This window comes from Gymnoscopelus braueri (assembly GCF_963280865.1).
Source record: "Gymnoscopelus braueri genome assembly, chromosome: 8".
In the NCBI taxonomy this organism is placed as follows: domain Eukaryota; kingdom Metazoa; phylum Chordata; class Actinopteri; order Myctophiformes; family Myctophidae; genus Gymnoscopelus; species Gymnoscopelus braueri.
This window is the reverse complement of record NC_137609.1, coordinates 18,060,633-18,132,721: the sequence shown is the minus strand read 5'-3', so window position 1 is coordinate 18,132,721 and position 72,089 is coordinate 18,060,633. Positions and strand designations below refer to the sequence as shown.

General features: G+C 40.0%; 2 protein-coding genes across 8 annotated transcripts in view; both read right to left on the bottom strand.

Moving 5' to 3' along the window:
• The window catches only part of sytl2a (synaptotagmin-like 2a), a 19,176-nt gene extending 8,950 nt beyond the window's left edge, over positions 1 to 10,226 (bottom strand). For 3 of the 6 annotated variants that reach the window (XM_080436580.1, XM_080436582.1, XM_080436581.1), the window contains exons 1-7: positions 10,180 to 10,226; positions 6,679 to 7,151; positions 6,090 to 6,229; positions 5,017 to 5,140; positions 3,453 to 3,519; positions 3,114 to 3,231; positions 966 to 1,565 (exon numbers count right to left, since the gene is read on the bottom strand). In XM_080436580.1, the coding sequence (XP_080292706.1) occupies positions 966 to 1,565; positions 3,114 to 3,231; positions 3,453 to 3,519; positions 5,017 to 5,140; positions 6,090 to 6,229; positions 6,679 to 6,779 (1,150 nt within the window). In that variant the 5' untranslated portion in view covers positions 6,780 to 7,151; positions 10,180 to 10,226. The remainder of the gene's footprint in view (positions 1 to 965; positions 1,566 to 3,113; positions 3,232 to 3,452; positions 3,520 to 5,016; positions 5,141 to 6,089; positions 6,230 to 6,678; positions 7,152 to 10,179) is intronic. The other 3 variants (XM_080436583.1, XM_080436584.1, XM_080436585.1) reach the window with 1 other exon arrangement.
• A 4,754-nt stretch (positions 10,227 to 14,980) lies between these two features.
• Positions 14,981 to 63,779, bottom strand: picalma (phosphatidylinositol binding clathrin assembly protein a). Of its 2 annotated transcripts, XM_080436514.1 has the most exons (24): positions 63,688 to 63,779; positions 62,726 to 62,978; positions 45,108 to 45,250; positions 44,486 to 44,561; positions 44,281 to 44,383; positions 43,708 to 43,801; positions 42,977 to 43,088; positions 42,327 to 42,437; positions 41,452 to 41,489; positions 38,732 to 38,817; positions 37,905 to 38,028; positions 36,953 to 37,086; positions 35,035 to 35,132; positions 31,084 to 31,236; positions 30,403 to 30,486; positions 29,655 to 29,735; positions 28,578 to 28,682; positions 26,207 to 26,338; positions 25,693 to 25,723; positions 25,502 to 25,601; positions 24,312 to 24,335; positions 20,240 to 20,299; positions 18,150 to 18,254; positions 14,981 to 16,451 (listed from the first exon to the last, which is right to left on the bottom strand). In XM_080436514.1, exons 2-24 carry the CDS (start codon positions 62,853 to 62,855, stop codon positions 16,437 to 16,439), a joined length of 2,139 nt encoding a protein of 712 aa, XP_080292640.1. In that variant the 5' UTR covers positions 62,856 to 62,978; positions 63,688 to 63,779; the 3' UTR covers positions 14,981 to 16,436. The 2 variants fall into 2 exon arrangements, with proteins under 2 accessions (XP_080292640.1, XP_080292641.1); XM_080436515.1 differs by lacking the exons at positions 24,312 to 24,335; positions 29,655 to 29,735; positions 30,403 to 30,486; positions 31,084 to 31,236.
• Positions 63,780 to 72,089: the final 8,310 nt, after the last annotated feature.

Here is a 72,089-nt window from a genome sequence, read left to right as displayed (position 1 = left end):
TTATGGTCGTTGTCTCCCTCTCCCGCTGGGGAGAGATAATTGCAACAATGTCCAAACTACAATAAAGATGGCAGCACATCTACTGTACCGTCCAATCCAATAGACGTTTGCTTTAAATAACCATCAGGTGTCCTACCTGACACCAGGTTCAAAATTTGGAAGAATAAGGAGACCAACCCCAGAATCAGACTCTAACCAATTTAGATGTACTAGTTAAATAGCATTAACATACTCTACCATACAGATTGGTTCAAGTAGAATTGTATTAATTAAACTAAGTCCTGTAATTGTAGCTTTAAATACAAGTTAGCTGTGTAGGATTTTCAGAAAGTATATCACTGTAAAAAAAAAAAAAAAAAAAAAGACCATTTTGGTCATGTTTTTTTCCTAGCATTAAAATGTATTATCACTCAATTTCAGATATATTAATAAGAAAATCCTACATATGATGTGTATTAAGACATGAATCAAAACATCACACTGTTCACAAACATGCTCTGACAGAAGTGAAACTGTCACTTTACTTGCACTGGTCAAATCGACCAGTCTAAATGAGAATTTCTTCTTCTGTCAGTGAGACAAACAATTTCTTCTTTCAAAGCAACCACATGCAACCATAATGCAGATGGAAGCAGATCATATTTTGCTGTACTTATTCACCAAACTCCAAAATGAATCACTAATAAAGACAAATGAAATATATTCACCATGCATTAAACATGCATAAACAAGCAGGTTAGTTGTGAAAAGTGATAATAGCAAGACTTTCTGAAGTCTTTAGTCTAATTTGTGTGATACATAAACCCAGTTGCAAATATTTTAAGTTAATTATGTTTGAGTCATATAATGTAGTTGGTCTATATAATAAATGATTGCTGTTAGAGTGATTGATGATTGGTTGGTTAATTGATTGATGGATTGGTTGGTTAATTCTTTGCTAGAGTGATTGGTCTTAAAAGTCTTACCACCAGAGACCTGGTGTAGGCCAGTGTCTTGGCATTGGAGGTTTGCAGCGCTTTCACAACCGAGACCACCTTCATTTACATCCACTGCTCTTATTTCAAGTAAAGGCCTACTTGTGCCTATAACATTACTACTCATAGGCACAGGGTCAGCGTTGTTTTCCTTCTCAGGCGGAGTGATACAATCCACATCCAGCAAGCCGTGCTCTCCCAGCTCCTTCACATCCTGCCACTCCTCACTATCGTGGCAGAATCTCACCTGTTTTCTGTCTATACAACTCAAGTCTTCTCTGTATATGGCTTTGGGGGTCTCAGTGGGAGAGTCTAGGGTTACTGGACTCTGAGGGGTCAGTTGGGAGGCGGGAGATTCTGTGGATTCTGTGAACATGGGTTTGAGGATGCTCCTCGGAGCAGCTGTGTCAATCTGGCTATCTGCCGGCCCATCAACCTCTATCAGAGAATCCAGGGATCTGTTAATGACTGTTCTCTGTTCGGGTTCAGGCATGAGCACAGAGGCACTCAGTACATCTAGGGTATCTCTAATGTGGTCTTGTTTTAGGTTAGTAGCGACAGAATTGCAGTGTTCAGGCGACGATAAAGGCTCTGAAAAACAATAATCAAACAACAAACAATGCAAAATAGGTAAGAAATAGAGCATTAAGCCGGGAAGTGGTGCATTCTTCTACCACTAAGGTTGCAAATATTGTCTGATTTACAGTAAGTGAGCTTTCCACTCACTCTGCACTTAATAGGATCATGTAGGGGAGAATTTGATTTGAGATTATGTGTATCATTACAGATAATTTGTAAATCAGGGTTTCTGGCCCTATACTATTTTCAGTTTTTGTAGAGCAGCTTAGTCCTCTTTGTTAAGGAATTGGAGGATTTTGGTGCCTTGCACATAAATAGGGTTAACTAATTGTATGAGCATAGTTGGTGAACACACGAACAGGTTCATTCAGTGAGGATATGAACATTATGTAACTATCTGACCTTGCTTTACACTCTGTAGACTGCAAAGTTTTCTGCGGTTTCCATCTCATCATATAAAAATATTCCCTCCAAAACATTGTACTCAAGGCTCTTGTGAAATATTTCTAAGTAGACAAGTCATGCAGTACAGATTAAGGCTTTGGAATGCATTTCTGTGTAATCCCCTACTCGGTCTGGCAGCCTCGTGTACTCTTAATATCCCTTCACTTTGGCAACCCTTGGGAAAATATCCTCATTGGTCCCAACTCATTAGCTTATTTCAGAGAAAGTGTGAGTAAGTACAACTCTGGCACAAACTGGAATACTGGATGCGTTGCTAACTACAATTTAATTCATGTGAAAGTTAGAATATCCTAGAGAAAAGTTTTGTTTTCAAAAACCTTCAAGGTAAAACATGAAAACATATAGTTATTTTACAAAATAATAAATTCAAACAATGTTCTGAAATTTCTGCACCCTGCCATGCAACATCTGGAAACCTTAGGCACACCTGAAGCACAGTCGGTCAACACACCTGGATTACATTATAAATACAAACGAAATAGGCCTAATATTGATGTAGGAAGCTCCTTATTAGTGCTATTAAAGTAGTGAACAGAGCTCCAACAGCACTTCAGAAGCCAGGAATAGAGTAGGCTGTAGACATACATGCAGCCAAAGCGACGCGTTTCGACGTAGTAGTCTTCCTCAGACAGCATTGAAACGACTCTTGCCACACTTACATTGATTTGCAGAGAAAAGGCTTTGACCATTTGTCCATCGAGCACTCCGTTGTTCCATTTAAAAATGTAACATAAATATGATTCGTTACACATCAGGACAAATTAAATGAGCCGACTGCATGATTATTTGTGACAGATTTGATTCCTTATGATGTTAACCACATGAGCCCTAGCGTCCCTATTCTAGGCATGTTATAATAGGCAAACATTGGCAAAAAAATAGCACATCTACAAGCTCACGATGCGTTGCATTGCGATGCAGTATGAGCTTGTAGATGGGCTATTTTTGGCAAAGAGATTTGGTGAAGAGGGGAAAAAAGGAGTGGGCTATGTACAGAACCCTGGGGGACCCCGGCCAAAGACATTTATAGGGTTCAAGTGGTTAAATAGGTTATCAAAATATTAATAATGTGTTGTAATCCATTGAAGAACTCACCTTCACTGGGTGTCTGCGTTTGCTCCAGTGATCCAACCACTAACTGGCTGTCCTTCTCTTGCAGGTTCTCCAGGGTGTGAGGTGCTAAGTGTTCATTGTTGAATGGATTCTGTCTCGGCTTCAAAAAGGAGATAAATGTACTGAATACACACTGAATATTATTGATTCACTATTTATACTGTACATGTTTCTGTGTGTGTGTGTGTGTGTGTGTGTGTGTGTGTGTGTGTGTGTGTGTGTGTGTGTGTGTGTGTGTGTGTGTGTGTGTGTGTGTGTGTGTGTGTGTGTGTGTGTGTGTGTGTGTGTGTGTGTGTGCATGATGATTCCGTTTCCACCAACCTTTGTGGGTGACTGTGATACTGGTTTAAGCATCTCTGAGTTCTCGAATGGATTCCAGTTTTGATTCCTATCAGGATGAATAAAGAATGCATTAAACAGATTCCAAACAGAATCATGTCTGGTCTACAGATGTGCACGTTCAAGTGTGTTTTACACATTATACAAAGGACATGTTTTGGCAAATGATCAGTTCGTTATAAATCTCATAGTTAACATAGCGTTTCACTAGAAATAATAACGGCATCAGCTACTTTAGAGAGCAGGCATACGTGAGTGAGCCAACCTTGGCCTCAGGCCAAAAGCAGGATTAAAAACAAGTTCCTCACATGCGTTTGACCACGTCTGACCACTCCTCAGAAACAGAAGAAAACATGAGCATGTGAGATCTGACCTTCCAAGACGATTAGAAGGAATTCAGGGGCCTATTACAAAGTATCCATTTGCTTGTTTGTTAGACCCCTGCCCCTCCCCCTTTTCAATCACACTCATAATCTGCTGTTATGCTCAACTCTTTCTTGCACAGCATGTGATGGGCCTCATAGGAGCGGAAAGAGATCATATGTTTTCTGAGCTTCATCTTCTCTATAAAACACATAACACTGGTAGCATTTAGTTTGTAAGATCCCATGACAGAATCGGACAACACTGAAACATAACCTATTGATCATAACTTCTAACTTGTGATGCAAATGTTTGATGATTTTATTATTTAGTAAACATTATTGTTTGTGCATTGTATGTTAAAAATCTCATCATGCTGCAAAATCACAAAGTTGTACTGCAGTGTATGTGCACTATGTTCTGAGGAATGTACATTATCCAAACTGCCTCCATTGTACAGTATGGCATCCCTAGAATAGCAGTCAGAGGAAACTAAAGGAATCAAGCTTCCTTTTTAGCTTATGTTTAACCCTAGGTCAGGATTTCACATATCGTCATGGAGCTAGGCGTTTAAGAAAAGGGTTTAAAGATTGGGTTCAACATTGCTTTTAATGACAGTGACATAGCAGTTGCATCATGTTAAAATTCTAGCGCTTTAGACAGCCTGGTTACAAATCAATGTGTGTTTTACCTGTAAAAATAAAAAGTGAATTAAAATAGTATTTAGATTAACAGAGGTTTGCTCTGGAAATTATGCAAATGTTTACATCTTGCAACAGAATTCAGGAGGGTTTTATGCTGTAATACTGTAATCTGGCCAGAAGTAAACACATTATGTACTGTATAATATACTGTCAGCTGACAAGAAGTAATCACAAATAGGCCTGGACCGCTGGTCTTGCGGTCCGGGCATCTAGGCTGCAATCTAGCCTGACAGCGTGTCACGGGTTCGAATCCCGATCCCGACGACCTTTGCTGCGTGTCACTCCCCATCTCTCTCTACCCATTTCCTGTATATCTATATATACACACACTATCAATAAAGGCAGAAAAAGCCTTAAAAATGTATTTAGAAAAAAACTTAAGTGGTTTTCGAGTAGAAATGTGTAATTCTCATGGGCTTATTTGTGGCCATAAAATCATGCATGAGTTGAATAACATGGAGACATGGAAACTGTTTTACCTTTTATCACTGAGCTGCTCTTGTGGCTCATCAATGAGCCCTGAAAGCTCAGGAGGGACGAATACATCCTGGTTGTCACTGCTGACAAAGCTGGGTCTTGCTGGCCACATCTGGGATAACTCCACTACAACGGAGAACATCAACAAGGAGAGTTTCATCACTTTGTGCTAAACTACTGAATTTTCTAGCCCAAAAGCACTTGGTCTGTGAGGATGTTTTCATTATAAATAATTATTATTAAAGATAATATGCAGAGTGCAGATAGACTTTTAATGGGAGGCCAGTATTGTGGGACCAGAGGTCGGAAGTAACGAAGTTGTGCTTTGTTAGAACCATCTTTCTACTTTCTACTCCTTATATTTTTACAGCTGGCTTGGTTCTTTTAGTTCCACTCCACTATTTTATTGCATCAATGTTTCGATCAAGAGATACTCATCAGGAATCGAACTTAATGCAATAAAAGAGCAGCGTGAGGACAGTTTAGTAGTGACATGGATGAAACCCTCAAACTGAAGTAGAACATTTGTATTTTAAAGCACCATCGAAAAATAAAAACACAAATTGAATAGGTTATGTTTGCAACATCACCATCAATAGCAATAAAAGGAATAAACATTTTTCATGGGCCATAGTGCACTTACCAAATGGAAGAGATTACTGCCTGGCAAGCAAGCAATTTTTGTTCTAAAGACTGTTCCAGTACTCTGCAGCTCTCAGGTGTATGTGAGACATTTAATAACATTTAACCGCATTGTGCTATCGTTTGTTTTGTATTTGGATATTTGTCTACTCTGCACACCTGCCTGGGAAGGATCCCCTCTTTTGTGATCCTTCCCAACGTTTCTTCCATTTCTTCTCCCACCAATGGGGTATTTTCTTGGGAGTTTTTCCTCAACCAATTGAGTCTTACAACAGCGAGATGTCATTTTGTTTCCTTTGTTAAAACTTTGGTCTGTCAAGCACTTTGAGACTATAACAGTAATTAAGGGCTGTACAAATACATTTGACCTGAGTTGAGTGTGAATAACATTTAGAGAGAGAGAGAGAGAGAGAGAGTTGTAGCATAGACTTACAGATGGTCTGTCTCAGGGAGGCTCTGATGATGTCTGAGCCATCGATATGCTCCTGGTGTCGCTCTGCTTTGGTCTGGTAGAACCATTCTCCTGTCATGTATTTGAGCTGACTTAGGTCAGTCACTGAGCTCTGAAGGCTCCTACGTGCAGAGATAAGCGGAGACAGTCAATGTGGTCACTACCTTGTCGCTCATGAGTAAACTGTATTGGAAGAGGCGGCAGATACAGAAAGAAAACACAGGGTGCAACATACTTTGTTGTAAGAATATTAGTTCAGTAATGCTTTCATCCATTTACTGTATCATGAGATATTCATTAAATATGAACCAGCGATGATACTAAACTGGCATGCGTGTGTAATTGGTCAACTGGAAGATGTGATTGTGAGTATAGTTGATGTCCTATGCACACTCCACTGACAACTCATTGGTCCTTCACGGGTGAGCTAATGGAACAGATGTTCACCCCAGTGCTGCTGGGGAATAAATTGAATTAACCTTTGACTTTAGATTTGGAAACTCTTGGGGGGGACCCTGGTCAACTAAGTAAAGGGGTTAAGTGGTCAATGAAATGAAATTGTTTAACTGACTTGACACGCTTCTCCTCAGCCTGCTTCAGGTCGTTGTCTCGTCTCAGGACAGCCCTGATGGTTTCCCTCTCCTCGTCCGTCAGGAAGCTCAGGTCGATCATGGCGATTAACTGTTAAATTCCAAACTGCCACGCAAAAACAATCCTGGGTCCTGACCTGATGGCACGCCTATACTTTTAGATGTCGTCTTATGGATAAACACGTTCAACACAGCTCATAGATCTCCTCCAGACTGTGGTCCTTGCAAGCAGGTCGGGCAAGAGCCAACTGGTCAACGCAGACTATCGTGGTGAATGCTACTTTCTTTCCTGGTATCAAATGATCATGTTGAGGGGGTCGAGGTCACCCCATCAATGATAAACGCCCTGTGTCCAATGTCTGTGTCCACTCTTTGAGAACTCTGCTGGTGTTGAGATATCCTGTGAATAGTTTTTCATGGCAATGCTGGTTCCTCGATGGACATCTTTGCTGCACTTTAAAGTAACAAGACAAACAGAGGTCAGTTAGCTGTGGCAATTATTTAACTTGCACAGTAATTACAGTTAGCTATTTAATATTTCCATTTAACAAAACATTGTGTACTGTTTTATTTAAAAAAATGAAGCAACATTTTAAATAACATAAATTATAAATTTTCTTCGTCAAGTGCATCAAATTCTCTGTTAAACAAATGTAATCGTCTCCACATTGGGTAAATATCTGTGACAAACTGCATGACATTAGGAAATCACTAGACTCTCAAGTCGAGATGGGCTCAAATATAATAGCTAAAATTATACTTCATAATAAAAACACTTCTGTACATCGGATGTCCTGAAAAGCCACACTAAAATCTTTAGTGGTTTCATTCCTATCTCTTCAAGTGTCTGATAACTTCCTGTGTAAAAGAGGAAGTTATCAGATGCCATGCAAACTTGCAAAGTTGACAACTTTCACTGCCCTCCCAAGGCTCTTCACACCTTCATGTTGGCAGTGGCACAAACAACATGAATGTGTTAAAGAGTGGAGTAAGGATACACTGTGCAATGTTATGATGCATACGGCCAAACAACATGAATGTGTTAGAGTGGAGGAAGGAGTGCGCAGTGTTATGATGGATACGGTCAAGAAAGACAGATTTGTACACTTCTTTCTCTGTGTGAAAACAAGTGAGTCAGCCACAGGCATCAAACACTTTTCACTGACTTTGCCATCCAGTGTATCAAATTTCTTCGATGGAAATGGTTAGATAGATTATAAGATAATTAAGCATGCCTCGGCAGCTCCAAAGAAAACCGTTTGTTTAAAGGAGGACACACATCCACACCTTGACAAAAGTTCACATGCCCAAAAAAAGACCGTCCAGTAAGTCTCTGCTACAGGTTTGTATCTGCAGAGCTGGTGGATTGCATGTCAAGCGAATAATTTTGAGAAGCTAATTTAAGGAATGCATGCATGTCATGACAACGTCCCAATGGGGAAGTGTGTGCTTTATCTCTGTGAAACAGAAATGTCAGCTGTTGAGGGAAGGCACAGTGACTTCTGCCATGGAGGTGTACTGTACGGCACAGCATTGTCTTGAGAAAAGGAATGCTGCAAGTCCTGTTTTCTTTAAAAGGAAGAAGGCATCTTCCACACTATAGACATTTACTTCTTGCTGCTGCATGTCCTTGGTTAACTTCCTTGATTATTATCAACCACTTAACCCCTACTTAGTTGACAGGAGTTCCCCGGGGCTCTATACCAACGGTTATGTTGTTGTCTACAATAAATATTTGCAAAAGTGGCCGGTCCACAAGCTCAGTGTGCAACCCATTCAGTGTGCAACCCATTCACACACCGATGGCGGAGGAAACTATGCAAGCAATAACCTGGAGAAGTTAGGGGTTCAGTGACTTGCTCACGGACACTTCGTCACTAACACAGGGGGACCCGGCGGGGATCGAACCAGGAACCTCCTTTTCCCAAGCAGCCACTCTACTTCATTAGCAACTGTCATCCCAAATTACACTCTCAGGGTTACAAATGGATACATTAAGACTGAGTTATTCCCTAAGTAAGTTACAAACAACTGGATAAAATATATCATTGTAAATGATTTTACATAAATTAAGATTGTTTACTTAATAGACAAAGCGATCGTAATTCATTAACCTTATTACTGCACCCAAACAGGACCATTAAGATCCTTCTCCATTCATTATTTTTGGGATGACAGACTTCTTCTAAGCAAGTTCTGAAAGGGTAACAATTGAAAGTTGCTGTGGATTGCTTTGCTACTTAGTTCAGACAAGACTCACTGCTCTCAATTAGGCTACACCAAACATGAGCTGCATGCAGTCCCACAACAACACGCTCTGAGCCAAGCACATGGTCTGAATTCCCTTTTAAACATCAAAGTGTTGAAAAGAGTAACTGCCTAGATCAGAGAAGTGGGTGTGACTGTGACACCAGGCAGGGTGGATTTTCTGAGACATCAGTGATTCACAGTGTGAAAAGTTCATAAGAAATGTTCTAAATGACCAGTGGTGTAAAAAGTACTCATTTTTTTTTACTATTTGTTACTATTTTTTTACTACTATTTTTGTAAAAGTATCAATACTGCAATGTAGAAACACTCAAGTGTTACAAGTAAAAGTCCGGTAATCAAAATGTACTTGAGTAAAAGAACAAAAGTATTGGCATCACAATACTTAAAGTACCAAAAGTGAAAGTACTAATCCTATGAAAAAGGTCCCATTTCGCAAGTTTTCAAATGTAAAAAAATTATGAAAATCCTTTGAAATAGCAGAGCGATGTGTTGTAAGCTTGTAGATCAGCTATTTTCAAATTGCCAAAGTATAGGTCTGAAGTGGTTTTGTAATAATAATCTAAATCTACAAAGTAACTAGTAACTAATGTGTTCAAATAATTGTAGTGGAGTAAAGGTACAATATTTGTCTCTGAGATGTAGTGGAGTAGAAGTATAAAGTATAGATGATTGGAAATACTAGCTTACAAAGACACCTTACAAAATTCGTTTACCCAATGTGAAACAATTAAGTCATAAAGAGAGTTCACACACAGCAAACATTCCAAAACATTCCCTGCTGTGTGAACAACAGTGACAGAACCTGACAGCATATCAAATACGGATTTAGGAGCACGTAGGCTCAAAGGCCAAACTTCAACTCCACAGGAAAGATTACTACTTTACTGAATTAATCGATCACTCTGTATGCATCTGGTAGGCTTATAAATGAACACAAATATCTAAAAAATAATAATTAAAAAAATCACGGCCATCGTATATAGACATTAAAAAAACGCTTTTTTTTCTTCTCTCTTTTTGAACATGTTTAGACTAATAATAACCGAATCGTACCCGCTGTCACTGCCTGCCAATTACAAATGTAACTTTTCACCAACTTTTAAATCAACATGCAACACAAACCCCGGCCTCTAGACTACAACAACAGAAATTAATCTACAGCAGCGCACTTGTAATTGATCTTTATGAGAGACTTTAGATTGCAAGCTCACCTGGACCCCCTGATCCTTCACATGAACACAACAGGCTACACTGCATCACAATTTAAGAGACAAGTCTTCTTAAAGCACTGGAGAGCCTCTTTCTTTAGTGTTTCGACCAGGTGGGCGTGGTTTTGAGGCATAGTTTTTTAAGGTTAGGGTTAGGTTTAGGCATATAACCACGCCCACCTGGGCGAAACCCCAAATAAAGAGGGAGTCCCCTTGAATCACAGTCAGGGGGCGCGACCAGAGCAGTGCGTGTGACGTCTCATGCGATTTATAATTCATCCTATATATGGTGTCGAGCGCCGAAAACAGCCAGACTCATCTACTCCTACAAGCCAGCAGTGGTGGTAGTGGTACTCAAATTTTTTACTTAAGTAAAAGTATCTATCATGCAATATAGAAATACTCTGTTACAATAAATCCGGAATTCAAAATTTGCTTGAGTAAAAGTAAAAAACGTATTGGTATGTTGGCTACTTAAAGTACCAAAATTATAAAGTACCCATTCTGCAGAATGTCCCATTTCACACGTTTTCAAATGTATACACATATTTTGAAAATAGTAGATCTACAAGCTGACGCATTGTGAGCTTGTAGATCTGCTATTTTCAAATGGCCGAAATGTATGGGCTGAAGTGGTTAATGTATGTTTTGTAATAATAATACAAATCTACAAAATAACTAGTTACTAAAGTATTCAAATAATTGTAGTGGAGTAAAAGTAGGCCTACAATATTTGCCTCTGAGATGTAGTGGAGTAGAAGTAAAAGTAGTCCTACTGAAAATTGGAAAGAAGAATACCTCGAAATTGTACAGTACTTGAGTACATGTCTTAGTTACTTTCCACTACTGCAACGTGCTACTAACTACTACTAAACTCACGCTATGATCACATCAAGAAGCAAGTGTTTATGGAGTGGAGAACTACAAACATGTGTCCACTTTTATGTTCAGCGTGTGACAGAATTCTTCTAATCCATGAAGGACTCATATGGACCTTTGTAGTTTGTAGTGTACTAGTACTGAACAACTTAAAGTTATTTAATTTGGCTAAACTCGATCAACAAAATGTCCATATAAGGGAAAAAACTAAGAATGTCCATAGCAATTTACAATGTAAACAGAACAGACAAAATCAGTAATGAAAGACATCAGCTGGAATTGAAAAAATATATATATAATAATACAATCATACTGCCAGAGATTCAGTGGTGGAAGAAATACTAATTTGTTAAGTAAAAGTATCAATACTGAAATGTAGAAATACTAAAAGTATTGGCATCAATTATCAAAATATACTTAAAGTAGGCCTACCACAAGTACATTTCTCATTATGCAGAATGTCCAATTTCACAAGTTTTAAAATGCATAAAAATAATTTGAAAATAGCTGATCTACAAGAAGCAACGCCTTGTGAGCTTGTAGATCGGCTAACTCAAATAGACAAAGTATATAGGGCTGATAATAATCTAAATCTACAAAGTAACTATAACTAAAGTTTTCAAATAATTGTAGTGGAATAAACAATATACAATATTTGCCTCTGAGATGTAGTGGAGTAGAAGTAAAAGTATTTAAATTTGGAAATACTCCAGTAAAGTCAAAAATACCTCACAATTGTACTTAAGTACAGTACTTGAGTAAATATACTTAGTTACTTTACACCACTGCAGAGATTTACATCACTAGGCTATATCTTGTAAAAACAGAGCCGTGTCAAGCCTAGTAGCCTAATGATTCAGTTCAGAAATAGCTGAAAAAAGAAATAGTTAACTTAGTTAACAATACCAAAATTATGAAGGGACTGTTCTATTCTTGTTTCCCCCCTTCTCAAATTCAATTGAAAAGTAAAGACATTCAGGACATATGATGACATGTCAGTTTCATGTCAAACTAAATTACAGAGTTAGTTCGTTTTCAAATTACAGTATAGCCTGACACAAATGATACAGCCCCTGTTGAAAAACAGAACCAAGTAATGTCCCCAGTTGGCTGAATGATGATGAAACTGATAATGGCCAATGTTTATTTATTTATTATTCTTTTTTAATATGATTTTTTTTCATGATTTTGTAATAGGCAATGGAAGTGATTATATTTAGTCCAAATAGGTGGTGGTGATGGTGGTGATGATGATGATGATGATGATGATGATGATGATGATGATGATGATGATGATGATGATGGCTTCAGCATCTGAAAGAGGAGTGGTATCACATCAAGGCTGTGCTAAGCAGGTATGATCTGACCCAGCCTGAGCAGGTGACTGGAAGGAGCTTCAATAGTCTTAATTATTGGCTTGAGATATGTGGCTTTCTATTTTGTACCCGAGCAGAATTATAAGTGGTGGAAATATATATTTATATTCACTGTTCAATACAGTGCAAGAGAATCTCACTTAAGTAAAAGATTTTGTTTCTGGTAGGTTCACTGACCATGTAGCTGTGCATTTGGAAGAGAAGATACACAGTGAATCGAGTTGTGTGTTGAACATGGAAGCAGAGCACCTTATCCTCCTGGACCTGGAGTACAAGCACAATACCAGCCAAGAGCACCAGACCAGACCCACCGAGAACAGAACAGAACCATGTGAAGAATGAATTGATTCACATGCAGAGAAACTTTGGCACAGCGGCAGTAGAGAAGTTGCAGACATGAGTTCTGAACATATTCAATGATCTCAGCGTTCTTCTCTGAGAGTGGATTAGGGTTTTTCTACTTACTTGTGCTATTGTATTGTGCAGCTTGGGACTATAAACATATAATATGGGCCCAAGCTATCTGAATTTGCATCTCGGGCGGATGAGGGGGCTGACAGACATCTGGACCAATGTAAAGGGCATCATCACATGATTCACATCACATTATCATCCCTGAATCTTCTGACCTTCAAATAAAGTGTACACAGTATGAGCAGAAGGCCTGATGTTTTTCGTACCATGCACACACACCCATAGGAATGTCTTCGTCACCCAGGCTGAACTTGGTGCAGATGACTCAGTAATGCAAGAGAAGCCTCTCAGTGGCATAACATCAGGTCAGCTATTTTTCTCCCATTTGTTTTCCCAAGGGAAAAACGAAAACAGTGGAATGCCATTGTGTTTTAGCCTTTTACATTGAATCATGAGGTAAGGACCATTTCATGTAGGGACCATTTCAGGCCACAAGATGGTGCAAGAGCTTGAGAAATATAAGTCCATCTACTGCCATTCCTTCCTGTGTATGAACTCATGATTATTTCCTGAACAGTTTCGGAACTAAAGCAGTGTTCTGATTCACCTTATGCAAGCTCTGCGTGTTTTGAAGCTTTGTAATCAGAATAAGTTTATTTCTAATGTATGATAAATGTAGGCTACCAACAATTAGTGTTTGGTACTGTAACATTGGTGCAGGGAAATGTATACACACACACAAGTGCATGTGCATTAATGGCGCATTCATTAAAACACTCATAAAACCAAATGTAAACTTGACCTTGATTTATTATGGATAGGCCTATCATGTTTTTGTTTTGTCATCCTCAATGGGAAAGCAATTTGGCAATTATGCTATGTTGATTAAATGAATACATAGGACCACAATGGAAAGTCCAAAGGACTTTGTGTTATCCTTTTAGTGCCTGACTGTACCACAAAGTGTTCATATTTCTGACTGATAAATTATTCAATGAATCAATCAAAAATCAATCAGTACTGTCGTTTTCAAATGTGCGACATAAATACGACTGGATTTAAAGAGGAAAAAAAACTTTTTCTTAACACAGCCTCTTTGATAGATGTGATAAGGACTAGCAGTTGGTTACCATCTCTTCTCCCATTTCCCTTAGATTTTGACATTGTTCATTCCTTCCTGTAGCAGGCACAGTGACACAAATGACAGAAACAGGCAGCAGCTGTGATTCATAGGTATGTTACCTTACAGCAGACAGAGACAGATTTAGGACAACCGTGCACCACTATTACCCAGCAGAAGAGAAATCTCAAGTTGGATTTTATTAATCCATTTGATTTATGTAAGTCACAAATACCAGGTTTCCTTTTAAAATTAGTTAATCTTCCGTAACAATGACCCAATTTCCCACAAATATTGTACTAAAGTTGGTCACTGTCTCACTTCCCTTTGAATCCAAACCAAAGTGACATGACTACTTGTGCAATTTAGCAGACATGGGTATTAAAAGAGAATTAAAATTAAGCTCACCATCTTAATACTGCTATGAAAGGGAAGGAATCAATTCTAACAGAAAAGCTTTGACTAACTTGTCAATTAATTGTATAACTGAAGTCAATGTAATCACATTTATGTGCCTTTCTCAAACTGCATCCAAACTAAGGGGAAGTGGCAACATAACAAAGAGCCTACTTGTTAGTGGAACAGATCACTTGCCAAGCAGGATGTAGCGCTTATATGAGGCTCTCTGTTTGGATGAGCTGCACCTGTGGTGCGCTCTGGACCAGAGTCCTGCTGCAACACACCCATCTGTGGAATATAGGGCTTCCTGGGACCCCAAAGACATCAAGTGTCATTCCATTTATATCTCTGTATGATTTTGGAAATGTATGCATTATTTTTTTCTCTTTGTCATTTATGTCCCGTTATGTCTTTTCACCAATAAGTTTAAAAAAAAGTGTCATCACTCAAAGGTGATAGAAGTTTAACATCTACTATAAGTTCTTATTAAAAGTAATTGGTTTATAAAACCGTAGATTTAGCCTCAATTGTATAGCAGTTTTTTATTTCTAAGACCAGTGAAAACAAAATACTGATGTGATCTAGATGGTGTCAGGAATAAGACAGTACAAAACAATTGTGGAAGCTTGCACTTTATTGGAAAATCAAAAATCAAAAATATAATCTGTAGGGACGATGCAGAAGATATGCTCAATTGATGATTAAAGAGCCCCTTTCATGTTCATGCCATCTTTCACACCGGCATCCCATCCACAGCCCCCGGTTGACAGGATCAGTTTTATGTACACAAAGCACCGATCAACAGTGCTCTATTCTCCTGCACAACCGCACCTCTCTGCTGTTGACAAAAGGACGCTCCCGACCAGCTTGATATGGATAGGGTTTGACCCCACTTACACCTACTGCTTTATGATGTCTCACCGCCCCATTGTGCAAAAATGCCCCAGTGCTTGCCTGATGGAAATATGACCCAGGCATGAAAGAGACTCTGAACACTCAGGTTGGTAAAAAGGGTAGCCAGTAGAACTGTTAAATGTAAGAGTAAATGGCATGCCAAAAGCGTAGAATAGCTGAAATGCAGATTCCTTTCCAATGCAATGCCGCCTCAATCACAAAATGTAGTGCTTTTGCTGAAGTGACAGTCTTCCCTCACCAAATTTAACTCACAGAATTGACGTTGAGTCAACAAATCTCATCATGTCCATATACACTTTCGATGTGACAATTGTGAGTCACAAAGAACTGTACCAGGCATCATGCAAGTAATGGGAATACTTAGTGCCCCCAACAGCAAAACATTTCATATAATTTCATTTTATATTAACTTTTTTTTTTTAACTCTCAGTCACTCTCAAAACCCAATTCTACAATCACTCATACGTATGTAATAAACCTGAAGACTTCCCACAGGGGAAAGTTCAATATCGCTAGTTACCTTTCCTTTTTTTTTTATGTCATTCTCTCTGCGGGTAATCATAAATAAATACAAACAATACACAAGGAATGTCTACTGCAAACGTAATACATAAAAAAAGAAAAGAAAAACAAATGATGGTATAAACAGGAGTTTGCCTTTTGTCCTAATTTCAGGCTGGTTAAATCAGGTAATCATGATCGACAAAATCAAGTCATCCTCTCTCCCTCACCTAGAGGAGGAGGGGGAAAAAATAAATCAAGCAGTGTGTATGTGGGACAGCAACCTGACAAATTCTTCCAGATACATACAAGTAAAAATGTCTCCCTTTGGGGTGTTTCGTCTCTCTCTTTGTCCGTGGTACAGTAGGGGCTGAGTGATCCCTGTCCAGATGGTCTTTGAATGGCAGCGCGCATCTTCTCCTAGAGAAGACATGACTTGGATGGGCACAATGTCCACTTTGATGCCTCTCTGAGATGGCTCGGCCCCTTCCCCCGTCTGGCGATTTCATTCCGCCGAGTCCCAATTTGGGTCCCGCGGTTCTTGGAGAGAGGGGAGTTCAGAAACGGCAAACTGGATGTTTGCTTGTGTTTTTTTTGTTTGTTTTTTTACTTTGTGGTGATTTCTTTTCAGGAGGCTAAAGACTCCTGCTTTCAGGTTACATAAACTGCATCTGGAAAGATAACGACAAACACAAAGGTCAGGTTGTTGTAGGAAGTGGGTGAAAGTGACAAATCCTGAGTCACAAATATGACTTTACAGTCTTTACAGAAACATGTCTTTAAAAAAAAAATCCCTGCCACAAAAAATAATAACACAATAACACTCACACATCTGTGAGTTGGAAGGTATAGCAATCTGCAAAAATCTATATTAAAACATAACTTTTAACATATGAGCTAGTAGAAGTCAGATCATGTCATGTCACATCAGATCACACCATGCTGGTCAAGTCTGAAGACAGACACAAGAAAATGGGTGTTCCAAACACTATTCCATGGGTCTCCCACAAGACTAATCCTAGTATGCAAATAAGGCCTTTCTCCCACGAGAGAAAAGATACGAAAGCTTGTCCGAGTGTACAAATGGAACATTCTACTTTCTCATAGTTACAGTAAATGTTCATTTGGTTCCATTTGCACAGTCTCAGAGATAAATTACCAGTGGATTTTGTGTAGCTACAGAACATAAATGGAATCATCTTGTGTAGGGGACAGTGTTATTAGCAAAGCTAAATCAGCCATCATATGACAGTCAGTGCAAACTCATGGCAGTTAATGAGTAACAAACTACATTTACATGCTGTCTGCTGACGGACGTCAACACTCAAACAAGCGCAGAGAACAAGCTGTACCTAAAAGATGGTTTTATAAGAAATTCTGGAGAGAGAGCTGTGCAAAGGGGTCCTTCCCTGGTTCTCTGAGAGGACTGTGACTGGAGAGACTAGAGGCTGTGGACAACTGATTCAGAGAGGACAGATGAAAGGATGACGGACATACAGGACAGCAAAATGGAGAGCGGAGGATGGGAGAAGAGAAACGAGGTGCTAAAGGTGCGGGGGAGAAAATAAACTCATGCAATCCCCCATAAGTGAAGCAATGCAGATTATGAGATGGTATAGTTTAATTCCATTATCATGACATCCTGATTACCTGTAATTATGCCCATCTATGCAGAGGCCACGGTTCGTCTTATCTTTAACCTCAAGATGATGCCCGACATAACTTTAATGGCACGTCATTACTCATTAGTGACATCACGGAATTCCTAAACCCCTTTTCCTGACACATAATGGATGGAGGAGGCCGACTATCTTTAACCGTAACTGAGACCGTTATTCATCATGACCAATGATGTATGTTCCCTTGTTCCAAGCTAGGGGGCAGTACAAGAATAGGATAGTACTGCTGCTGCCATCAGACCACAATACATATTGTAGAAACCATCAGACTAGCATTGTACATGTCAACCTCTTTTGCTTTGTACTTGAACTGGCTGACTGATTCACTTGCTCTCAACTAGAAATGCAATAGTTCATCGATCTAATTGATTATGAAAAATTATCGATAATCTATATTCAATAAAATAATCTAATAATAAATAATCAATCCCTATTTTGGGCATGTCATTATAGGTGACAAGTTTAAAGAATGTCAACGGTGTGCAACACAGTTGTGCAACATAACTATAAAATAAGGCTTAAGTGATTAATTCATTGAAAAAAATATACATATAAAAGAAATGTATCCCTTGATTATTCGAAAAAGTTATCGATAGAATAATCGCTAAGAAGATACAGTAATTGATAGTTGCAGCCCTAATCTTAACCGAATGACTTGGAAGAAGGAGAGGAGAGAAAGTCAGCCATTACCTGGGCACCAGGGTTAGAGCCAAAGGGGTTGGCTGGCCTAATGGCAGGCTGGTTGTACATCATGGTGGGTTGGGTCATCATCATTGAACCCATATTATGAGGCGGCTGAGGGGTGAGAACACATAATACATAATAAGTTAGATCTAAAAGAGCTTAGAGAGGAACTGTATTCACACTTAATATGAATCAGGGCCTTCTAGATTGGGGTTTCCCAAACATTTCAGCTCGAGACCCAAAAGATAAATCTTCAGTTCCCAGGACCCAAAATTACAAAAATACACATTGAATTAATACTTAAGCCCTACTTAAAAGTGAAAAGAGACAATCTACAAGCTCACAACGTGTGATGCATTGTGAGCTTGTAGATAGCTTTTTTATTTTATAGTTTTTTTTTTGTTGAAAATTTCTGCAATCCTTTTGAAAAATTAAAAATAAATTGTGTTTGAAATCTTTTGAAATAACTAATCAAAACAAAAAAAAGCAGGGGATATTTACTGGCTCCGACCCAGTTTGAGAAACACTGCTCTAGATAGACCTTTATTGATCCTGCGGGGGGGGCCAGGCCAATGGCAGTACAGATACAGGTAGAGTATAAATACAGTATCAGTCCGGTATATAGTAACAGAAGTAGAGTAGAAGAATACTAATTGTATGTAGGGACAAAAACGAAGGCAGACAACCCTCCAATTTAGACCAAGTCCTATGGTGAGGATGTGGAAATCTGACAACACTTTCCATGCATGGTTGAGAACTCGTACTGTTAAGTCTTCATAAAACTCATCAAAATGCATCGTTGTCATACACACAGTACGCGAAAGGACCTTTTATGTCAGCTTTGCACGTGTCATCTTTAAAATAGAATCATAGGATGCTTGTTAAATACCTGTCCTGCAATGTTCCCTTTTAAGGGTTAAATGAGCACTGCTATAGAAGTTGTGTATAGCATTTAAATGAAAAGCCCTGTACTCTGTGTGTGTTATAAAACATGTTTATATGGGTTTTACAACACTGAATAACTTTACAGCACATATGCACTAACTATATTATGCTGGGGCAATTATACCACTGTAGGAGCTGTCACATCAATGCCTTTGGGTCGATCAAAGTCAGAGAACTGTACAGAAATAGATCACTGGCCATTCGTTCAATTTATATCACCATAAACACATGGTCCGATTTCATCTCCATTTAAAAATGTGCACCTGGTTATGTCATCTGCAGAATAAATACATTTTGCAACTCTGCAGGTGGCACACCTGTCTCCCATTGCCCTCAAAACATTTTTAGCCAGTCTGATGTTCCTTGTTAGTCAGCTGTTCCTTGTAAAGCAGTGTTATGGTGCCCCAGTGTCTGTCTGAGATGTAAGCAGACACTAGCAACTATGAAATAGCATGCAGGAATCACCCAAGTGGTGACTTGACCTGTGCCGTTTCACACTGCTCTCGTGAGGTTTTTACCATCATAATAGTCCAATAGAACCTCGTAGAGGCCCATCTAAGAGCTCTCAAATGACTAGTGCACTGAATGATTGGCCTAATGAGGAAGTAAAGACAAGAATATAAAAATATTCTCAGATTTTATGAAACTACAGAATCTCATTGACATTGAATACGTGCAAAGGTTTTCATGCTGACATTTATTTTGGAGTGCATATGGTCCAAAATGTAGATGAATTCCATTCAATGTATGCCCTGCTGGTGCCCGGGTAGCTCAGTTGGTAGAGCGCTCACATCATGGGTTCAATCCCCGGCACCGCCAACTCAGCGTATGAATAGCACGACTTGAGTGCGGCAACTCATACGGTATACAGTAAGTACTGGGAGCTGATGGTAGGTGTTGTGCTCCACCTCAGCTATCCATCTCCCAGGGGTCTAGCCCATTGAAATGGGGATAGACTTCCGCGTTCTCGGCTGATACCGACAATAAGCCCCTCTGACCTTGATACCTAAATAACTAGTACAGGACTACTGTACCCAGACTTCAAAACACTATGTAAAATCATTGTCAGATGTACTATGTTTATTCCAGAGAATCTGTACTGCAAAGAAAAAATGACAATCATGCTGAAAAGATGCCCCCTGCCAACTCACCATTGAATATCCCATCATGCCCGTTGGTGTAGTTGCAGGGAACGCCATGACAGATGGTGCCTGGGAACACACACACACACACACACAGAGAGAGGAGGAAAAAAAAGATTACTTCTACAGAATCAGGACTCCTTCCACAGATGAAGGCTCCAGAAAGCACTCATGTACTCAACTACTGTGGGCTAAATCTCTGAAAATGGAAGGGTGCAATAATGGATCAGGGTGCTTGGTACGCTCCCGAGTCTGCAGTCAGCTGCAGAAATGGCCAGTAAACATGGCAAATGGTTGTTTCATAGTGATACCAAAGAGCAGACTAGCTGAAATAATTAAAAAGAGACACCAGAGAGAGAGAGAGAGAGAGATGCAGGAGAAAGAAAAAATGAGGGAGATATAGAGGAGGGGGGTGAGGGGTGCAGAAGTAGAGAGGAGGTGTTGCTGACAGGTGCAGGCTCTCCTTGTGGAGAGGAGAGATGAGAGCGAAGACTTTCTTTCTTTCTTTCTTTCTAGAGAGCGGCTTGCTGCTCCAACAGCCCCTGCAGTGATAACAAACCCAGATTTGTCTCACACCCATCCCTCTGGGGAAGTATATGTTTCATTAACTATTCAGTCATTGGCGAGGGAGACGGGTGAAGTCAGACGTGACGGTGGTGCCAAATTGTAGCTTTCATCACAGACCGCATTTGTTTCATGCATTCAGAGGAGCCTCTTCTTCAGAATGTGTCCCTTTTTACAGGGTTGGGGATGGTTAGACGGACAGCAAACTCAGTGTTCCTGAGATAATGAATAACTGGATGATGATGATAAGGCTTGTGTGGCTGCATGGCATTAGGGATTGGGCTTGCTTACGGAAATAACCTGACAAAAGTTGTGAATTATTATATCCGTTTTGTGAGAGGCGTGAGGTTTTGATTGATTGACTGAGTTTTATTTGGTGATAAAATTGATTGAGTTTATTTGGTGACATTAGGTGAATGTCCATCTGCAGGTTTTATTCCGCACCAGCTACATGGAGAGAGACAACTCTCAACTTGGCACTTAGCATCGTCGCTGTCGGGTGGAAACCTTGTATGTCCAAAACTGTAAAAAGGAACTTGTGTTTCAATGGATTCAAATGTAGTTATTTTTAAGTCGCAAGCTCTTGCTAATACTTTTCATTGGTTAAATATTCATAAACCCCACAGAGTCACAAAGACACTTTTATTTCACCTTCACAAAAAACTAAATTAAAAAAATGGCAAAACTAGCAGATCTACATACTTGTACATTGGGTATTTTAGTTACTTTTGTGCGACACTGTAATATGACGAAGTAGGGCATTCATTTATGAACAAAGCTGAAAAAAAGCTAATAGAGATGAGGCTTGTGCCCGACAGTGACGACATGTGATATAAGGCCGCAATCACTAAGCTTAAAGCTCTAGACGTGTGTCTCTTTATTACGCACAGACCCACAGGGTGTACAACACTGCAAAAAAACATCAAATGGAGCAACAATTATTTAACTCAAAAATAGTTCACAGTATCTCTTTTTGTCTATGCCGACACATAAAAACATCTCTACGCGTCTTGATTAACCACTTTAAACCTGGCGTCCCTATTCTGGGCGTGTCATAATAGGCAACATTTGGTCATAATAGGCCAACATAATAATGTGTTCAAATGTGTAGCAACTTCTTATTTATTTAACTCAAAATACAAAAATAAGACAAAAATAGTTCACAGTATCCCTTTCTTTCAATGCTGGTGTATTAACCAATTAATACCTGGAATGCATCTGTGTCACTTTAGATTTCTTTGGCTATTCAAAAATAGCAGATATACAAGCTCATAGCGCGGCACCGAGTGCCGCGCTATGAGCTTGTAGATCTGCTATTTTTGAAAAATCTTAAAATTATTTTTTTGTTTTTTTTCAAAAAACTGTTTGGATTTAGAAAACATTTTTAAGAATCGCCTCAGGTCTTAATGGGTTAAGAGATCTCTACGTGTCCTGATTAACCACTTTACCCCTGGCGTCCCTGTTCTCGGCATGTCATTATAGGCGAATATTTGGTGAAAGTAGCATATCTACAAGCTCACAACACGTCGGAACACACTTGTGTGACTATTTTCCACTAAGAGATTTGGTGTAGAGTGAAAAAAAAGGAGGGGACCAAGTATATACCCCCGGGGGACCCTGGTCAAATTAGTATATAGAGTTTGAGTGGGTAAGGCCATACTGAGACACACGGCTGCGTTTTTACTACGTTAGGGAGGGATAAAAAGCTCTTCTTAATAGGGGTACAAAGATGAGAGAGTCCCCTTGGAATACTTTAGTATTTTGAGTCATTTGATATTTTTCACGCCTCTGTACTACAAAGAGCACCTCTTTCATGCAAATTCATAGCCACTTGCGGCGTTTCCTTCCTTTTGCCGTTTTCTTCAGTTTATTTCTTTAATTTTTATGAAAAGCTTGTTGGTTCAATATTAATGTATTCACTAAACAAGCCTTAAGGCAGAAACACTTAGGTTTACATTGTTGTTTGGCCTAGTCTGGGAGGAATGAAAAATGTTATTCTTATGTCTGGCATTTTTTTAAATAATTATCAGAATCAAGAGTACATGTCTTGCCTACGGTTGTTTGATTCTCCATCTTAAAAGCTATAACAATGAATATTATGTAGTACGCATTATGATATTGTGTGCATCTTTCAATACTGCTAAAATGTTAATCTCACTACATGCCTGGTTTGCAGTTCAATAAATTAACTTTTGGTTTTATTGTCCAATAAGTAATGTAACCTATGGCCTCACTACGCAGTTAGTTTGTCCCATTAGATTAATAAGACCAAGGGGAGGGATGAGAGTGGACAGAGTTCAATATCCTTTTATCTGCACTGACTAACTGTGGCAACTGTAATCAATGACAAGACCCAATATATATAAGGAATAGAACCTTCATAATGACAGAATATTTTAGAACCTTGCACCACTAATGATGACAGTTAATTAGTTATTTTACAGTTAAGGAGAGAACAGTCTCTGCCCAGTCAATCAGCATGGTTAAATACTCATCCACTGTGTTGTCAAAGGCTGACAAAAGATGATTAGACTTTAGGGCCCCAGAGGGCCCTATTCACCTTTGACAGGGTTATATTACATAGCCTTTACTAAAGAGGTTCCCAGCAAAGAACACTCGACAACTTTGAAAGCATTGAAAGATGCTGAAAGATGATTCATGAAAAACAAAAGCCTCAAGCCTCGTACCAAATTACTCAGTGGTGCTTCATACAGACATCTAATGCTGAATTTATACTCAGTTGCAAGCCGGTGTCGCGTACCAGATGTACAATGCTTGTAGATCTGCTATTTTCGGCATGTCACACACAAGCACAACTAAGTATAATTCAGGCTTTAGCGGAGAAAACTCGCAGTGGGGAAAGGAGATTTTCTTGGAAACATGGAGACACATCTAGACTTGGAATTGTGGAAACTTATTTCCACAATTATGGAATATTTAGGTGGAAGCTGTAAGACAGCATCAACAAACAAGACCCTGTTGATTGGTCATAACTTTTCCCATGTCTTTTTTCGTCCCTATTTTGGGTATGTAATCATAGGGGAAATACAAAAAGAAAAGAAAGAAGCGGAAATAGACGATCTACAAGCTCTTAACGCTGTGCATCAGTGACACGTGAGCTTGTTGCCCATTTTCGTCCTGCGACATAGTAACTAAGCATAAAATCGGGCTTTGAATATTTTTCTATTTTTTTACACACAACAAAAAAATAGGGCTTAAGTATTTCATATCTCCACACACGTGGCTAGATTGTCCTGACATGAGGGGTGTTGGGCCGTTTGCGGGCGGAGTCCCAGCCGACTCATGGCATGGCTGCTGTGTTAATGTGGTCCACAGTTCAGTTTCAGCCTGGAAAGAGCAGTGCGGCTGATAGAAGTGGAGTGCTCACTTGACTCGACAATGTGGAGCAGATGTACGTGAAGTGGTTAATATCAACCAGTGCATGCCAGCGTTGGTCAGAGAGCAAGGAAATGCTGCAACCAATATATACTGTATTATACAGTAGTGATGAACTTTCGTATTGGTGGAAATACATGCCGCTCTGAAAGGGGGGCCCGAGAGAACAATTACACAATGGAACAGACAGAAATATTAGAAGAATCACTAGACACTAGACCAAACATTGGTTGGTAGACAACACATACGATGCACACATTTGGGCTATCCAGCTGTACAGTACCTTTGTTTGGCTGACATCTCCAAGCCATTTCTCTTAGTGATTATTATTCCAACTGATCTTTTTGTGCAAGCACAATATGAAATTTACAGGCCACTAATTGGCCGGCCAAAAGAATTTCTCTATCCAGTAAAATCCTCAGTGTTCATTTATCCATTTGTAACTATGAAATTGTACAGCATTAACCACTTAAACCCTAAACATAAGCCACTTTCAGACATGCACTGTATTATGGAAGTTTTCCAGAGTTCAAACGGAGGGGCTATATCATGTATGAACGCAACATTCCGGATCAGTAGGATCGAACATGCAACAGATTTTATAAGGGGAAGACCCTCGACTTAAGTCCAGGTAATGTCCGATTTGGCCCAAACTGCTCTATGTCCGAATTCACCCGGTGATAGTCCAGTGAATTTACATTCAGCGAGTGGACGTGTTGATGACAATTCTTGTAGCGTAGCTCTGAGCTCGTTGTCTACATTAGGCCTACTATGGTAGGAAAGATGTTTCGTTTGTGTTTTGTATGGGTGCATCAATCAATGGGAGACAAGCAGTCTGTGGAAGTTAGTAAAAAAATGCATTTGATTGCTCGCATCTCGCGCTGTTAAATTTAAGTGGCAGTAGCTAATGTGTGCGTCTATTACCCAGATCCCACCCCTCACCTTATCAAACTGAGTATTTACCTTGATGTGTGAAGTTGTGAACGCATCTGAAAACGGACATTCTTCTGTTGCATGCTATATAATGTGAAAGGCCAAGACCGGACAATGTCTCGACCCGATTCCCCGGACATTTTCCAATATAAGCGGCTTTAGTTGACCAGATTCCCAAGGGCGGTATAGGCCCCCTCCTGTTTTCGCTCTACACTAAATATCTTTGCCAAAGATAGCCGATCTACAACATCGCAACACCTCACACGCTTGTAGATATCGTTAGCCCCAGAATCAAATGAGTTCAAATGGTTAAATTGGATTTTACAGTGTCCCTTGACAAAAAAAAGGTATTTTCATGTGAAAAAGAAGTATCCATACCATGGAGGCAGGGTTCCACGTGGTGGAGGGGGCCGTCTTGGGTTGCCAGTTGGTTCCACCTGTGAGTTTCCTCTCACCAGGCTGACTCCAATGCATATCACTGGAAAAGGGGAATCCATAAGATCAGTCACATGCAGCGCTATTAGGGGCCAGGGCCCAAAATTGAGGGATTTTCTAAATAAAACACTTACTTTTTCGCCGTACCATTGCCCATTCCCAGATCTAATGGGGAAAGGAAGTAAGGAAATAAATTCACAAACCAATACTGTGTGCTGTATACAAATAAATCACCAGAATGTATCATATCAAAATTACTACATTGTATTAAGAATGCATGCAGATATCAATTAAGCACTTTAAAACTGTTATCCCTATTTTTAGCCTGTCATTATAGGCGTCAAAACGTAGATCTACATGCCCACAATGTGACAAGTTTTTGCTATTCATCATACGACAAAGTAAATAGGAATTAACCAATTGAACCCTATATAGTTTGTTGACCGGAGTCTATACTACAGGGCCCTCCTATTCCCCCCCTCTAAACCAAACCTCTTCACCGAAAATAGCCGATCTGAAGAGGTTTGGTAATCCATTTACTCTCTTGATACTCTAAGGTTTGGTACTCTATTTTTGCCATAAGTCATCAGTTCACCCCAGAATAGGGACGCTATGGCTCATGCGGTTAAGTGGATAATGGGTACTTACTCCCAACCAGATTGGCCAGTGAGGAGTCCAGGTCATCGGACACCAGCTTGCTGGGATATTGGGAGTTGAGGGTCAAGCCCTGACTGGGTGAGTTGGCCACTGTTGGTTTTAGGATGCAGCCTAAAATATCGTCTTAAAGAAAAGGGGGCAGGACGTAGGGAAAGGTTTGGGGCCACAGACCGGGTGAAGACACAACACATGAGGACGACAGAACCACACACAAAACATGTACACAATACCACAAACAACAACAACAACAACAGAGGACAGTAAGTGTGAGGCAAAGCAAGTGGGGCTGAGAGAAAAAACAATGATACCGAGACTGTGTAAGAGGAATGTGTGTCACATCAACTCACCCAGTCATGCATATGCCATGCAAAAGCCAAGGCCCCAGAGTGTGTTTACCCCGGGACGAGGAGGAAGAAAAAAATATATAATTGTGAGATAGTAAGCAAAAGGCAGCCCAAAAAACACTCAGTGTAGAAATGATTATGAATGTGAAGTAGAGATCTTCCTTTGGACTAATTAAGTCAACAGTGTCTTGAGTAGCCTACTTCTTTGAACTAAGTACAAGTCAACAACTATTTAGAGTCGACACTGTCAACACTGTCTTAAGTACTTCTCTGAAATAGTCACAAGTCAACAGCTATTCAGATAAGTCAACACTATCTTAAGTACTTCTCTGAAATCAATTGCAGATGCACAGCCAGATGTTTCATAAGTGATGACCAGTGGCAAGTAACCACAGGCACTTCCTACTGTAACTTAAAATACTCTAAATCGATGACATAATAGTTATTGAAAAAGTCATTTTCTTCCTTTACATGTCGCTGCTTCACACACTCCTCGTTGTCTGTTTATATTTTGTCACATTGCAGTTTTGAGATTGTGTTATGAATACAAATTATTCAAATGCAAACCATCTCAATGATCAAACAACCCACACTGGTTAATGTCCACACCAAATCCTAATATAACAATACGTTTCAGGTATAGAGTTGAACCGTTTTGGAGTCGGTGCAAGCTGAAACAGCATAAAGCATTACAATCTTAAATATAAAACTTGACTGAAACGGTAAATCGCGTATAAAGGGATAGACCAGTGCTCTTAGATTAGGGGCAGAGAAAGAAAATCTCTCCAAAATGATGGTGACAAGATAGAAACAAAGGTGTATTTGAATGGCTAGTTGGCTAGATTTCAGCTTTGTGTGCAAGGGTTGTTCCATCAAAAACCTGTAAACTACCATGGGATGTTCTGTAAATGTTAAAGGACATAATGGAGTGCACAAACATCCAGGGTATGTGTAGTTCAAACAATGATGGTCTAAACAACTACATCTCTCGATTGAGTCATTTAAATGAGAAACATTTTAAGTGTTAAGTGTATTTTCATATTATGCCAGTTGTCAACAGCCTCAAAGAGTGACCAAATACACAAATCACCACAATACTCACAGCACATTCAATGTTACATTCTGTTTGAGTCATGAATGACCGTTATGGAATGGCTTCATTTCAAACATTCATGGCCAAATCAAACATTTAATGGTAGAAACACCGCAGCAATTACACACAAACCAAGATTAAAGTCCAACTCGTCATGTTTTACCCAATGAACATGTGATTTATCCACCAAACCTTTAGGTGGCAGCAGAATACATGAGACTTACTAGCTCTCCTAAAAGAATGTTGCCCATGAGGACAGCAAGACTACTTTTGTGTGCAGGGTCCGAAATTAATACCAGCCAAGCACCAAATGCGGGTATATTTTTTATTTGGCTTGCAAGTTTAAGAAGCCACCCAACACATTGGCTGGTGATTATTTTATATATTTTTTTGCAACACAATATTAGCAATGATGGTTTAGCTTCAACAAAATATCTCATGTTCAACATAGCCATAATATTTGAGTGTTCCATAAGGCATCACGCGTCAATTTTCACCATGCTAGCATGTGCTATAACTCCGCACATAAAGCTTTATATAATAACATCACAAAATCTCCATTGTAACGCTTCACTTCCTGGACATCTTTTTCTCACAGACCCAAATAAGAAACGGGACGCTTGCGTTTAAAAACTAAGACAGTTTAACTCTATTTAGTGGTTAATTTATTCTAATTTGGACCCTCCCTTTACAATGTGCTCTTCCCACTATTAATTCACCACCATAATGTGTTATTATGCATATTAAGTGGATGTATGACACAAAGCTGTGTATATACATTGAATCCTTTTGGCTGAAAAAAAAGATAGAAAACACATTTTTTAATTTATCTTCCATACATTTGACTGGTGAGCTAAAAAGAACATTTCAGACCCTGTGTGTGTGCACTGACTGTGCTTGAGTAGACGAATGGGAAGGTACTTACCAGGGGAGTCCAGGTTGTTGCCATTGTAACCAAAGACAGAGTCAAAGTCAACGTTAAGGCCTCTGTTGTTCTGGGTCTGTTGGGGGGTTGGGGAGGCTGTGAACCCTGCTGAGACAGAGAGAAGAGGCATCAGTGTTAGGGCTTCAACTATCCATCATTTTTTATTATTCTATCGATCGAATGTTTTGATTAATTGGATAATCTATAATATATCAACATATCGATTAACCACTTAAACGGTGATGTGCAAATACGCTTAGTCTTTGCTAATCGCTTTGTTGGATTAACTGTGGCACCCCATAATAAGTCCACGTAACCTTGTACCCAGCATTATCTCATCTCATTAGGAGAAAAGCACTACAGCCGAAAGTATAGGGCGGGACTTCCATTGTATGCACTCCCCCCGGAAGCAGTCTTTTTCGACTAATTACTGCACGGTTTTCATGACGCAAAATGTAAACAGAACGGAAATTATTGTACTTCCGCTTAGATCCTTCAACGAGCATGACTTAGAAGCAAAATGGCTGCTGTGATGGTCAATTGATTGTCCCTTGTGAAACTATTCCTCTGCAGCTTGTTACCCTGTCTGGTGATTCCAATTTCGCCATGAAAGTTTAATGCAGCTGGACACCTAATGCATACACAGACTTCCTTGCTCCACTTTCACTCCACCTCAACCACAATACCTGTTGCACTTTCCAGAAGTGCAAAAAAAAAAAAAAAAAAAGCAATAGAATAAGCAAAAGATGAGGACACATGACTGATCCACTTTTTTAAACGGTTGCTTGTAACATATGCGTAGGTGACAGCGGATTGCAGCATATACAGGTATAGCTGAAGGCTTTTTTTTTCTGGTAAAGGTAGATACACATCAATCTGTCACAGGTACCATTGTGTTATATGTTACGGTCAATACCAGCACAACACATACCATTCCCTCGTCCCCACTTTAAAATCCTTTCAGAAGAGGGGACAGAACATCAGTTTGAAACACTGACCGACCGTGCCATATCAGGGTATCACATAAGATCTATCAGGCAGCACTCCCACTGGGCCCCTAGTGGGCAGGGTACGTACCTCTGAATAGACCAGCTACAGCAGTGGGCTCAGTTTGGAAGAGAGGGGTGGTGGCATAAGGGGATGGCCCACCGAAGGAGTCTGATACGCAGACAGGAAGAACAGGAGGAAGGCAAAGCACCAGAGAGAGAGAGAGAGACATAAAGGGGGAAATGGAGAAAGATCAGAAAAATATAGTAGATCAACAAGAGGAAAGGCTGGTTAAGATAAAAAACACAGGTGGCGACTTGCAGAAGAAAAGGCCAGGAAGCTGGCATTCATCATCACATCTTCTAAACCAAGCACAAGTCAAGCTGCTGACGGCAAACTGCACCTAACGGCCAAAAACCAAACAGGGCAGCAGTTACACACGCATATGCTTACAGGCAGGTTTTTAACCACTCAAACCCTCTATACTTGATAAACTTGATATGAGTTGCCTCTTTACTTGGTGCAGTCTTTTTTTTTCACTCGACACCATATCTCCCCAAAAAGGCGATCTACAAGCTCACAACCGGTCGCAAAGATGTGATGTGTTGTGAGCTTGTACATCTGCTACTTTCTGTGAACGTTCTCCGCAGAATAGGGCTTCTAGGGTTTGAGTGGTTAATGGGTGGGGGCTTTATGGTCTAACATTTGAAATCTATCCGGACACACCATTAGCATATTCCAACTCATCCACATAAAACTTTGCTATACACACTGATGCAGTCACGCAGCTCAAAAGCCTAGAAAGCATGGACCAGCCACTTTTTGCCAATTCCAGTACCTGAAATAATGTGCTTTATCTGCACTGGAGTATCGAGGTCAGATGCCAGGGAAGAGCTTGAATCAAAAAATGGATTGTAATGATCTGAAGAAAAACAAAAACGCTGATAAAAATAAATAAAAGGAACGAGGTCCATGCAACATGTACATATTGTTGTATGTTCATACAACAAAGAGCCATGTCAGCCTTTCAAATACAAACAAAGCTAGAATGCCAGTAGAATAGACTCCGCCAAGAATGCTAAGAGCTACGCAAATAAACAGTGGGAACATAGCCTTATCTAGCAATGAAACAAATATTTGGAATGGGGCAGCATGCCAGAACTTGGCTGAATGTGAGAACAGTGACAAGAAGCTAACTAGCCCTTAATGACAAGAAAGTGTTCTGGATACAAACCTAAAAACACTGTACAAATGCAGCCTCCATTACTTCCCTCCTTTTACTCAACTTATGTACGTAAAACTAAATAAATCTCCAACCTGTATCCAATTAAACTAAAGTGACTTCCTACATTGACCGCCAACCCCTACCATGCCATATTTCATTACAGATCATCACAGAGTTGAATGAAGCACAATGAATGATGAATTTTGTCATGCGACTCGTGGCAGAAACCAGGCAGGGGTATAAAACGGTACAAAGCCACACGCTGAGAAAGAAAACAAGGTCACACAATCCCACCAAACGCTTCATGGCTGGGTGTCCTAGAGGATATGCTAAGGGCGTCCGAGGACACGGCGGGCAGGTGGACAGCATCGACAACAGGTAGTGTGAGGAAAGGGTTTGAGTTTGGAATGTATTCCTCCATGGCTTCTGCAGCAGAGGTGAAAGGATCTGGGAGGGTAGAGGAAGACAGACAGAAAGGGGCAAACGGAGACAGGAAGAAGAAGCACAAAGAGATGGTGCAGAATAAGGTGAGTAAAAGTTAATTAAAAAAAAAAAGGTGCATGCAAAGTTCCACACAAGATCACATGCAGGGAGAGAAATGAGACGTAGTGCGTTATCATACACAAGACCACATGCAGGGACAGAAATGGGACTAAAAGCTGTGATGTATTTTGTTGCGTGCCGTGTGGTGTCGCACACCGAAAATAGCCACTCTACAAGCTCACACTGCGAACTTGTAGATCTGTTATTTTCAGTGCACAACACCGGCGCACAACTAAGTATAAATCCAGCTTTAATGGGTTATCAGACATAAGACCACATGCAGGGAGAGACATGGGGCTTAGTGGGTTATCATACACAGAGTGGGAGATGAAGAATTTGGGCTGATAATCCTGCTTCCTAGAGAGGTCTGCTGTTCTGCTTGCACTGACCCACATTCTGGGAAGAGACAGCCAGCTTTATCACAACCGCTAAACTAGTCCAGAGTTTAAAGGTCTTCTCGGTTTTATCAGGACAGTTAAGAAGTTAAAGAGTTTATTGACCGCAAACAACCATGGCCAGAATGAAACGAATACATATGTATGAAATACAATTCAATCTTAGCTAATCTCCGTGCTTCTAAAAATGTTAGTGCCCCCGGATTCCACACTAAATTGCATGTATACTACACTTCTACCTTCAGGGAAAACAGACATTTTCAAGTTTTTTGACCAAAAAAAAATGCATATGTTTTCGAAAGGTAAAACACTCCAGATGTGTGGATACACAGGAACATACTGTACATATATTTTTTTATATTCATGAATATATTAAAGGATATAATTTGACAGCATTAAGCATGAATGAATTTGTACTTACATTCTTTGCCATGTAAAGACAAACAGTAATATTATCTTACTGTGCAAACCTTATCATTATGTACACACCTTTGATATGAGAATGAGGTGAAATGCTCACCATTAGCAAGCACTTGAGATAGTGTTTCAACTGATAAGCGCAAACTTCCAATAGGAGGTGTGTTCGGGTGGCGCAGGGGTTAAGTTCCTGCCCACCACCACTGTTTAAACTGGGGTTCTGTTCCCCAAAACACCTTGGATGACTCCATGTGCACCGGAGGGGACATACGGTTGTCTACACCACTGGTTCCCATACAAAAGAGAAATGTGATGTCTCCCCAGGACCCAAGCTAGTGAAGATAGCAGATCTACAAGCTGTGAGCTTATAGATCGGCTATTTTCACTACTTCTTAGACATTTGTTTTCTAATTTATTTAATTCCTTTTTTGTAATTTATTCCTGGAATTATTTTGAAAAATCAATGAATTTGTTTTTAATTCATGAAAAAGTTTGCATTTTTGGGAATTTTTGTATAGTAATAATTTAAAACAAAATGTAGGAAACAAAAGGGATATTTACTCGTGACCCACAAATGGGTCCCGGACCAGTGTTGGGGAAACAGTGGTCTACACCAGTGGTTCTGAACGCCAGGTCTGAGGATCACCAGCGGTCCAAATGGACTCCTTTACAAGTCTCAAAACTCTGATAGAGTAGAACTGGAACCAGTGGAACCAAATGGACTCTTACGGGTGCATTTGGTGACATTTGTACACTCTCAAGAGTTAAATAAGCACTGAGGATTTTACAGTGTAGACTGGGGTTCCAGTATAGGGTTCCGGGATAGTTTAGTGAGAGGGACGAACATACACATGCAGGGGAATTGACTCGTTCCAAAAGTCCCACCCACCTTACAGTAGTTACTGTTGCTATGGCGTCCAGTGCAGGTATGTAAACGGGAGCCAATTCTCAAGCCTATTTTTTATTCACTCAATGTCCTGCAACCACACTGTCCGAGTTGGCAAGACGTGGTGGACAGAATAGGTTATAATAACGTGAAGCAAACCCACTGCTCCCTGCAGGCATCTCTGCCAATCACGGCGATGGGAGGCAGGGTGTTGAGGACGATTGGCTTGGGAACACATGAAGGGGGAAATGATCACATTACAGCTGTCGGCAGCATACTCCAAGGACGAAACGGTTTTATACTCGCTGCCTCTCTCTGCTCTGGGTTCTGAACATTAGAGCCGCCCACTTTATACACTGCTGGAATGGTGATTGGACAACAGATCACCGCTGTTTGTTTACAACCTCCGAAGTGCTTTGACACGAAGATTTCACCGTTTCTGGCAACAAGCACAGTGAACCAAGTGTGCACTATCTCTTTCCATTGATGAATTTCCATCTGGTTGTGTCTGTAGTCCCTTAGAGAGGGATTATATAGAGGTTTGTGTCCCTCCTAACCTCCTCAGACAACCTTACTTCCAAACTGTCCACAGCACTTTGCTGGCAGATCGCTGAAATAAAACGATATAAAAGCGCATTGAGCGTCTGACCAATCGTTTGGAGTATGCAACCAGCAGTGCAAGTGATTCTTTTTGGAGTAATACCTCCACAATATCCACCAGATCGAGGCAAAGGGGGTGTCAATAAACAGTGGAGGGATCTATTCATAATATCCAAAAGAGAACATGGGACACAGCTCTCAAAGAAGGAGAAACCCCCCAAACTCAGAAAATGCGACCAAACACAGCTTTGCAAACCAGTAATACTGTTGCACACCGTTTCCCCATTTCGTTCAAGTCTGAAGGACCTTCTTCAAACAGCAACCGTTGCTGAGGACTACAGTAGGATTGGACACAGACTTTTTGAGGCAGAGTGTTGGCGAAAAGGTCAATTGGCATAACGACTAAATTGGGGAGGGAAAAAAGTTTCAAGGTGCAGAGGAAGGACAACCATTCACGGTAGAATACAAAACTATATATATTCGTTAACTTCAATATATACAAAAGGTGCATACTGATTAGAGGGGATTAAATACATATTTTGCCAATGTGTCAGAAATGGACGTGGCGGTTTACAGCCACATTTTCAGCAGATTTAGGAATAAATAAATAGGTGTGCATTTTCTAATCTCAACCATGAATAAGAGTAATGCTAAGAGGGCTTTTCTTTACGCCATTGTCTGATCTTATTCAGATGTAGTTTGTTCATGAATAATAAGTGATAATTGATGTTATCCAATGCCCACTCAGACACCAAAGGGCATGTTCATGTGGGGACTACCAATGCAAGCTGTACAGTATGTGCGTCAATGGCCATGCCCACACAGTGTGTGTGTGCGTGTGTTCATATGGTTCATGTCGCTGGTGTGTGTGTTGCTGTCATGTGTGTTCATATATGTTCATGTTGGGACTACTAATGCGAGCTGTACAGTATGTGCGTCAATGGGCATGCCCACACAGTGTGTGTGTGTGTGTTCATATGGTTCATGTCGCTGGTGTGTGTGTTGCTGTCGTGTGTGTTCATATATTTCATGTCTTTGGTGTGTGTGTGTGTTGTTGTCTGGCAGAAACCTTGCATCTCCATATAATCTTTTTCCATAAATGAATGCCCTACTTCGTCATACAACAGTGTCACACAAAAGTAGCAAAATTTGACTCATTGTGAGCTTGTAGATCTGCTATTTTGGGGTTTTATCAATATTGAACCAATGAAAAGTATTAACAAGAGCTTGTGATTAAATAATACTATTAAATTCATTAAACACAGGTTACCCCCCCCCCCCCCGTCCATTTCCTGAAAAGTCACGGTTTTGGATATACAAGGTTTCCACCCGACAGCGGCGATGTGCACGTGCAGCATGGCGTGGTGTGTGGACTGAGGTGGTGCCAACGTGCAGAGCTCTCACCTCCCCATGTGTTTGCAGCAGGCATGCCGGCAGAGAGAGGCAGCTCCTGCTGGAAAGCTGGCTGCAGGTCCAGCAGGTCATTGGCTGCCTTGGAAGCGCTGGCGGGAATGAAGAGAAGGGCAATAGAGGTCATACGTTAGTTAGTATAAGCTGCCAAGTTTTCACACCCAACTTCAAGGTTTCACCATCGCTATTCAGAAAGAATTTAGGATTCACATTCCTCAGGTCCTCCATCTTAACCACTTTGAACGTAGCGTCCTTATTCTGGGCATGGCATAATAGGTGGATATTCTTATTCTGGGCATGGCATAATAGGCGGATATTCGGCTAAAATAGCAGAACTACAAGCTCACAAAGTGATGAGCTTCTAGTTTGGCTATTTTCAGGAAAGAGATTCGGTGTCGATGTCATTGAAGTATGTAGGGTTTAAGTGGTCAAACCTGTGAATAATAAATGCAGTCGAGACACAAGACTGTTCCATCCAGCTCCCCCCTGGATTTCCCAGACATTAATGACGGTCTCCTCCAAGACCATTTCACAAATACACGCAAAAGAGCAACTTGACACTATGGTGTAAATCAACCTGAGCAAGACAGGCTTCCATGAGTACCTAGAAATTACACTCAATCTAAATAGAGAGCCCTCTTCCCATAGCCAGGCTCTCCACAGCAACTCTCCACTATGCTGCTTCCATAGAGTGAAATACTCTTTGCATACAAATTCTTAAGTTGAATTCTTAGTTTTTATACTTCTGTACCGATTAATGTCAATGAGTTATTTCAATTAGCCATTTTAAGCCAGTGGGATGCCACTTAGATTTTGTTCAGCTTTGGTCATTGATAAATCCCAGAGGATTCATTTACATACAATATATTGACATTCATTTCCAATATTTTTTGTATATCAGGACAGGGTTATGCTCAAAGTACTGCAAGGCAATCCATAGTCCCTCAGCAGATGAGTCAGTGATTGTGTTTTGTTCTTTACAGCGTGGCTCTGCAAGAGGCGAACCGTCTATGAGAGGGTCTGTGTGTGTGTGTGTGTGTGTGTGTGTGTGTGTGTGTGTGTGTGTGTGTGTGTGTGTGTGTGTGTGTGTGTGTGTGTGTGTGTGTGTGTGTGTGTGTGTGTGCAGAGCTAATCTCGCAAACCGCTGGACCGATCAGCGCCAAACTTTGTTTGCACGCTGCCAGTAGGCATGTTTATTTAACTTACATTTTATAATGTCGGTCAATGGGGCTCTGATCGGGCTGAAATCTTGCCCAATTTGGAATGCATGACAGACAACTGACATCATACATACACAACTGACGTCTCAGGATGGCCACATTGACCTCCACATCAGAGTCACGCTGTGCCCATGATTAGATTTTTTATGGTCCGAGTGACCTACTTTTGGTAAGGGGCATAATGCCTTCCTTACCTCTAATCATACAGCAAGTTTGGTCATCTTAAGTCTCATGAAAGATATACACCAGACAAGATCTCAGACAGAAAGATGGATGGAGTGCAAACCTATAAACCTGCTTCCCAGAGGACTGATGGGGGGCTAATAAAGGCATGCGATCACAAACCGGCAGTGTTGGCAATGCAAATAAAACTAACGCTGGCAACAAATGCATCAACTAGTCCAGTGCCCATTGTCAAGAGGCCAGTCTATGACGTCAGTCAGTACACATTGTCAGAGTACTTGGGAGGCCAGTCTATGACGTCAGTCATCTATAACGTCAGTACTATGACGTCAGTACCCAATGTCAGAGTCAGAAATTGGGGGGCCTTCTGGTACAACATGTTTGGGCCGATTTGGGCCCAAAACATGGAACGAGCGAAATGGTGGTCGTTTGTGACGTAGACGCATAAAAAGGACACTACTGCGCATGCCAATGGTCCCATGATGTGTCCAAATGGAGTGCTCTCTCACCTGGTGGTGGAGCTGGGGGTGGAGAAAAGGTCAATGGCCGGAGCGGAGGTGATGGTCCCCCCTACCGAGGATACAGGTGAGGTATCTGTGGTTGCAGTGCCAGGGGTTTTCTGGAGCTCCTTGAGACGCTGGTCCTAGTGTGGAAGGGGAGACCGGTGGCAAAGGGGTTAACCCATGTGTGCACATATGTAAAAAAGATCCTAAAGCAGGGGTTCTCAAACTTTTACATTTCAAGGACCCCAGGATTACTATGCATTAGGCCAGACAATAACTGAGTTACCAATCAGCATATTATAGCACAATTACAGAGAAAGTTGTTTTGATCATACGAAAGGCAGTCCTTTTCTAAAGGAGAGCAGACCATATTCACGGCAGATGAAGGCTTAGTTATACGCAGCGGATGGTAACATTAATTTGGACGTTTCATTTAGGTTTGAGCCGTGTTCCAGCATGGACAGCTCCTGGTACAGTAAACTTACACGCTGGCACACACAGAAACATCAGAATGAAACGGACCATTTAATGTCACTACCCTCAGCTGTGTTTAACCATCTATGACATGACGAAATGTAGGTGGCATGTAGGATGTTATTACACACTTCTGAAACATTTAAAGAGTACAGAGCAACAAAGGCTAAACAACAAAAAAACAGGAAACACAAGGGACAGGACTGTGGCCACAACTTCCTCAACAGACTTCAACACTGACTGATCCCCCCCCTCCCTCCCGCATGCTTCTGCAAACAGCAGCACAGAAATGTCATTCAAGGTAAGTGGTGCTACATGTGCTGCTGGACGCAGTCTGGACAGTCTGAGGTGCACTCAGTCGAAAGGAATGTACACTGTAAAATCCAGAGTGTGTCTGAGGGTTGCGGGTAAATTTTTTTTACACTCTCAAAGTGAATTTAACACTCCGGAATTTGCAGTGTGGGCAATTGAGGGAAAAACGTACTTTCAGTGATCTTAGGCGAAGCTGCTCCTCATCTAAGGCGGCCTGTTTTTCCCTCTCGTCCACTTTGGTGAAAGATATGCCGGTGTTGGCCAGAGAGGAGACGGCATTGGAGAGAGTGCTAGCCCTAAATCAACACAGACAGGGAAAGCAGAAATAAAACGTCAACATAAATGGGGTCATTAAGGGCTATAGAGAAAACACATTTTATATGCTAGCGAGACCAGTAATAGCACAGCAGAGCTATAAAAAGTCCACAGTTACACCTGGACTTTGCTACTATACCCAGGTGAGGCTACTATACCCAGGTGAGGCAACTTATGAACCTAACATGGTTGCCTTTCTCTGCCTGAAGTGATTTTTGATTGATTGATTGGTTGGTTACTTTATTAACAAGTTTGTTAACAGTACAGGTAGTACAGTCAAAGGGTATGCTAAAAGCCCCAGGGGCTTGTTTTCATTGTGGTCCATTGGTCTACATAAAAAGGTTTAATGTGGAGTGCAGAACCTGTTTAAAAATAGGTGAGCTTGACCTACAATCATCTAGAGTAAGCATCTTCTTACGCTGCAACACGTTAAATAATAATAGCACCACTGTCGACAAAAATCGACATTTACGAAATTGATATCCTCTGGAAAAAAGAACACATGGTGAAAGGCAGAAGCTACAAAGTTGTGTGCGTGTGCAGATTGTTTATAGAAGCATCTTCCCTTGCACAAACAACAAAGGCTCACAATGTCATTAGACATTGTGGGTGTCTATGCAAACATGTGCTTCTGTTCCTGGAATTGGGAGTCCAGGCAGGTGAAGTGAGGGGAGGAAGTCCTACCTGCTGGCTGCTGTGGAGTCTTTGACTTTCTTTCCCTCTAAAGAGGCCAAGTGTTGCTCCAGGGCATCCAGCAGGCTACTGGGAGCCTAGAGGGACAGTATCCAAGCACATTATTGTTAGTTTCAAAGGCTGAGTAAAACATATAGGCTACAACACCATGACTTCGATGTTAACCACTTAAACCCTATGCTTAGTTGTACGGCAAATTGCAAAAATAGCATGTTGTCGAGTTGCGACGCATTGTGGGCTTGCAGATCTGTTATTTTCACCAAATATTCATCCATTTTACCTGACGTTCATTTTTGCCAAAAGTTCATTCGTTTTGCTGAATTCATCCATTTTCGCCTAATGTTTATCGATTTTTTGTTCATCCTCGTTTCCCTAATTTTAATCAAATCTTCCCTAATGTTCATCCATTTTTGCCTAATGATCATTCATTTTTCGTAACTGTTCATCCATCCATTTCTCCCAAATTGATCATCCAAATGCCAAATGTATCATTTTTTGACTAATATTCGCCTATTATGACATAGCTAGAATAGGGATGCTAGGGTTCATGTGGTTAATAAACAACAACAAACACGGCAAGCATGCCAAGTTTACTTTTCAAAGGGTCCACAAACGAAGACGAGACAAGCACCTTTTAAGAACAGAGGACAGAGACAGAGATAAAAGGTTCAGATACTTACACAAACCGTGAACTGACAACGGAGAGATAAAGGGAAGAAATACAGAAAATAAAGGTGGAAACTGTCAAGATGTCGTTTGGAAACATTATGGGAGAAAACTAGCTGATGCTGTTGTGACTGTAGCTAGCAACTAATGAGTCTAGTTAAAGCTTTGAAAGCACGAGCAACCCAGCGTCTAAAGGAAATAGATTTTGACATAATACACCATTACAAAAACCTCACTAAAGCCTTATTTATTAGGCTTTTTGTCGTTTAAGATAACGAGCGACACCTATGTACCAACTATAAGACTGCACCAAATCTACTGGCTCTGTGTCTCAGAGCTGGGCTATCGATGACTTGAAAATGTACATGCTGGTGACATCAGCATGTACAAGGCAATGGGGAATCGGAGAATAAGTTGCATATGATGGATGACATGAAACCCACTGTTTGAAGGACAATTGACCATTTTTAATGACATTGTCCTGTAATGTCTTGTTGAACGACATGTTTTTATGTTATGTGTGGACCCCAGGAAGATCTGTTGTTATGCACCAGCTAATGGGGATCCCAATAAACTCAATCAGTGAGCATTTCAAACTAAAATGGACAAAAGTACAATCTATCTTCCTGGAATGTTGGCACACCAAAACAGGTTGTTTGAAATCTAGTTTGAAATCCCCGGCCTGCAGGTACATTTTTTAGCTATCTGCAGTCCAACTCAGAGGCACAAGAGGCAGAATAGGTATGGTCCTACTGTAAATGCATACAATATGGTACCATCCTATAGTCAACATAAATAGACAAAATGATACCACTGAGCTGGAGTAGGCAAAAATGGTACTGTCCTATAGGGAGCACTATTGCGATATACAGTATGGAGACAACAAAAAAACAGTGTTCCTTTAGGTCTTAACATTATCCGATTATGGTTACTACCAAGGTTAGACAAGGGCACCTCACCCACTGTGGCCAACGTGAACCTACCATTAAGGACGATATACAAAGTTTAGATTTTTCAATATACAATCTGTGTGCAGTAATTCCATACTTTGTTATCCCTTTAAGTAGTAGGCATGGTACTTATTATGACCCACATTGAAGCTCTTAATTCACACCTTTATTTGCTGTATGACGTGCAAGGTCAGGGGTGAGTACAAGTGTGAAGCTCTTCGTAGGTGCATTGGTGGGCACGTGCAAAGCTTCAGAGCTGGGCAGAAAGCTTGCTATTGCAACCAGTCAGGTCAGAGTCTCAGGGCCAGGAGTACAGACCTCTTTTTTATTTTATGGAGGTAGCACAGTAAAAACACAGTATAACCCACAACATTCATCAAAAGCTCACAATTATGTATCTAGGTAGGTGCATGCATTGTCACAACACACAGAAACCTAAAACAAATTTACCTTAAAGGAACAATTGTGTTCAGAGACAATGACTTATCACTAGCTTAAAAATTACTGTACACGTAAATATGGAAATAATATTTCTCCTTCTCATAAAGTCAGGGATAGTTACATTTGCGTCTGTTTGTACAGCACAAGAAAGACTGTGATGATATGTACTGATACTGATAATTGTCATTTATACTTTCATTATCCAATTAAGATGCCGACACTGGAGCCATATTCGTAAGCTCTCAAATATATGAGTCTGTATGGGTTATATTGTGCTTTCCAATGTTGTGAATGCCCTGCAAAGTAAGTTCAAAACAGTGGCTATTTCTTTTTTTTTTTTTACCATTTAATTCATCATTATATACGATGAATAGTGAAAATAGCCGAACTACAAGCTCACAATACGCTGCACTGCTACAAGTGGTGAGCTTGTAAATCTGCTACTTTGAAGTGTCTTAATTTTTCTGAAATATTTTTTTAACGTTTTGCTTTTAATTACATGCCCAGAACAGGGGTGACAGTGTTAATGTTGTTAAGGGAAGCAAGCCAGCAAATAGTGAGGGGGCACAAAGTTATAGTCACACTTGAGAGGCACTGCATGGCTGTCGTTGAACAAACCTGCTGCACTTGTAAAGCAAAGAAGCATTCTCTTACCTGAGAAAGATCCGGGATGTCTCCTCGATCAATTCCAACTTGCTGCACAAAGAGAGCAAGAAGCAAAGTAAATATCGCAATGAATCAAGAGGGTTTATTTGTCACTCACTCATACATACAGGTACAAGCTGCGAAATGTTAGTGTGCCATGTCCTACAACAGCGGTTCTCAAACGCGGGAAGGTGCTGATGGGGTCGCGCAGTGGCAACCAAACAAATAAGACTTTTTTTTTTATTAAGAAACGGAAAAAAAGGAAAAAAAGTGGGAAAAAAGTGAGGTCGTCACCTCTTTTGGCTTGACTCCTCATACACACACACACAAACTGATTTAGCCCAGTTCATAAACGATTTACTTATGAATTGTGTTCAATATGAGCGGGTGGCTTAAAAGAGAAATTTCGGCTGCTTTTGTTAGTCCGAGAGCGAGAGGGTACAGGACCACGGGTCCATTTGGTACCATCTGTACCCTCGCAGAGTTAAATTTAGATCCCTCATAATATGGGGTCGTAGTATAAAAAAAGTTTGAGAACCCCTGTTCTACAAGACTGCTAACAGCAGCAATACATTATACACAAGATAATCACAGAGCTAATACTGCATAAAAACAAGAAAAATCAAATAAGGTTAAAAAGTACAGACAGGACACACATGCTAACCTTCTGTAAAACCTTAGCATCAATGGGGGAAGTGCAAAAGAACAGAAGAAACAACAAAAAGAAGAGGGGGGGTAATTTAGTATCAGATTTGTAGAATTTATATACATCTACTGTATACATCAGTACACTTATTTGTAGAATGTATACACATCAGTACACTTATTTATAGAAGGTGTAAGTCACATTGCCTTTCAAAAATCTCCCAAAGTATGATCTTTACTTGCCTCTGCAACTTTGAGGAACTCTGAGATTCTTGTCATCCGTGTGAGAAATTTCTTGTAGATGTCGAGGCCTTCTTTGCACTGGACTTTTTTCATGTCAAAGTACTTCTCTGTTGCATAAGAGAAAGGAGAGGTAAGCATGAGACAACTAATCAAACTGTTAACTGTTTAACCGTTTTTCACGTGGATGGTACTCTGAAGCAGTTCTCAAAGTGGGGTCTGAGGACCCCCAGGGGTCCTTGGGATCACCAGCAAAAAACAATTATACAGCATCACAATATTTTAACCACTTAATCCATATTTTATACATTGGCTAATCAAAAATAGCCAATGCAGTGCGGCACGAAGTGACACCCTGCAAGCTTGTACATCTGCTATTTTTGAACAATTTGTAAAAATCTTTTTTACACAAATCTTCTCTCACGGGGGTCCCTGGCACAAAACATTTTCAGATGAGGGTCCCTGGCACAAAATATTTTCAGATGGGGACCCCTGGCCAAATACAATATACGGTCATTTAATACGTTTAAATGAAGAATATTATGACCCCGGATTTCTTTGAAATTCTCAATGCAAGATTACACACACAAAGCTACGTGAACAAGCAGAACCACAGCAGAACCTGTGGAGAGAGTGGTCTCGCTCTTACCAAGCAGGTTGATAATTCCTTCGTTGTAGGCTGCAAACAGTCGGATGGCATCTTTAAACAGAAGCATGAAGGCCGCATTGATCACACCATTTGTCAGTTCATTAGCATTGACCTACAAAGAACATAGACAGGGTTAGAGTTCCATTTTGAGTAATGCTAATATGAAGGAATTTCTTTATTGTACTTTCTTCAAAGAAGCTCAAGAATTACGTCGCTGTCGGATGGAAACCTGATATGTCCATAACCGTTCCTTTTTTATTACCATTTATAAAAAATATATAATATAAAAGCTCATGACGCGCTTTGAGCTTGTAGATTGGCTATTTTCACTACTTTTGTGTGACACTCGTTTGATGAAGTAGGGCATTCATTCATATACAGTATACAATATCGTTCAGTTTATGTCACTTTTAGTATTTAAGTAGCAACACTACCAGACATTTATTTACAGAAATGGGTCACACCAAAATAATAATTAAAGTAACTGTTAATTTTTTATCACAATGTCTTTAATCACCAAATTATGGGGAGGAGTATGGATAAGTAGCTTGGAATCCAGACTGATGTTCGCTACGTTAGTCTTTTTCTCACTTCGCTACTCAGTCGGGCCAGGATCTACTTGACTCGTATTTCAATTACGTAGGCAAGTCAGGAAGTGACTCGAGGTTTACACTGGATTCCAGGCTAATGGATAAGAGTACTGATAAGTATCTGGGAACTCATGAACTCACATTGAAGTCAAGTAGCACGTCCATCTGATTCTGAATGATGGGAATGGTCTTAAGGAGTTTCTCCGTGTTCATGGTTCTCATTACTCCATCAGACCTGTGGAAAGACAAAGATAGAAATCTTCACATCCTTCATAGTCAGGTGCTTGGTTTTCAGCTACTTGAAACCCTAGCGTCCCTATTCTGGGCATGTTATGAATATTCTGCAAAAATAGCAGATCTACAAGCTCACATTGCATCAAAAGGTGACACATTGTAAGCTTGTAGATTAGATATTTTTGGATAAGTACATTTGGTGAAGAAATTTGGTGGCCAAGGATAGATCCCTGAGGTACTCCAGTCAACAAAGTATTTAGGGTTTAAGTGGTTAAAACCAGGTTTTACCCGTTGTCTTCAAAGATACAGAATGGAAAGTAGATTCAAAGTAAAAGTTTGCCTCTTTACAAAAAAATGTAAAGCACTAACAACATGACCTTGGTAAATGGGCTACCATTTCTAGGATTAGAAAATAGCCTACATGCCTCTGCAATTAGGCAACAGTGATGCACGTAACACATAAAATGTTTGTCCCCTCACCCTCTTTTTACTTTAGTGAAGTCAAAGGCAACCTGTCTATAGGACACAGCTTTTTCATTTAGATAGCGGCTATACCTCCTGATGAACGTCGACATGTCATAGCCTAGGTCAGAAAGAGAGAAGAAGCAAAATGTTTTTTAAATGTCACCACCACACAGGAATAAACTGACTGCAGAGACAAGCAGACAAAAAGCTAACCATCTACCTTGGAGGCCACTTTTGTCCAAAAAATTGCTGAGGTTGAATAGTGTGTTCCTTGAAGCCAGATACTGTATGAATCTCTGCAAGACAACGTGTGAAACAAAGTGCATTCTTACAACAAGACACGTGACAACGAAAACAATCTCCAACTTCATTCATTAAATGACTACATTTTGGCAAGAAAACTGCTTGATCAACTAATGGTGCAAAAAGAAGCCTGTAAGCAGTATCAACTCTATGCGTTCAGTATTATAAAGTGTGCTACAGTGGTTTTTAGATTATGCTAATTTAAATATATCGTCTCTGTTGGGTGGAAACCTCATATGTCCAAAACTGTTCCTTTTCAGGATTCAAATTCAAAAATAGCAAAAGTAGCAGATCGACAAGCTCAAAGCGTGTCGCTTCCTTTTGTTGCGACGCTTTAGTATGATCAAATACGTCATTAATTTATGAAAAAACACAAAAAGTTAGAATATGGAGATAAGAGGTTTCTGCCCGACAGCAACGATATACAGCATCCGCCAAACATCCAGTGTGCTCAAATGGTAGCATGCAGCCACAAATGTATTGTATTGTATTGTATTCCTTTTATAGTGTATGAATTTTAAGAATGGCGACGTCCTTACTTCATTGCCGTAGACCATTAGGTTGTGTGTGGCGGTTAGTGATTTGAAGACCACCACCCAGCTGGTGTTGGCGGTCCTCTCAAACAGTGTGTCGGCCAGCTGAGGAATGTTCACATTCATCTCGTTGGTGCACTGAATCAGGTCTGGAGAAGAGCGAGAGAGAGAGAGAGATGAATTGATTGTATTTGGTGAGATCACGTAAAAAGAGCACAATAGCACTTTCCCCGACACACACTCATAGCATCACCGAGGATGAAAACACAATAAAGCCTGAGGTCTTATTTCCATTGTGGTCCTCTTCACAAAACAACGCTAACCAACAGAGTCCAAGAAATGTGCAGTCAATGCATCTAATCCATTTTTTTCTACTATAAATGTGCAGTCAATGCATTTATCCTATTCTACATAAAGTGCTATGTACCTACACTACATAATAAAGTTCACAGTTTATCATTTAAAGTGTGTGGACCAAAGAGTCTATTAAAGAGCACATTTTAGCATTTAGAAACCATTTGGCTAACTAGCAGCAGCAGGGAAAAGGGATTGAGAGAGAGAGAGAGAGAGAGAGAGAGAGAGAAGGGAGGAAAACAAGATAATACTGCATCATGTGGGGTTCACAGTTCACATTTATTCATTTGGTTTAGATTCAAATTTGGAAACCTCCAACCTCTTATCTGCCCCTTTATTGCGCCATGTAAAAACACAGGAGACTGCCTGCCCAGTGCTCACTCACAGATCAATAAAATGATGCAGGAATGTCTACATATTACTGCTGGTGAGGCAGAGCTCAGGTGAACAGAGGCTATATGTGCACGCTTCCTGAAAGCCGAGATGAGGGAAGGGCATTGCTGAGCAACCTCCTGGTAGGGCTGGGCAATTCCAAAAATTATCCAAACCGATATATAGAACCAATAACCAACTTAATCTTGCTCATGTAGGTTCTATAATAGTTTTTTGTTTGAAGCGACATACATCTTTTTAAAATAAGATGTAATAGGGCTTACGTGGTCTGATTAACCACTTAAGCCCTGTATTATACTTTGTTGTACAATGGTGGCATGGCATCATGCACAAATAGCGAGATCTACAAGCTCACAATATGTCGCGATGAGCTTGTAGATCTGCTATTTTCACTATATAAAAAAAGATCATTTGTAATATTGTGATACTGATTGGAATTATCGCCCAGCTCTACCTCCGGCTCCTAGCATTAGAGACTCTCCTCACCATTAGATCTACTCACATGTCAAGCTCACAACGCATTGGGAGCTTGTAGATCTGCTATTTTCGGCATAGTATAAATGAGGCATTAAACTACCATACACTGACCCCGCAGAGCATGTGTTCTTTTATACTGCTGGCCAGAATGTCCCGAAAGAATACGGTTTGTAGGAAAAAAGGCAGGTGCATTTAATGATACATCGTAGCCTAACATAATGTTACAGCATATTATACCATTTTGGCACAAGCGGAAAATCGTGCATTTGGTGTGTGTGTGTCTGAGTGCGTAATGTTTTCTCAACAAACGAAGCTGCAACATTAGTTTATTACAACAATTTATTTTCCTGAATAATGAGCAATAACCTTATTTTGAATAACTTTTCCTTTCATTTGCTACAATGCTTTTCATGGAAGTGAGTGAGCAGCTGCTGTATCAAATCAAATGTCTCGGTTTTAGTGCAATTTGAGATGCATAATGCACCTACTCCAGCGCCCTTCAGATGGCTTTTAAGAGCAGTTTTGGAGGGAGAATCCCCACTCTGCTGGAATAAGTGACAAAGGGCAGCTTTCCCACCCTCGCTCAGTCGGGAACATGTTATATGTTTATTACATGTGTCAAGAAATAATGTTAAATAACATTATTAAGTTGCAAAGTTTAAAAAAAATATTTTTAACGGCCTGAATGTCCGGAAGGAATTACATTTTGTAGGCTTTGTTATACTATAAGTCAACTGGCGGCCAACTGGATCCCTGGCACAGACGTAGGAAGGCAAGCATGTGTGCCTCTGTCTGGGTTATTGACTGTGGATGTGGTCTTCTGGCCATGGCAGTGATGGCACTGTGCCACTGCCATCTGGCCTGCAGTGAATCTGCGCGCGCCCTGTGGTGTTTCCCCTAATCAGAGACATGAGACTGACCTACTGACGGCACATCTCATCAAGCTATCCATACATTCCTCACATATGGCGTTACGGACCCTTTCTCTGTGCTGTGCAGTGAAATGTTCTGTTCATGTATCTGTCAAAGTGTAAAAATGGGCCGTGGAGTCATGGACCATTTTAAACACAACACAGGATTTTACTGTGCATGCGCCCTTTCTGAACAGCACCACTGTTGGCAAAGCTTAACCATAAGCCCTATATGCTTTGTTGTACAACGAATAGCTTAAAACCTTGTCTTTAATGACGTGCCAAAAATAGGAAGACCAGATTGAAGGTGATTAATTAATCAAACAGTTGATGTTTTCCGAAGGGAAAACAAGGGGGATCATCTCAGATGGAGCAAACAATGGCACCGAATTGGGCTGACAAGACAGTACTGCAAAGAGACACGGTGGAAGAAAGCCTCATAACTGATCCTTATATTGTTTTGACGCGCGTTGGGAACAATGCCCATTGTGAATGTTACTGAAAACTAAAATGACCAGATTACTTATCTTTATTACTCAGTACTCAACAATTCAGATTTTGAGCCAAATAACTTTTTCTGCCCTCTTCCATGCAATCATGTGACAGGCTAACTCTTGAGGCTGATCCCAGTTATTCAATTTTCATTGCCATCAGATGCCAAAAGAAGCTTGGCAGACAACAACACTAAATATTTAAGTGCATTTTATATCTTGAGGGAGATGAATGATCCTCAGCAGGTGAAACTGCTTCATCGTCCTTTGCCTCATTTGCCGTTCAACGGCCCATTATTTATGCTTTATTTAGATCTGTGGTTCTCAAACTTTTTCATGTCGAGGACCCCCAAATTGATATTTATTAGGCTGCCGACACCCATCTGAAAACGTTTTGTGCCAGGGACCCCCATAAGAGAAGATTTGTGTTTTGTTTTTTTTGTCACAATCATCAAAACTTAACACTTTTCAGAAATGTTCTAAAATAGCAGATGTGCAAGCTCACAGTGCGGCACGAAGTGAGGCGCTGTGAGCTTAATTTTGCTGGGGACATACTGGAAGCCGGTGATTATTAGAATATGAACCAATTAGGAACCAATTTTATGATTATGAAGTAAATAAAATCTCTAAAACCTTTTTCATGAATAGTTTCTATCTTACACAATGAAATATGATTGCAACAAACATGATTATTGACAATTACACTCAAGTTTGGCCCCAGTATTTGAAAAAGTTTAAGTACATACATAATCATAACCCTTTTGTGGGTTTTGCCATTTTTGCACTTGTTGCACTTCACAACCATTTTGTGGGTTTTGCCGTTTTTGCACTTACACTACAACAGCTTGTTGCAACCTGTTTACATGGGTGGTCTATGAAACCTCCTCAGTGTTTGCTGAAAGACACACAATAGGCTTTTTAGCTTGTTACATATACAATAGCCCACCCATGTGATAACAAAGGCCTTTTCAGGCCCAACTGAAATGGCTGTGGGCAGTACAATCCTCCAAACAACATTCTCCCATCAAACCAAACAATGTTCAGAACTGGTAGATTTGATTAAACATGGTACCTTGTCCAAACGCTATGATTATTTTTGTCATAGCTATGGCGTACAGATTTGCTGTGTTAATTCCTTTTTTTTTTGTGAAGGCAAATTACAACAATAAATGGTTGTAAAATACAGGGTTCTTCCAGTTTTTTTGCTTATCAATTAACACACTTTTCCTGAGGGATATTTAACCAAATCTATGTTAAAATCTTGGTTTTTGCTTTACTAGCCAAAACAATATGGGGATTAAATAATCAGGAAATTAGTTACTGCTTGAGATCAGGTTCTTGAATGAATCTACCAGCAACCAACTTAAACATTGAATAAGAGACCAGATAAAAAAGAAAATAAAACTCCAAAGTGGATATTGTATTTCATGTGGCCAGCCTATGACATCAGTCATCTATGACAGATCTATGAAATATTAACTTACATTTTATATTATAGATGACCAGAGGACCACAATGGAAATAAGCCTTAGGGCTTTATGGTGTTTTATCCTCAGTGATATTTTGTCTGATGCATGTTGTGAAGAAATCTTAGATGCAGGCTATAGACCGCCGAAGTCTGACGTCATTTACACATCCTTTGTTTGTCTACCTGGTTTGCAGTTTTCCACCCCCGTTCTGAATCCCATAGACGTATTGAATATCGCGTCAAATAAGAACTGTGTTCCAAAAATAAACACATGACCCCGGCGGGTTGACTCTTATGGATATGAAGCATCAACTGACGGTGAGAAAACGCTAATGTTACTTCCGCCGAATTAGTTACATTTTCGCCAGAAACAGACTGTATCAAATATAAGTGACTGACTATCATAAACGATACAGAACCTCCTCCCTGACAATAACGCCGACACGCGGTGTTTATTTTTGGACCACAATTCTTATATGAGACGATTCTAAGATGACCCAATGTTATTCTCCATAGAGAAATTACTTCCGCAAACCTGGGGATGAACGAGTGACGTCAGGACTTCGGTGCTCTATAGCTCTCTCCCTGATGGACAATAATAAATACTTATAGTAAATAAATTGATTTTAGTATGCACACAGGCATTTGCAAGTACAGTATATTGTGTTATTTTTACAGCGTGAACTCACTACATACAGTACTAAAACATAGAATTATATAGTATGGAATTGGGACGTAGCTTTAGAGTCTGAAACCACCGCTACCAGCCCTCAGCCACCGCTACTCCTTATACCCTACAGCAGTGATTCTACATTTTTTATTTCAAGAAACCCCAGTGTGATATGCATATGCAGAACCATTTATATTTCAGGGATGACAATTTCCAGTGTAAAATGGTGTCAATTTAACTCAGTTTGGTTCCTAAACATTTGGCTGGGGTGGGGAAAACCAGTCCCCTACAGGGTGACATTAGAGGAAAGGCTATAGACCCCTTAACAGACGACGACACACTGATAAGAACCAGTATGTGTGCAACCAGTATGCGCGCAATGAAACCCATTCTATCAGGTCTCGCTAGGATGCGCCAACACACAAGAGAGGGGGTTGGGGTGTGCTGAAACCAGCGCACCCCGAAACAGGTTGAGAATTGATTGCGTGAAACAATCACCTGTGCATCCAGTCTCAATGTTGGTAAACAAATAATTGGTCTATGGTCACCATCAGTAGGTTTAATCCTCCAAAGGCTAAGAGCATCGACTGTACACATCAAGTTTCATGGCAATCTGCCCATTAGATTCTGAGATAGCTTGTGCATTACTGGACATTTTGGCCTCAAGGTGGTGCTAGAGGAAAGGCCATAAGGTCACCAAGTTCAGTAGGGTTCATCCTCTGCATGGAATGTGTTGTGCACCTTCATGCTCCGCAATCCAGCCGGAACTTTGAGAGATCTTGCTTGTGAGTGTTGGACCAGCCAACTAGCCAACAAGTGACATTGGCATCTTTAGAGCCCCACAGCTAGCGGGGCTTAAAAGAAAATCTGTGTTTTTCCAAGTTTTGGGGACACGGCATTGACTTCCATATTCCCTTACTGTAATCATACCTAATCAAACAATAACTGATACATGCCTAACCCTAATCTTTACCCTTACATTATGAAACTGCTGTAAAATCGAAAATTGTAGGATTTGTGTGTCACGTAGGTGTAGGAGACCAGAAGCAAGTTAGATAGAACAAAGTAAATGACATCTACATCATGTCACGTCCAGAAATTCCAGCTGGCAGAGTCGTCACACTGGGATGCAAACTTGAGCCGGATGGAATGCATTGCAGTCAATGAGAGTCAGGTGGACCAGCTTATGAATAAACACTATTTCTGAACACATTTCTGTGTTGTCCCTGCTGTTGTATGCTACTGACTCACCTACCAGTGAGGAGCCCCCACCGAGAGGACGTAGAGCCTTCGTCCTACTCCTCCCACCCAATACTCCCTGCTGACAGGTGCCACCCCAGCCCATAGGATTACGTGCAGTGACAATTATCACCCTCTCCGGCCGGCTTGCCTCCCGCGAACACGGCCCAATTGTGTTAGTGTGTAGACGCTCGACAAAGCCGGATGCACCACGGTGGATGTATACTTTTATTGGCGTATCTAAAGAGCAGTAAGTATGGGCTGTTATCACAAGACTGTCAATCATTGACAGCCCGTCAACCAATTCTCACGATACTGCCGAACCAGAAACGATAGCTATCGCTGTTTAGATGCCTCAATAAAATTACTTAGTGTGCACATCCATTAACAAGTAATCACAAAACATGAGATATGTCTTCTTTCCTGAAACAAAATATTGTTTGCTCATATTGCTGGTGCAGCTGGCTCTCATTGACTTCAATGCATTCCATCAAACTTCCGGTTCCAGTTTGAGGTGCATCAAGGGCGCATGCCCGGCATTGAACGCTTCCGTTCCTTCGTTCCATCTTCCTTGAACAGAAGCAGGAATACTCTTCCACTGGAGAACGCAATTGAGTAAGCAAAGCTCATGATGACCTATTCTATTGCCCCACTGTCACTGTAGTAACGCTGGATCCATTCTTCACAAGCCAAATATTTTTTCGAACATTCTGACACTGCCTTAAGAAGGTCTATGACCGAAAGCTTGCTATATATAAAAAAATATATAAATATGATTACACACACACACACACACACACACACACACACACACACACACCTTTTTAAAGAGGACACAGCTGTGGGAGACCTCCACCTCCAGGTCATTAAGCAGTTAAATGCACCTTCCCCAGATATAGATTTTATTCTAGGTAGTTAAGAGACCAGTGTCTGATGATCTGAGCGGTCTCAATGGTATATAGGTAGTGAGCAGTTCACAGTTGAGCTTTATAAACAATAAGTTAGTACTTTGAAATCAATGTGTTCAGCTTCTAAAAGAAGAGCATCAAAATCACAATGTCCTCCTGTGATGAACAGACTAATACAGAGGTCTTCAACAGGGGGTCCGCGGAGGTACTGCACTGCACAATATGTTTGTTTGAAAAAAAAAAGAAGTTATTTTTTCTTTTTCTTTCCCAATAGGCTATCAAATTGTCTTTAAACATAACATGAATCCATAGCAAACAGATGAATGGAGGCACAATGCACAATAACATGGTATGTTTATACATATTTTGTAGAGAATTTTTATTTTTCACACCTACTGGGGCAGGTGCGTAGGAGCAGGCAATATAAAACACAATTTTATACATAAATATACAATATATGTGGTAGCCCCCACTACCCTACGAGGTAGGGGGTCCCTGCTCCATCTACCCATCAGTTTGGGGGTCCCTGGCCTGAAAAGGTTGAAGACCCCTGGACTAATAGATTAGCATAGACGGGTCACTGACTTTCAATCAAGTGGAATAAGGTACGAACAACAGCAATTGAATTTTTCATCTAAATTTTACCTGCTGTACACAAAATATAAAGCAGGAAAAAGACAGTGTCAGCAAAAGGATGTCCCCCTTACAGCCCCTACCGATCCACCCTTACGGTCTAGCCCTCTACCGCACACACACACACACACACACACACACACACACACACACACACACACACACACACACACACACACACACACACACACACACACACACACACACACACACACACACACACACACACACACACACACACACACACACACACACACACACACACACACACACACACACACACACACACACACACACACACACGTTTGTCCCCCTTCTTTACAACATTAAAAATAACTGTAGTCCAGTAGCTAAACAAGGAATGATTGACAGGAGAAGAGCTGACATGGACAAGTCTCATTCCAGTGGCCTCAAGTGATCTTTTATTCCTTTAAGGCCCGTGTTGAAATCATAGGGTTGACATAATCACACATTGGGAATCTTTTGTCTGGGACATTCTTAGATTACAGCAGTGAGTACCATGAAATGCAAGGGATCTCAGCCTTTAGAATGTCTCTGAAGTACAGTTCACTGTGGTAACTTACTGTATGCCAATATGGATGCACGCTAAGACCACTAAATGCAAAAATAAAAGCAGGCCTGAAGACTTATTTCAATTCATTTTAGTCTAGCGGTTACCCTCACCTCAACTGACCAACACAAAACATTATCCATCAGCTGTTTTTAAATATAGAAAAAGTATCTAGAGATATAGATTGGTATTATCTAGGACAGTGGTTCTCAACCCGTGGGGTCGGGACTCGGGGACCCCCAGCGGGGTCCCCAAATGTATTTTTTTTTTTGGGGGGGGGGGGGGTCCCAAGAGGATTAGCTTAATGTAGAACATTGTTTTCTCCCTCAACAATAAACAAACCAACATACAGTATAAGTGTATACAGGGTATCTCTAAAGTGACAATTTAAAGGATGTTTAAACACCTTTTTAATACCAAATTGTCAAATATGACTTATTCTGCCCCCTCAGCCAAAAGTACACCTTGCGTATGTCACTGATCACATGACCTCAATCAATTATCCAGTTCTAGGCAACATAGAAGGGGGGGGGCTTTTTTCTTATTTCCACACAACAGTTCTAAGGTGTATTAAAGACATAGTTCAATGTTGAAAATGAGTGGTATTCCCTTAAGAAAGAGGCAAACATTGTGAAAAAAGCCGATCTACAAGCTCACAACGCCTCACAGTGCGAGGCGCTGTGAATTGCCTAGAATTCCAAGTGCTTGTCAGGGTGGGGGGTCCCCAGTTCAAATATGATTATTTGGGGGGGCCCCTGTTCAAATATGATTTGAACTGGGGACCCCTTGATCTAGGATAACACAAATTCTTGTGTGGTCAAAACTATTACAGGTTTACTTCTGAGATTAACTGGGGTAGGGAGGGACCTTTAAGTACAAACTGAACTTTTCCCAATCACTCAACAATAATTTTATTGTTAATTTAACTTGTGTGAAAAGTGACCTGTGGCGGTGGACTTGTCAGACAGGGACCACAACAGGTCCATGAGTGTTAGATTAACACTGCAGGTTTTGCAGTGAAAAGATCGGCTGAGCTGATTTTGGCAGCAATGTCAGAAAAGTTTGCACAAGATTGAGAATACGTGGCAAGCCACAGGAAGTACAAGTGAAACAAAACGAGACAGCTGGTGGGAATCAGACAAGAGCTCAGTTATGCGAGTGATATCGCCTGGTTCTGGGCAGGTTTGTGTCCAAGTTCCAAAAGGAGAAGCATGCCAGGGTGGAGGATTCAAGACACTCAAAGGAGAGGGGGCTACACTGACCCATTAGATCTGACTGGTGGCCTATGCACAACATGAGAAAGGAAGTGAGTGATGAGTCAAGCTTTTCTACCAAAAAGGGAAGCAAGCACTACTCTATGTCATATTCGCATTTAGGTGTACATCAACACCAACGCCTATTACAGTAAATGTGCCTTGCCCATTCAAATAAACTACAGCACATTTTAGTAAACTAGTTCCACTGCAATGTTTTCATATGTTTAAGACTTATACCATTTTTTTTATTAACATGACAACTATAAAACATTTACAGACAACCCAGTTTTAAAATCAGAAAGTGACAAAATACTTTCTCTAAAACATAGTATAAACCAAAACCTTTCTGTGATACCTTCATGGTATTATTGCATCTTCTACATCAGTGGTTGTCAAAGTTCTACATAAGGGATAATACAGACAGGCCACATGACATGTTATCAACATCCTGATGATGTGAAGGGTGATAAAAGACCAGACAAACTCTAACCACCATCAGAACCCAGTGGCAGAGGTATTTGCTTCCCCTCATCTGTGAGAAATACTGTGCCCATTAACCACATGAACCCTAGCGTCCCTATTCTGGGCAGAATAGGCGAATTCTTCGAAATTGGGTGAACGCAAAATGACACGTTGTCGATGGACTATTCTCACTATTTGATTTACATAAAGAAGATGCATTCACAATCACCACACACATCCAGAGCAGAGCATGCAAGCAGGCACCCATACTGAGATGGGATGTCTCTCTCGCACAAACACATGCAAGTTTAGAAAATCACAACAATGAGGAATTGGGGAAGAAATCATGTTTTAAAAAAAAATAAGGTTTTAAAAAATGGCTTTGTAATAATTTAAACAAAGCATTATCTCCAAAACTAAAGAAACTATAGTATTGTCTCCAATACTCAAGAAACTAAAGTTTGTAACTATAAAATACTAAGTTATATCATCCTACAACCGGTACACTTTGTTTCTATCATGTCAGGCGACAACAAAAGTATGTTCTTGTTTGTTTTCAGAATAACTGTTAATACTCTCCTCTGACATCACAGTATGACAAATGAGAACGTAAGTGTCTATTTAATAGTCTATTTAATTTTAAAAAGGGCTGGCTGAGCACTCCAATATACAGTACAGCCACTACAGAATGCCAATGATGTACAGCCCTACAGACTGTCTTAAGACTTCATTAATCAAAATTTATAGCGTTGGGTCACAAAATTCAAACGAAGACATAACTGTTGTTGTAAACTGTTAATGAGTAACTTCAAACGGCAACAATTAGCCACTCCGGATTCATTTTAAATGTTCATATTTTATTTAATGCACATCTGCTCTACAACAAACTCCATGAAACAGCGACTACTTTTTCACTGAAACTTTTTCATGCTTAAGTTAGAGATGACAAGTTGTAGACCACCAGCATAGAGACTATACAAGGGTTCAATGGCATTTAATTAGTGATTTGTGGTGCAAACTGTTGCTTTACAACATAGCCGTCTGGTCCTGTAATTTTGGCTTTTACATTGGCTTTTACATTTTTGGCTTTTACGTACACAAGCTTTGCCAGGCGCATGTGCTTCCCTGTTTGCATTATGCTAAGCAAAATGTCAAATTAAAGTTGAAAAACAAGCAAATGTTCTTCTTACAAATCCACATTGGTCATGGATTATGGAATATACTATATGGGCCATCAAAAGATCAAGTCATTTCGATTCCCAAACCTGGCTGATGGAATTCTTGTGTGCCTTCGTAATCAGTGGCATAATTGAGAGGAAGTGGATCAAATAGGCTCCAGCCAATCTCGACATTTGATCAGTTTGGCTCCCTAGCATTCTGGGGAGGGGGCATTGTATAATGACTTCCTGTTAGCATTTATGCTTGGCAATCTAAAAGGCATGCCTTCAGGAAATACAGGAACACTTCCTGCTTCAGGAAATGTCTTTCCCTTTGCAATCCTGCTGCCCTGGACATGTTTGTTAAGGCAACAGGTTCATAGACACCCAGTTGAAACCCTATGCCGGCATGAATGGAAATCTGAAGTTTCATGACATAACTGAGCCATTAGATAAGGAGGCAGGCAGAAATAATAACCCAGAAAACAAGACGTTGCTTCTAGACATTGGGTTCGGGTTACGTATCCTCTCACAGTGAGGTAACGTCTCTGTGTAGTAGTAGTAGTAGTACTTTATTAATCCCAGCAGGGAAATTGCTTCATCACAAACACAGCACAGGCAACATAGCACAGAAAGATGTGTCTCTCTCTCTCTCACACACACACACACACACACACACACACACACACACACACACACACAATGCTGGCCTTTGCCAACACTGCTTATTATTTGGATAGCCATTTGGTTCTGGCCTGGACACTACAGACGTGCGCCATTGAATCACACAGGCCTTTGAGTGTTACAGTATGCTCCATTCAGATGAGCTGGTTGACAGTGTGTCAGCACTCTTTTTTAAGGGCTGCCATACGATGCCACTGCAGTCACATGCTCCTAGTGGGCCAGGGCATTCCATTATAGGGACATGGGGTGGGGTGGGGTGGGGTTGGGGGGGACTTAACCTCCAGGCGGTGACTTTGGGAGGGCTAAAAAGGTGTGTGCAGAGTACCAGTGTGACTCTAATCCACCTCGGTGGCTGCTGTGGATCACCTTGACACAGCTGCAGCCCAAGTGCACACTACTTAAATGAGATGAAGAAAATCCATTCACGGTGATTTCAAGGAAGTGACTGTTCTAAATGTCACACCAAATATAAAGGCCAACATGAAAGTTATATGTGAATCTGCTCCCACTTCTGCTTTTACTTGTCCCTCCCTTCTTTATTACTTTTAATCAGAGTATGGTCATAATAATTAGGTTAAGCATAACTCAATGCACCCTTTAAAGGTCACCCCAAGAAAAAAAGCATTGGAAAAATTATTTATTTGAAATTTTTATTTATTTGGGGCAATAGTAACAACTATCAATTATAATTTCTTTAACAGACCCAACAGTTTTCCAAATATAGGCCTCTACCAATTGGTTGAGCAGACTGTTAAAGGGTTAAAGTTAGTCACGTTAACACAAGGGCTGTGGTCAAAATATTTAATATTGCCCATGCAGTATTGTATTGATAGGCCAATATCACAATATTTAGTTTGATCATTTTTTGTTTGTTTTTCATAAAATGTCTTTGTAACTGCACAATGGTCAGAGTTAAGGCCAGTTCAAGTGTTAAACACTGCTGTAGAGTGCTTTGTTTCTTTTTTCGGTGCAACTATTCTCATGCCAGACCCCTGCACAGCGTTTGAGACAACTTTGGTGCAGATTGGAGCATCTGTGTGCCTGTGGCCTCTTGGGGTCCCCTTGAGGGCCACATGATGTGTGGATTGGAGTCCAGGCACCTAGACTCCAAAGTAGCCTGACAGCGCGTCACAGGATCGAGTCCCGATCCCAACAGCCTTTGCTGCATGTCACTCCCCATTTCCTGTCATACCGCTATCCTATCAATAAAAGGCATGAAAGCCAAAAAATTAATCTTACGAAAAAAGCTTTTCTCCAGGGACTATTTTCGTCAAGAACTTTCAAATCAATCCATGTCTTGAACTGCGTAAAGTGTCTTACTGTGACAAAATTAAGTAACATTAAGGTCACACTGTTGGACTACCTATCTCAAGCAAGTTTCAAGTCCAAGTTGATTTGCATTCCATTTAGAAATGAATGGAAACCAGTGGATTTTTGGAAGGTCACGAAAATGAAATATTATCACGAGCAATGCAAAGTATGACTTATAGACAGTGACCTAAACATCCAAAAACATTATGGTCCTTTTAGTATACATTTATGGGTAAAAGGTATTGTAACCTACTTGATTCATGGACAAAATCCTAAAACACAACATCCTTTTTTTTTATTCTAGATTTGTGATTTGGAAATTGAAGTAGCTCATTTTTCTATTACTTGTTCAGCCCTAACTAACATGCAAGTGAACAAAGCAATCTCAATATAAGCACAAACACATCCACACTTAACACTCAAGACATGACATCCTAAATTAAAGATGTGATCATTTGGAATTTCACATCTAGCATCAAAATACCACAAACATGAGTACAATTGATTACTTAAGTGCACATGTAAACAGCTGTTCGGCGCATATTTGAACCCAGCTCAAAGTATCAGCTAGCTAATGATTGACCATACATTAAAACCCTCTAGCAAATGGCAAAGAAAATGTGTAGAACCGAAACCATTGTTATTCAGCTAGCCACATCGGCTAAACAAGTTTCATCAGCAGTGTTACATGTTTCATGTATAAAATGATCTTAAAAGGAATTAAACTAAAATAACTGAATTAAATGGTCACCTCTCTATGAAAATACTACACAGATTACTCTTTGAAGATTATATACTACAGGAAAAAAAAAATCACACCGCGCCAATATGCCGGATATAAATACCCTCCTGAAATTTCATCTTGGTTGTTCCTCAACATATTTCTCTCAGAGGGAGAATGTGCAGCAGAGTTACATTAACATATTCATATTCATGACCTCATGGGAGAACTTTGAGCTATTCTTTAACAGTAGTGACAAACACATTTTACATAACGGCAATTAACCTAGAAGACCATAAAAACGTAATATGTACTTGAGCTTCTCACTTTCTTTTCATGACAACAGCAAATGTAAGTGGAATGAGTATATTACATAATAACGATGGATAAAATAAATAAATAAAAAGTAATGTGGCCTGCCTGTAGTTCGGTTCACATGGTTTAAACTACACTAACCTCAAGTCCTAACCTCAGGACTAACCTCAAGACTAACCTCACAGTGTGCCATTTATTTCCCTATAAGTTATTTCACACTTGCTTTAAACAGAAGACAAGTAAACATAAGTTGAAGCTGACAGCAGGAGGATTTTAGTCTGATGTTTACGAGCTTTTCCCTCACTGGTAACTCTGAAGTTATTTGAATGAGTTTATCTAGCATGGCTGTGTTAAAGAATGTGCATACAAACCAACCCCATATCAGAAGGGAGCTGCATCTGGGGAACCATATCTCCTAGCCTACCTGCAAATCAGACAGGAGAGCCTGCAACCTCAATGGTTTATTTCTGACTGAAGAGGAAACTCCAAACCTCAACTATCTCAAACTTAAGTAGGATTCCTGCTAGACCCTGCTTCTGCCAGCTCTCTAGAATAACTCAAGGAGCCAGGAGAGGCCTGGCTCCAGCAGTGCCATCATCAAGGAGTAACCAATCACCTGGCTGTGCAGGAACATGGTTACAGGGTCCTGCTGTGTCTACATACTGCAGCAGCTTGGGTGCTTTAGTCATCATCATGCATTTCCAAAATCCTCACGTACAAAATGTAATCCATGGCATTTCTGGTAATGCCGACAAAAAATAGTGGCTACTAACAGGAAATTATTCTATAGAGTGCTAAAAAAGAACCAAAGGGCTGCTAAGTGATATGTTGGTCATTCAGGGCAGGACAGAATAATACAATGCTTTATCAGCCTTGATTCTTTTAAGGGCCCTTTGGCAAGTTAACATTAAAGCCATGGCATATTCAAACATGGACACTTAAATGAGAAACTTTATAAATCAAACCATATGAGTACATATGAGATCTATGATGTAACAGCCATTTTCTCAAGAGCCCCTGAGAGGGTTTCAACGAAATATGCAGACTTCCTGTAGGTTTTCAAACAGACTAATTATGCTGCCATGTTTTGTATGCTAGCTATCAGAGATACATCATATCTTTGCACTTTCTGGAGCAAATTGTGGCCCAGTTCTTGCGGTTTCTGGTGCTTGTTTCATTAGAAGTAGGCCAACATGGAAAACTGGAAATTCAGAATGAAAAAAAAACACAAAATTATATTTTTTCAAGGCTATGGATTGACAAGACCTGATTAAATTAAGAGCAAAACTACAAGCGTTGGTGTGAGAACAAACCATTTTGACTAATTGTCACTCTTTGCTTCTGAAACAAAGACAACTGCTACACTTGATGAACACATACAGGCATACAGGTAACAAATACCAGGCAACATCTAACAACTACAGTACTGTTACACATGCCATGGATAAGAACTTTACTGAAATGGTATAAGTGGTACGTGTGCATGTATGCAGTGAACGACCCCAAACAAAAATAAACTAAACAAAACAAAACACAGGACAGGAGAAGATCAACATCATAAAGGGGAAATACCAGCAGGAGACGGAAATCGAAATCTTTTGATTGAGTCAAACAGTCACAACAAAAATGCATCTTTTTGGAGTTAAATTAACACTCAGGATAGCTGTGTATTGTAAAGACAACTGCATGTGTGCAAACTTTGCAAAGATTGGGGACTATAGACCCCACACTGTGAGCCGTAACTCTTTTAGAGCATAGGAAATCTAATAAACCAAACAGAGAAACAAATGTTTATAGGCCTATTTGCAAAGCCAATAGTTCACATCCAACCTCTATGGGGTAGATACTCTAGTCTAAACACCACACACACACACACACCCTCAGGGGTTAGGACCCCTAAAAGACTTTGGGCATAACTACAATCAATAACCCCTCACATCCTGCTGTCAAAAAACAGAGGGTGTCTGTCTTAATATTAAGCAGAGGCACGATCAACGGGTATTGTGTGACTGAAAGATATTTTCAGGGGAAGGGAAATTGTTGAGTGAGTTTAAACTCACATGCTGCCTGAGATCAAAAGGCAAAACAAATAGTGAATTCCTTAGACAAATGTAGTCATATCCTCTTCAGCAGACAGACTATACAGGCATCAACTGGTTACTGCAGTCAGGATTGAGAACATTTCTTCAAAATGATAGTGGGATTTATGGTAAATCCTCCCTCATAGAGTGAGACCCCAATGCGATCCGTTTGTCTTGGAAGGAGGTCAATCCCCAAATAGCACACGTGGATATCTAGGAACAGACAGTGACTTAAATATGGCCAAATGTCAGTAAGAGCAAAGGCTATGTTAACTTTGCAGTAGCCAATCTTCTCTGCTTACACTAGGAGAGAATTATACCCAAGCTCCTTTCAATTGAACACATTCCTTCACAAAATCCTAGATGATAGCTGAATTAATCTATTCTGAAACATGAGATAATAGTGGCACTCTTCAACAAGTAACTTCTTTGCGTGCTCCCTGACAAGGGTGTCTATGAAAGCACACAAGTAAAACACCACTTAATATTGACATAAACAAAGAATGGGCTCTACAGTCAGAAAGAATAATTATTGTCCTACAGGGAGTACTTATATTGAGCTCCAAGAAGTAGAGGCCTATTACACACAGCAAGAACAAGAAGTCTAATACACAACACACTTCAGTTTAGAGACACCAGCTGAAAGTCATATGTGCAACATCTAAGTACAGTGGGCGTCTGGAGAATGTGGTTAATGATTTGATCAAAAGTTAAAGGTTCACACACAATGAGATATAGCTCTACAATGAAACCCATGGCAGCCATACACTGCTGGACTCTGTTGTCAGCATGGAATCTAGAACAAACCGGGGTCTGTTTCAGTCACAACAAGTGTAACTAAGAAAGAAAGCGGTAGATTTTGATTTGATAGGCAGATAATGCAACCAAAGCTACATTGTATAGGCCTCACACAACCACAGCCCCCAGTGTTGCCATGTCCGCTTATTATAAGCGACTTTGGGCTTCTTTTTCAGTAAAGTTGCTTGTAAATATTTTTTGGGCTCGTTTCTAAAGTGTAGTTGCTTATTTGGGCTTGTTTCACAATTTTTTAATAAACAATGTTTAACAGTGTTTCTCAAACATTTCAAGTCAAGGGCCCCCAAATTAAACGAAATGTAATTTGACTGCGGACCCCATCTGAAAATATTTCATGCCATACAAGATTTGTGTTGTTAAAATATTTCCAAAATATTCCACATTTTTCTAATTTTCCTCAAGGTGTTTTTTTCTTTAATAGCAGATCTACAAGCTCGCGACGCGTTGCGAGCTTGTAGATCAGCTATTTTCAAATAGCCAATGTAGAAGGGCTCGCTTCTTTTGGGCTTGTTTTCATAGACACCCCTGGTTGCTGGTTTCTCTCGCAAAACCTGGCAACACAGCACACAACCACAGCCCCTCGGATAACATAAGGCTCTGAGGAGAAGAAAGTCTTTAACAAGCTAATGGAACAATGCGCAGCAACAATGTAAACATAAGCCCCCCCCCCCCCCCCCCCCCCCGCCAGGTTTTTAAGGATACTCACAATCCAAATGTTTCTTTTTTGGCCCCATAATCTCGTGCGTGGTCGACTTGCACACAGTCTTGGAGATGGCCGAGCCGGTGACACTGTGCTGAGCGGCCGTTATCCTGTCTGTAATGCTCTGTCCAGACATCTTTATTCCTCCTTGGTTAGAGTCACACTTCAAAACAACAAAAAGACGGGAGAAAATCGGGGGTCCAATGTTTCAAACGCTGTTTTCGTGTCGCTTCCCACGGTTCTTTTACCCAGCAGCCACCTGACACACGAGAGAGACAAGAGAAAAAGACAGAGAAACCATGAGAACGACAGACAGACGGGGTTGCCAGGTTGCGTGAGAGAAACAAGCAACCGGGTCTATGAAAACAAGCCCAAAAGAAGCAAATCACAAATATGGTACGGGGGTCCCTGGCACAAATTAATTTCAGATGGGGGTCCGTGTAGAGCACAAATACACGTTAATTTTGGGGTTCTTGACATGAAAATGCTTGAGAACCACTGGTTTAAAAATGTTTTTAAATGTTTTGTATTGTGAAACAAGCCCAAATAAAGCCACTACACTTTAGAAACAAGCCAAAAAAAACCGCAACCACCAATTTTTACAAGCAACTTTACAGAAATATAAGCCCAAAGTCGCTTATAATAAGCCGACATGGCAACACTGACAGACAGACAGTCAGGCGTTTTACGGGGGTTGGTTTATACTGGCCCGCACGCCGGTGTCGCGCGAGGAAAAAACAGCCGATCTACAAGCTCACAGCGCGTTGCGGCAGCGACGCGCGGTGAGCTTGTAGATCGGCTGTTTTTTCCTCGCGCGACCAACGTATAGCTCAGGCTTTTACAGTAACGGGTTGTCTGTGTTTTTTTTCCCCTACACTTTGTAACCTATCCCAATGGAAGCACATTAAAGCTCCAAGTCCACGGACTTTACAGGGTGAACTGATGCTATTCTCTTTAAAGATACGAACCTATAGATCTGCGATCGGTTCCACAACGTTCCCCAGGTCTCTCTCTCCCTCCGCTCCCCGTACGAGCCTCTTCTCTTCCTCCACTCACTGACTAGCTTCTTCTCTCCACCGGTGCCAGGTTCTGTGAGAGAAATAAGCAGGAAAACGAGCCCAAAAGAAGCAACTATATATTCTATTCTATATATTGGACAGAAATGCAAACAGCACGACTACTTTCAGACACTTGGTTTAAAGGAATTTAAATCTATATACTGTATACATTGAAATAAAATGTGGAATATTTGGAATATTTTTGAAACATTCTAACAACACAAATATGGTACGGGGCTCTCCCTGGCACAAAACATTTTCAGCTGGGGGTTAGGGGACAAAATAAATAAATTTTAAGTTGGGGGCAATACATGAAATTATTTGAGGAACCACTGGTTTAAATCATTTAAAAATTGTGAAGCAAGCCAAAATAAGCGACTACACTTTAGAAACAAGCCCAAAAAACCGCAAACACCAGTATTTACAACAAGCAACTTTACATAAAAAACAAGCCCAAAGTTGCTTATAATAAGCAGACATGGCAACACTGTTTCTTTCTTTCTTTTCTTCGGTGGTTCCCAGACACAGAAGAACTCTGGCTCCAAGCTCCACACCGCCGCCCCCTGCTGGCTTTAAAACGACTTGGAGGTTTGCTTGTTAGGAAAATGGCGGGCCTATTACTTGCTACTGCTGCCCAACCATTAGTTAGTGTGGTTGCCCGAATGGGCAACCAGACTATTGTTTTACAGAAACTTTATTCTTTCTAGATAAACTTTATTTCGGGCTGCATCTCCTCCCACAGTTTATTTTTCCCAATTTAGTGCCATATGTCAAAATGACCGGCTTCACCGGGAATCGTGCACTTGTATTTTGCTAAGAGATTGGTTAAATAGTTTAATTTATATTGATTTATTAGTGCATTAAATTTCCCCATCCACTTTAATGGAAAAGTGAAAAAACTCAAATTCAAGTATTTTTTGCTCTGAAACCGTAAGAGCTAGAGTTACCAGATTTGGTGGCGAGGTTCATGATTTAGTCCGAAATTATTTTTTTTAAAAACATTACACCAGTCGGCCTCATGGTGGCGCTATAACAGCCCACTTTACGTTTTGGCCTTTAACTCTTGAACCGTAGGTCCTAGAATAAAAATCTTTTTCCCCCTAGATTCCTTGGGTCATGACGCAACTCCCCATATAGGCCACGCCCATTTGCGTCATGATAGATTTTCCGCCATTTTGAATTTTCTTCAAAACACACTTTTAGCTCCTCCTCCCACATATTTTCTTCAAATTTCACAAAAATCGGTACACATGATCTCTGGACCCATGCGATAATCTGGACGAAACAGAATTTTGATAGTCCATACCGTTCGTCCGTAAATGGCTTCCAAAGTTAGCGGGAGGGGCCCGTTTTACAAAAAAGCCCACAAATCACTAACAAAACGTCCAGTCAATCCCAAATTTAAATCACATGTCAAGGGTGGTTTACTCAACAAATCTCCAAAAGCATTTCCACTTTGATCCATAGGGGGCGCCACAAATGCTCAAAATGTAACCTTTTGATGCAAAAACCATATGTTGATGTTTCTAGATTTCGGGCTGCTACTCCTCCCACAGTTTTTTTTGCCCAATTTCGTGCCATATGTCAAAATGACCGGCTTCACCGGGAATCGTGCGCTTGTACTTTGCTAAGAGATTGGTTCCATAGTTTAATTGATATTGATTTATTAGTGCATTAAATTTCCCCATCCACTTTAATGGGAAAATGAAAAAATGCCCATTCAAGTATTTTTTTCTCAGAAACCGTAAGGGCTAGAGTTACAAGACTTGCAGGGGAGGTTCATGATTTAGTGCGAAATTATTAAACAGAATTATACACCAGTCGGCCTCATGGTGGCGCTATAACAGCTCCCTTCACGTTTTGGCCTATAACTCTTGAACAGTAGGTCGTAAAATCAAAATGTCTTTTTCCCTGGATTCCTTGGGTCACGATGCATCTCCCCATATAGGCCACGCCCATTTGCGTCTGGATAGATTTTTTGATATTGATTTATTAGTGCATTACATTTCCCCATCCACTTTAATGGGAAAATGAAAAAACTCAAATTCAAGTATTTTTTTCTCAAAGACCGTAAGGGCTAGAGTTACAAGATTTGGTGGGTAGGTTCAATATTTAGTGCAAAATTATTGGAAAAATAATTACACTAATCGGCCACATGGTGGCGCTATAACAGCCCCCTTTACGTTTTGACCTATAACTCTTGAACCGTAGGTCGTAAAATCAAAATGATTCCTTGGGTCACTACGCATCTCCCCATATAGGCCACGCCCATTTGCGTCTGCATAGATTTTCCGCCATTTTGAATTTTCTTCAAAACACACTTTTTGCTCCTTTTCCTAATTTTATTTTCTAAATCTCACAAAAATCGGTACACGTGATCTATGGACTCATGCGATAAACCTATCCAAACGGCACTTTGATAGTCCTTACCGTTCGTCCGTAATTGGCTTTCAAAGTTAGTGGGAGGAGCCCGTTTTACCAAAAATGCCAAAAATCACGAACGAAACGTCCAATCGATCCAAAATTTGAATCACATGTCGAGGGTGGTTTACTCAACGAATCTCCAAAAGCTTTTCTATTCTGACCCATAGGGGGCGCCACAACTGTGCAAAACGTAACCGTTTGATGCAAAAACATGATTTTTGGGGGGATCACTCCTCTCAAATTGAAAAACAGGTGATCTCAGGAGTGACATGACGATGTCATTGGCCCGCTACATTTGTGGGAGGGGCTTATTTATTTTAGTGGGAGGGGCCTAATTCTTCAAATCAAAACGCCATGTATCACGAACACAGGATCCAATCAGCACCAAATTCGAATGGTACGTCACGCGACCTCCGACGGTATTCCTCCAAGCATATTCCTCAAGTCCGGGCGGCGGCAACCTGCGACCGGCGACGGCGCAACCACACTTTGCAATTTCCCATAATTGCGACGCGTCTAGTTATAATATGTGCCCAACTCACTCAGCTTCAGCGGTGGAAAAGTACTCGCAACTACTAATATTTACAAGCTAATGTAGAGGGAAAACAAGCTCAAAGTTGCTTATAATAAGCAGACATGGCGACACTGAGCATTTTTGTTTAGCTCTTGGGATGATGCACAGTTGCACACAGACAGATTGATTATACAGTAGGTATGCTACATGGCATTTTCTGATAGAGAGATCCGAAAATAATTGAACAAGTGGAGCGGAACATTTGCCGTAACGTAAGTATGTAAATAGTCTTATGTCAGAACAACAGCTTATTGGGTTTTATTTGTACTCTCCTTGTTGTGAGTATTAACAATTGACACCTGCACTTTCTGACATAAATAAACTCTAGTGTCCTCTAGTGGACAAAGGATCTTACTACACCACATTGCAGACTACCCACTTGATGCTTTATTCTAAATCTAGACTAAAGTAGTATAACACAAATGAATAGAATAGAACATATGTGTATTGTAGTTTGTAACCTACTCCAACATGGCCATGCTAGGACATTTACAAGAGATTATAGTCTGGATAGTTACTGCATGGCATGGGGAATAAAGTTTTACCTCATCACCCCTCACCCTCTCACTGTCCTAATAGCTGTGACCAGACAGGAAGGTCATAGTGATGATGGTGTGTAGGGATGGACCATATATATATATATATATATATATATATATGGGATGGACCGCCTGATGTGATTGTTTTGGCTTTGCATACCATATGGCTGGTTTTGTGTGCAGCTCTTAAATTCGGGTGGGTGCAGTGGTGGAAGAAGTACTCCAATTTTGTACTTAAGTAAAAGTATCAATACAATATAGAAATAATCTCTTACAAGTAAAAGTTTGGTATTCAAAGTTTACTTGAGTAAAAGTACAAAAGTAGTGGCATCAAAATGTACAGTACCAAAAGTACTCATTATGCAGAATGTTCCACGCACTTCAAGTCAAAATGTTTAAAAAATCATTTGAAATAGCAGATCTTCAATTAAGCTCACAATGCATCGTGAGTTGAAGATCGGCAATTTCAGCAAACTAGCAGAAGTATACTGTAGTAGGCCATAGGGCTGAAGTATGCACGTTTTGTAATATAATCAAAATCTGCCAAGTAATTAGTAACTAAAGTTTTCAAATAAAAGTAGTGGAGTAAAAGTTCAATATTTGCCTCTGAGATGTAGTGGAGTAGAAGTACAAGTATTGACAAATACTCCAGTAAATTAAAAAATACAAAAGTATTGGTATAAAAATGTACTCAAAGTACAAAAAGTATAGAAAGTACTCATTATGCAGAATGTCCCATTTGACACGTTTTCAAATGTATAAAATGTATGAAAATCTTTTGAAAATGGCAGATCTACAAGCTCACAATGCGTCGCATCATGGTTAATGTTTTGTTATACTAATCAAAATCTACAAAGTAGAAATAGTAACTTAAGTTTTCAAATAATTATTGTAGTGGAGTAAAAGTATAATATTTGCCTCTGAGATGTAGTGGAGTAGAAGTACAAGTATTGACAAATACTCCAGTAAATTAAAAAATACAAAAGTATTGGTATAAAAATGTACTCAAAGTACAAAAAGTATAGAAAGTACTCATTATGCAGAATGTCCCATTTGACACGTTTTCAAATGTATAAAATGTATGAAAATCTTTTGAAAATGGCAGATCTACAAGCTCACAATGCGTCGCATCATGGTTAATGTTTTGTTATACTAATCAAAATCTACAAAGTAGAAATAGTAACTTAAGTTTTCAAATAATTATTGTAGTGGAGTAAAAGTATAATATTTGCCTCTGAGATGTAGTGGAGTAGAACTAAAAGTACAGAAAATTGGAAATACTCCATTAAAGTAAAATGACCTCAAAATGTTACTTAAGTACAGTACTTGAGTACATGTACTTATAGCTTTACACCACTGGTTGACGCCCACATTTTACTGCATGATATTAATTGGAAATTATTCATTATTTTCAGCCAGGCCACAGGGGACATTTTGGAATATCATTCCTGCAGCACACATGCAGGGTTAAAAGGCTCAATAAACATTCCTAATTGTAGCATTACGATAGAGTGGTCATTAAAAAAAACACATAATGTGCAACAATGTAACAACCCCAAAAATATTGCGGGCAGGTATTTATTTGGTACAGCACAAAGACCATAAGACGACACAGGCTACTGTAGTATCTGTAATCAGAATTATATTTAGCATCACAATGATGAGCTCTTAGTTTTTAAGCTCAGTATATGTAATGCATGAATTGAACACAAGCAGCTTTCCAACGTCGTGGAAAGTATGAGTACATACTCAAGTCCTGTACTTAATTACAATTATGAGGTATCTTTTACTTTACTGGAGTATTTCCAAATTTCAGTACTTTTACTTCTACTCCACTACATCTCAGAGGAAAATATTGTACTTTTACTCCTCTACAATATTTGAAAACTTTAGTTACTGGTTACTTTGTAGATTTTAATTATTATTACAAAACATACATTAACCACTTCAGCCCTATTTCAACTTTGGCTATTTGAAAATAGCCGATATACAAGCTCACAACGTGTCGCATCAAAATATTTTAATACATTTTATACATAAGATGCCAGATTCTGCATAATGAGTACTTTTACTTTTGGTACTTTAAGTATATTTAGATGCCAATACTTTTGTACTTTTACTCAAGTAAATTTAAATTACCTGACTTTTACTTGTAAGAGAGTGTTTCTACATTGCAGTATTGATACTTTTACTTAAGTAAAAAAAAATAGTACTTTTTCCACCACTGAACTTTGATAAAATTTCACCACCCTATTAGTTTGACTCTGATGACATCTAGTGGTCAGCATTTATAATTACTGCACCAGCACAGTCCAGCATGCTTTAAATAAGTCATAGCTCTATGCATTCTTCCTTCCCCATAATGTAAAATACAAAATCATTAACTTATTATAATTCATTGATTTATTCATTTACGTTTCTAGGCTATAAGTATTCATTATTTCTATTTATTATTTCAAGTTATGTTATTGTTGTGGTCTTATAATCTCATGGTCTTATTCTATTTTGCAAACAGAGACCTAAGCAGATAATTTGAGACTGTGAGACTCACTTTCTAAACTTTCTCTTATTATTTACAATGGAACCATCAATTCATCATGGTGATGATTACAGATAAAGAAGTAGTACAAACCAAAGTCATTTCTGGCTATTTGGGGTGGTACTGCATGACCATAGCAATTCAGCAGAATTTCCTGGATATTTACATAATAATTATTGTATCTGGATATAGCCAGGGCCAGTAGCCTAAGGATAGCCGTGGGCTTGTGAGATTGCTTTGAGTGAGAATCTCTATCCACTCTATGTTTAGAGTAGAGCAGCTTATTTGCTGACAACTGAGGACTGAAGTTGCACAGGGCAGCTTTCCACTGCATGATGTGAAGGACTACTGTGCTGAAAAAGAAAATGTAAACTAAGAAACAGGACAAGTTACGCAATGTTGTCTCTTGCAAGTGCCAATCTGCAACTTGACAATCTCTCTACAAAATACTATATATCTTCAGAACATTATCATTGTCATTATCAATACTCACAGTGGCTATTGGTGTCTAAAAGTCTACTAACCATGCTCTAGTCTATACTATTAACTATGCTACAGACCATAGGCTATATGCGGACAAAGACAAACTCAACATGCTTAATTTGTTAAAAACTGAGACACAAAGGCATTTGTGTTAGGCTATTTTCTGTCAATTGTCATAGTGTTATCCGGTAATTAATTTTGGTGTATTAAATGGTGTATTAAAATACACCATTGTCCAGAATCAATGTGCAGTATTGGCTCTTACATTTCTTAATTTTTTTAAATGAAGTAAAATATTTTAGAAAACCTACAAAATTAAATACAATACAATACATAGATTATGACCCTAGTCATGTAGACTTTGTGTGACTGGATTGATATATACAGTACTATAAATTAATATAAGCATAAGTCTAATGTACAATCTATCACCAGTAAACATAAACATACATCTAACACCTGAATGGATATGTACATACTATTGACTGTGGATATGAGGCTGATATATTTACAGTGTAAGAAAGCATACAACAGTGGGTATAAGTTGCCTATATTATGTACAGTCTACGAACAGTTAATATAATGAGTAACTATCGTATGGTAATTATACATTACATAACATACAACATCTACAGAATGTATATCTTTATATTAATGTATTAATTTATATATGATTAATTTATATATGAATTTATAAGATTGTATTTTAAATGTTTGTAGTTTAACGCACCTTTAAATGTTTATGGCTGCTGTAAGGATTGTAATCAAAATTAAGTCGACATCACAAAACAAGTTCAGGAGTAAAGCCCACCCTCTGTGTCTCACAGGCACTTCCCATTTGCAAACAGTGGTTCTCAAAGTGGGGTCTGGGGACCTGCAGGGGTCCTTGAAGGGGTTCCAGGGGGTCCCCAGTAAATTTAGTTTGTTGTTTGTTAATTTTGATAATGTCATCACAATCAGTTTAACCACTTTAACTCTATTTTATGCTAAGGCTATTCAAAAATAACCGCTGTACATGCTCACAACGTGAGGCTACACGGCTATTTTTGTAACATTTTGAAAATGTCTTCTCTTCTGGGGGTCTGTGACACAAAATGTTTTCAGATGGGGGGTGGGCGGCCAAATATATATCAATGTGGGGGTCCTTGGGGAACCACTGGCAAACCCCACAGCATAAATACACCTGGCTGCGTTTGGATGCCTCACCTGCTTGTTCTGCTTCCCCTGTAAAATGCTGTGTTAGTGAGGATTTGTGTGTGCATTTGCACATTCCATTCATGGGTGAATAAATCATTAACCTTCAGGCTTTCCTCAGAGGCTGTAAGGATTGCTGCTGTAAACTGCTGTAAACTCTCTCTCTCTCTCTCTCTCTCTCTCTCTCTCTCTCTCTCTCTCTCTCTCTCTCTCTCTCTCTCTCTCTCTCTCTCTCTCTCTCTCTCTCTCTCTCTCTCTCTCTCTCTCTCTCTCTCTCTCTCTCTCTCTCCCTCTCTCTTTTCATAAATTATTTTGCTTGTGACAGCATATCACAAAGCATATCCCTCACCTTTTTAACAATTCAGTATGTCCGATCATTAAAAAATGTAACCTTGATTCAAGTATGCTGCAGACACAGCACTAAAAATAATCACAATAGGGACAACTGACCGGACAACATGCAGGGGTGTAATAGTGGAGCAGATTGGCTAAGTAGGATGGAGCTAAGCCATGTAGTGATTTATAGGTGCAGAGGAGAATATTGAAGAGGATTCTGTAT

Coding starts and splice junctions, on each gene's coding strand:
- picalma (XM_080436514.1), bottom strand. CDS start 62,855: ATGTCTGGACAGAGCATTACAGACAGGATAACGGCCGCTCAGCACAGT. Junction 38,818..41,451: donor ACATCCCGGATCTTTCTCAG/GTAAGAGAATGC, acceptor CTGTCCCTCTAG/GCTCCCAGTAGCCTGCTGGA. Junction 30,487..31,083: donor ACCCAGCCATGAAGCGTTTG/GTGGGATTGTGT, acceptor GTTTTTCTTCAG/ATCATTACAATCCATTTTTT.